This window comes from Drosophila sechellia, chromosome 3L (assembly GCF_004382195.2).
Source record: "Drosophila sechellia strain sech25 chromosome 3L, ASM438219v1, whole genome shotgun sequence".
Lineage (NCBI taxonomy): Eukaryota > Metazoa > Arthropoda > Insecta > Diptera > Drosophilidae > Drosophila > Drosophila sechellia.
Window position 1 is genome coordinate 24806934 of NC_045951.1, and position 72089 is coordinate 24879022.

The 72089-nt window shown below is 39.7% G+C and overlaps 1 protein-coding gene and 1 long non-coding RNA gene across 3 annotated transcripts; one reads left to right on the forward strand and one right to left on the reverse strand.

The window, feature by feature from the left end:
- Positions 1 to 28471: 28471 nt before the first annotated feature.
- Positions 28472 to 50910, reverse strand: LOC6620584 (fatty acid synthase). 2 transcript variants are annotated; one of them, XM_032720164.1, is made up of 10 exons: positions 50812 to 50910; positions 35793 to 36310; positions 33923 to 35740; positions 33442 to 33865; positions 32098 to 33375; positions 31417 to 32029; positions 30874 to 31148; positions 30462 to 30811; positions 29305 to 30400; positions 28472 to 29245 (listed from the first exon to the last, which is right to left on the reverse strand). In XM_032720164.1, the coding sequence occupies exons 2-10, from the start codon at positions 36302 to 36304 to the stop codon at positions 28571 to 28573; spliced, it is 7041 nt and encodes a 2346-aa protein (XP_032576055.1). In that variant the 5' UTR covers positions 36305 to 36310; positions 50812 to 50910; the 3' UTR covers positions 28472 to 28570. The 2 variants fall into 2 exon arrangements, with proteins under 2 accessions (XP_032576055.1, XP_032576054.1); XM_032720163.1 differs by lacking the exon at positions 50812 to 50910 and adding an exon at positions 45423 to 45693.
- Positions 50911 to 51524: 614 nt separating this feature from the next.
- LOC116801313 lies at positions 51525 to 54452 on the forward strand. Its single transcript, XR_004361938.1, has 2 exons — positions 51525 to 52599; positions 53964 to 54452. It is a non-coding gene; the product is annotated as an uncharacterized LOC116801313 (long non-coding RNA).
- Positions 54453 to 72089: the final 17637 nt, after the last annotated feature.

The window sequence follows — 72089 nt, forward strand, 5'->3', positions numbered from 1 at the left end:
AAGTTCTGTGACGCACGGGAAATCTGGGGCAGGGGCTGCCTCTGTTGGCCTCCATAGTGTTGTCTGCTTTGGAAATAGCTCCCCTACAATGTTAGCCAGGACCCCCGGGTCGGATGTGGTTACCGCTCTCCTCCTTAGCTTGTTGGTAACAAGTTTGTAGGCGAGGCCTCAGATATCGCTGTCTACGCCATCCTGCAGCTCCTTATACGACCGCGATTTGGCAGCCGCAATGCCGTACTTGAGCCTCTGGCTCGTTTCGCCGAATTAAGAACCTGATGAAAGCAGTAGTAAATTCGTGCAAAGTATGTGTGATCCACAAAAAGCGGTTGCAAAGCCAACTGATGGGCCGATCTTTGCCAGACGCCGTTCTCACCTACGAGAACCGGAGCTCCACGAGCTCCCTGCAGTCCTTGCCGAGCACGCTGGCACTGACTCCCGTGTCCAACAATCCTTTGAGGTCACGTTTGCAAACGGTCTAGGATCTCCAGATTCGATGCGCTTTACGGACGCAACTTGCGACGCTTAGATTTCCTGATCTTGAAGCGGTCCCTCGCCTTTTACACTTTCCTCGAATCTAGCCACATGCCTATCACTTGGTGTTCCGTGAAGATCCGATTGCTGACCTCTCAGTCGCAACCCTTCCTTCGCTGGTAAGAATCTTAGCCTAGACTTAGAATTACTTAATTCTTTCTCTACGATTACTTTGCATTACTCGTGTAATGTGGCGAATCCCTCCAGCTCTCGGATTGCACAGCCGGCCGTTTTCCGCGCACTCAGAGACTTCGGTGACACCGTGTTCGGTGGTCAACAGCAATAGCAAAACAGCAATAGAAAAATCAGTTCCAGCAACCTGCTAACCTTGCGGCTCGGGTTCTGGTGCGGATCTCTTCCACCTGGAAGTGGACTACCTCATTCACCCGCATTCGGAAACTCCGTTTTACCTCAACGCATTCCCTACAAAGCTCATCAACGGTGAACACCTCCATTGCGTATACGTATCGCGCTATTCCGTCTCTCAAGCCTTTTTAATAACCCAATTGCCGATCCGGCATTGCTTTTTTCAGGCGTGAGTCGAGCTGCTGCATGGAATATAAACCGACCAACAAGTCTACCAATAGTTCTTTGTAAGCCCCCAGACAGTGGTAAAAAAAGTACGCCAAAATACATGGAATAAATAAGATGAATCATAAACAACAGAACACTGAATTAAATTTTATAGTCCCTACCTCACGGACTTTCAATTTAAATTTTTCCTTTTCCTTTCAAATTTAAACTGGGGAGATGGAACTGATCATCGGCGTATTCGTCCTGTCCATTTTCCCAAAACTTAAACTTACCGTCGTTTACTAACCTTTCGTATCACCTTTGGTGAATGCTGCCAGTTAAGGACATCGGTTGACCTAGAGCTCCTGTTCGTTTTTTCTTATCTTTTTTTCTAATTTAATATATCATATGAATATTAATATATGAATTACTCTAGGGACATATCATTTTTCAAGATAACTGTCCCTAATGAGCTTTTTTCGACCATATGTTCTGGTGATTTTTGGCCGGATAGTATGGTGGTAAAAGAGTTCGAAGATAATATTAAAAATAGAAAAAAGGGGCGTCGGAGGAGTTACTCTTTGACGAGTCCCGTAACTCAGAATTCATATGCGTAAAGCTGTCATTTTCCGACAGATCAGTTTATTTTACGTGCTCGTATATTCCGCCATCTTCAGAATACCCAGAATATATGAATCATCTGTCCAATCCATTTCAAATAAACTGTCTGACAGGGACCAATTGCATTTATTATTTCCATGAGCGGTTGTTTCTAGTTTTTGTCCGCGAATTTCACTTTAACTTTAAATCGCAAACCTGCATTCTTTTCTGTGGAAAAACAGCACGCATTCCAAAATTTTGCAGAGTCGGCATATGGAGAAAAACAAGCAACAGTAGATAAGGAGCAATAAACTTGCCTTCTCTGTCCATTGGGCCCCTCACCACGTGGCAGCTACCAAGAGGGTCAGAAAAAGCTAAAGTTAACCAGTGATAGAACAAAAATATATAATACATAATTGCCCAAATGGAGAAGAACATCTTTCCTGACTCTCAGCTTAGAAATAAGCAGACTGCTTAATTGCTCCACTGACATTGAACAGAAAACGACCAGCGATTCTGCCAACAGATTGATGGATGCCGAAAAGCAACGAATGATTTAAAGAAAAGAGAATCTGAAATTTTTGTCACCTACCTCTAGTGCCAAGCACGTAAGTAGAGAAACCAATCTGCCTGCACCATCGACCATCACCAATAAAGCAAACTCTGAAAACAGATTTTCAGTACTAGATATGAAGACAGTGATAATGAAGAAATTTCCCATGACGCAAATATATTATCTACTAATCCGACTGCAGATGAGCCAGAATTCGGCGACCTCTCTGCCCCTGTCCATAATTTTTAAGTTTATGGTCCGGTACAGGAGTACCTACTCTGCTCCCTGCCAAATGTTAGATGGAGTTCCGCGAGCAGCGTCCTTGGCCCGCTGCTACCTAGACCTAGCCTCGAGAATATGCAATACCCCTATAAGGCTATTATTGCGACTTACGCAGTTCTTTACAGATCCAAATGCCGTATCGAAGCTGCAAATGGGTTGCAAGGATATCTTAAAACTTTATCAGCGTGGAGTAGAAGGTGGAACATGAAGGTCAATCCTTTAAAAACATTGAATCCATGTTTCACACTTAAAAGGCTTGCTACACCAGCAATACAATTTGAAGGTGTGACATTAGAACAGCAATCTCAAGCGAAATACCTCGCGTGATCCTTGAACGATAGTCTGTGGTCTATCATTACCCACAGGTACTTTAGGGACTCTTGAGAGGTCACCTGTGTGCCATTGACGGAGACCAGCATGTTCTCCACCTTTTTCCTGCTGCTTAGTAGGACCTCTTCGGTCTTGTGAGCCGCTATTGCTAGCCCGGCTTTCTCGAGCCACAGGATGGCAGCACCGATCGTTGCATTTGTCTTCCAACCCTGCGATTGTTTTCGAGACAGCTGTGATTGCCACATCGTCAGCAAAACAGTGCAGCTCTACTCCTACGGGCCTGTTGATGCCCAAGATCCCATCGTACATAATGTTCCATAGGATTGGTCCAAGTACCGATCCTTGGGGAACACCTGCCGAAACTCGGTATCTTTTTGGGCCATCTTCCGTATCGTACCATAGAACCCGGTCCCTAAAGTAGCTGCCAACGACTATCCTCAGGTACTCCGGGATCCCCATGCGGTTCATGGCTGCGAGGATTACGGGACATCTGGCTGTGTTGAAAGCGTTCTTTACATCCAGAGTCACTATTGCGCAGTATTCCTTCCTGCCCCCTAACCATCTATCACCAGAAAAACCGGTCTTGGCGATGTTACTAACGGCCGAAAGAGCGTCCAGTGTGCTCCTTCCTTTCCGGAAGCCGTTGATGCTCTCGGTGATTGACTCTATTCGTGTATACAGGATACGTTCGAACAGTTTTCCAACTATATACAGTAGGCATAGAGGTCCCTTACCTTTCGGCAACTGGACTAGATTCTGGCTTTTCCACCTTGTTGGGAAGATTCCGTCCAGAAGACATTGCTGGAAGGTGGCTTCAGGAATACCATTTAGTCCAGGGGCTTTGTTGGGCTTGATGCGCTTGGCTGCCTCGACGACTTCAAGTTCTGTGACGCACGGGAAATCTGGGGCAGGGGCTGCCTCTGTTGGCCTCCATAGTGTTGTCTGCTTTGGAAATAGCTCCCCTACAATGTTAGCCAGGACCCCCGGGTCGGATGTGGTTACCGCTCTCCTGCTTAGCTTGTTGGTAACAAGTTTGTAGGCGAGGCCTCAGATATCGCTGTCTACGCCATCCTGCAGCTCCTTATACGACCGCGATTTGGCAGCCGCAATGCCGTACTTGAGCCTCTGGCTCGTTTCGCCGAATTAAGAACCTGATGAAAGCAGTAGTAAATTCGTGCAAAGTATGTGTGATCCACAAAAAGCGGTTGCAAAGCCAACTGATGGGTGTCCTGCCCAAAGAAAGAGCATCGTTCGACCATTCACGTATACTGGCATGGATTACGCCGGTCCGTTCGATATTAAAGTACTATACGGGAAGAGCATGTCTTATTACAAAGGGGTATGTGTTAGTTTTTGTTTGTTTCTCCACAAAGGCCATCCATTTAGAGGCTACATCTGACTTAACGACCGAAAAGTTTCTTGCCGCTTTCTCTCGTTTTGTATCCAGAAGAGGGTATCCACGTCAAGTCCAGTCAGACAATGGCAAAACCTTTGTTGGCGCTGCCACCCTGCTTTTCCGCGATTTCCTTCAAGCCGTAAAAGAGTCGGTGACGAATGCCTATATTCATCAAGAGATGCAATGGCAATTTATTCCTCCGGGGGCACCCCATATGGGAGGCCTTTGGGAAGCAGGCGTAAAAAGTTTTAAGACGCTATTTTACAAATGCACTGCCACACGAAAATACACTTTCAAAGAGCTCTCCACGCTCTTGGCAAAAATATAAGCGTGCCTTAACTCCAGGCCGCTCTCTCCTATGTCTGAGGATCCGACAGATTTGCTAGCTCTGACGCCAGGTCATTTCCTTGTCGGGGGACCCCTTATGTCCACGGTGGAACCCGAAATAAAGGGGGAAACGAAATCCATTCTTAATCGGTGGCAGCATTTGAAAGCTTTCCATCAGCAGTTCCGTGTGCGATGGAAAGAAGAGTACCTCAAAGAACTCCACAAGCGCTCCAAATGGCAGGCCCCGTCCAAAAATCTCCGCATCGATGACATGGTCGTCATCAAGGACGACAACTTACCCTCTAATCACCCTCAGTGGCGGCTCGGCAGAATTGAGTCTGTTTTCCCAGGAGCCGACGACAACGTCCGTGTAGTAAATATTCGTACGGCACGTGGAGTTGTTAAACGTCCAGTGGCAAAAGTGGTGCTTTTGCCGACGGAGTCTTCTCCACAATAATAGACGCTCATCTCGTCCTTAGTTGTAGTGTGCTTTTGCCGACGGAGTCTTCCGAATCTCCACAATAATAGGCGCTCATCTCGTCTTTAGTTGTAGTGTGCTTTTGCCGACGGAGTCTTCCGAATCTCCACAATAAAAGGCGCTCATCTCGTCCTTAGTTGTAGTTTACTAGCACTAATCATCCATTATCTTTTCATTTCGTTTCGATCTCCTTTCAACATTCAACTACGCGCAGCATGGCCCCTCGTCAACAAAACGCACGCAGTGCTCGTGCCTTGGTGAGCAGACGTACCCGAGGTATTCAATCCGCGGTATCCATCCTCTTCGGAAGTGCGCGAGGTTCCTAAAGCTCAGCGCTGAAAAGCGTTTGCGAGCAGTCCTCATTAGCAAATACTGCGCCAATTGCCTCGTTCACGAGCATTCCACGGGAGACTGCCGAAGCGGTGATCGTTGCAAGAAGTGCGACCGATCCCACCACACGCCACACACCACACACCACATGCACGAGCAGGTTAGCTCGTTGTCGCGGTCGCGGTCGCGAACGCGCTCGCGTCTCCAAGCGGTGCCAACCCGGCAAGCAGCTTCGGCCTCGTCCCAACGTTCCCGCCGTCAAAATCCGCCAACTCAGCGTAGGAGTTCACCGACACGACGCCCGGAATCGACCAGGATCGACGCGAACACTAAGCTGGAGGTCGTGCTCAAGATCGAGCCCAGGGTGCGGATCCGCACACTTGTCCGGGCATTGAGCGACACCGTGGTGTCCAAGTTCCGGGACATCATGCTGGCTGATGACCAGTTCCATCGGCCTGCTACCGTCTCCATGGTCTTAGGAGCAGATGTTTATCCAAAGGTTATCCAATCCGGATTCCTGACCTTCGACGAGGGAATTCCGGTCGCTCAGAAAACTGTTTTTGGGTGGATCGTGTCCGGTGCCTGCAGCCTGCCGTAGGATGGCTGTGTTGCAACCCCAGTGATTGCAAGGGGGGTGGAATGTTCAAGTTCCGCTATCCGCTCCGCTATCCGCTCCGCTATCCGCTCCCTCTTACGCTCTCCGCTCCCTCTTACGCTCTCCCGCTCTTCACCACAGAGTCTCCAAGGAGTCTCCGCTGCGCTTGGGAGAGCCTAACTAATTAGAATAAGATCAGTGTCAAAACGAACCACGCAAAATAAACATACGCCCGGTCGCGCCCGCGCAACTACAAAAAGTCTAGTGTTCGCTTTTCTTTGAGTGGTTTCTTTTCAGCATACATGGAAAATTCCAGGACCAGCAACCCCAACAACCCAACAATAATATAGATTTAAAGTCTAAGAACTTCTAAGGTGAAGGGCATATTTTGTTATTATTCGACTTACGGTAGGAAAATTAAAATCTTCTAAAGATACCACCTACTGTCCGTAGGTGGCATGCACGATTCATTAGACCTATAGGAATTATGCCTACGTACTTGTACGGATTATGAGCGGAGTCACCCGGTGCTACAGCTGTCATAACAGCGGATTAACATTCTATGTGTCGATGCTAATTGAACTCAGCTGTATTCTTCATAAAGGGCACTTGTTATTTTGCGGTCATAGCGATAAGACGTAGTTTTTATGAATACAAAAAAAAATGAATTTAAATGGAGAAATAAACTGAAAATAAATCGTGCATATATAATTCGTATTTGCGAACCCCATTACTATGATGCCAAAGCAGTGAGGCATCACAACTATTCATTTTTGGCCCATGAGGGGAACCTTGCTCATAAGAATCATAATTAATAATTGTTAAAAGCTGTTTGGCAACTTTATCTTCGTTGTCGGCTTCGTCCAGATAAATCAACGTTCAACGTGCCTACGTTTTCTATCGCGCTCGCTCTCATCACGACGGAACAGTATACGCAAACATTCGCGCTCGCTCTCATCACGACAGAGCTAAGTCCCGTTGCCCTTCGATTCCGTTAGATTGGCCGAAATCTCTTTCAACTCAAAAACATGTCGAAGTTTGATCAACTGGTGCGAGTTCAAACTGACCGCATTGAGTCTTTGAAGCGCTTGTTCAGTAATGTGAAAAAGGACTCGAGTGTGCGGAAAACGGAAATATATTTCGAAAAACGTTTGAATCAAATCGTCGAGTATAACAAAGAATTTCATCAGACGCATCACACACTTATATGCATGGCAGACTACGAAGAAAGTGTGTAAATTATGATGTTCCGTTATTCCAGCGTTGAACCAGAGACTTCTCTCCTGGCCGGTAGCGGTGATTGGACGTCTTGCGTCAGAGTCTGATTATGGGGTTCCGTTATTCCAGCGTTGATCCAGAGACTTCTCTCCTGGCCGGTAGCGGTGGTTGGACGTCTTGCGTCAGAGTCTTCTTCTCCTGAAGATTACGTTGGAGGGCTTGACTTCGCCCCCTTAGGTGTATTGACTAGCCTTGTGGCGTAGCAATTTAGATAATTAATACAATTGTTTATTATGGCTTCAAGCCGGAGCACGTTCTGGTTTATTCGAATGCAAAACTGAGACTCAAGAGATAACAAAACGTACAGCTAAGTTTACCCTAACGGCAAATGCATCGCGCCAACCAGACGAGTCGGCAAGCCGACTCAGCATTCCCTGCAGCGCGAAGCAACATTCCGAACAAGAAGTGTCAGCCTTCCGTTGCCGGACGTTCTTTGCGCAGAGCGCTGAACTCAATTCTGGCGCGTCAGCATTCTATACATAGAGCTACTTAGTTGCTATGAATTATTATGTTAATAGTTGTTAACTACCCCCCCCCCTCAAGTTTATGACCGTCCTCGGTCATGTTGAATGTGTCGATGGTACGCTGTATATCCATGGAGGCTCGTCTTCTCCTTAATGCCAGATAAAGTGCGAAGGAGCCAATTAAGCCAATGTTTAGAACCACACCAGCTACGAACCAGAGTTTAGGCGAACCTTCAGACTCCACGTCATCCTTAAAGCTTTGGATGGAGAGCAGGTTCTCGTTATTCATCCGGTGTAACAGAAGGATGCTGAGCACGGGGTCGTGCCCGACGATGTTAAGCAATGGGAAGCGCGCAATGCCTGACTGCTTGCTTAATGTTTTCCGTAGGTTCACGAACTCGGAGCCATTGATGGTCGCCGTTCTCTCGAAGGTCACCAGGTGGGTTCCCTCGACCATTACTTCTGGGCTGCCATCGGTGCTGACGCGAGCTGAAGCTTCGTTGATAATCACAACGCCGTCATCTACGGGAGTTACTTCCTGCAAGTGGCTGGGTTGAGTGTGGCATTGGGCGCGTTCCCTGCGTGGAGGTGTCATGTTCGCATTCGGCCAACGTATCCTCGTCGACGCGTAAGATGATGTGTTGGTGGGATACAGGGTAAACGGCGACTTTCTTGCAACTGAACTTGACTCTGGGATAGGCAATTAAAATATGAATACTGTTTTCGGACTGGAGGACTCTAATCTTGGAGGCTTCTATTAAGCTGATGATAGGGGTGTCTTGTTCTAGAAGAGACTTCAAGTCGGCATGGTCAAGAATCGTGGGATTTACAATGTTTGATTTGGCCAAAGTAATAGTGAGAATTAAATTTTGAATTTCAGTAGACAGCATCCAATTTCTTGCCAATAACGCTTCATACAAGTGTGGAGTGTCAACCAAGTCGCTTTTACGGGCACGGATCACCTTATTAATGGTGTCAGTTAACTTGTTAATCTGCTTCTGGGTTTCGGAATTTATGGTTATCTGCCGGGAATTAGACTCAACTAGTTTCGCCTCAGTAATCTTTATTTTTAGAAGGTCCGTGGCATCGGGAGTGCCAGCCACTACCTTTAAAGCTGTACCTAGGAAATCTAGACTCCTGGCCATCCTATGATGGACCTTAAGGACGGACAACAAAGTTCTAAGGTGGTCCGTATCGACCTCTAGTAGCTTACGCATATGCGATTGGAGAAAGGACTCGGATAATTTTGCTGTCTCGTCTATCATGACAGCGAATTCGGACAAGTTGCTTGAATGTTTTAAGAGGTCACGCTGTTCAAAAACCAGCACGTTACCATCTACGACAGGGATGTAGTTGGCATGCGAAAAGTCGGTGATCCGTGCATTCGCTAATGCCAGTGTAATGAGCGTCGTGATGGTAAACCTGGAATTTAGATATAGGGTGAGACTGTAGTGCTCGGGCTTTCTTAAAGTAACCTACTAACTAACTGCAAGGGGGGTGCCTACTTAAGGTTGTCCTTGTGGACCACCCTCCCCTTAATAAGAACAGATGTTCCCAGGTCTGCTTGCACTTTTTGTTCCGTGCATAGTGGGGTTAGCTTATTTCCTAACCTCTTGTTGTTCTTTACAAACACGTGTTCCCCTACCTCAAACACACGGTTTTGCCGGGAAGGGTTGCATCTTCCGATGCTGTCTTGCTGAGCCTTTGCTAATCTTGCCTTGATTTCCAGGCAGCGCTCGTGGGCCCCTGAGTGAAGAACCTCAATTGGTCTCTCACGAGTAACTGAGTGCACGGTTCTGTTGTATTCCACCATGGCTCTCAAGATTAGCTCTACTGGCTATTTCTGCCAAGGTGCTGTGGAATCGTTCAACTTGGCCATTGGACACGCTGTGCAGAGGAGGCGCGTTCACAATGTCGATGCCGTAGTTGTTTTTGAGCATTGACGTGATTGTCTCTGAGTTGAAAGCGGGCTCATTGTCGCAATAGATTGTTTTGATGGTGGGAAAAAGGTTAACAATCTGCAATAGGGGGCCAGTGATGTCCACTATTGTCCTAGATGCGATCGGTTGCACTACTGCAAACTTAGAGAATTTTTCAATGCACGTCAAGAACAGCTTCCTGTCTGTTGAAAATATTTCATTGTGCACCATTTCGCCAGCATAACTGGGGATGGGCGTTTCCCCAAGCTCTTGCTTTTTCGGGTGCCTGTCGTACTTTGCTTGGGTACATACCCTGCAATTAGCAACCACTTCCTTTGTCATGCTGCCCATTTTTGGAAAATAGTAGTCTCGAAGGACTTGTTTGATATTTTCCTGCGCGGCTCTGTGTGCACGGTTGTGCTCTGCAGTGACAATTTCGTACTGTTCGTTTTTATCAGTTATATCCGACACGACATTCTTGCAGTGCCGGAATTGAGTGGCTGGGAAGTGGGTAATGAGGTCGTGTTGGAAGCTTGCCAGTGTAGGTAAGTCGCAATGGATAGCATTCACGACGTCAGGGTTGACAACTTCTTTGAGCGTTTTTAACAGGTAACTCTTGTCAGTGAAACTGATCAAGTGGCGAGTTTTGCTTCGGAACAGCACTAGGCTTCGGTTAAGCGGGAAACGTGCTGCCTCCAGAATGATCTGGTTCCTAAAGCAATTTAAGGGTTTATCTGTGGTTTCGACCGTGTAGGTCAGGGACAGCTCACTGTGAATAGTCGCAGCCTGGACAAATAGTTGCCTGGACAGTGCATCTGCCACGAAATTTTCCTTGCCAGGTTTGTAGAAAATCTTGGCATTGTGTTGGTCTATATAGGATTTCCATCTCTTAATCTTAGCGTTCGTGTTTTTGTCGGCAACAGCGAACGTGAGAGGATGATGGTCGGTGAATATGTTGATTTCCCTAGAGCCGTACAGAAAGTTTTGAAGTTTACCTAAGGCCCATACAATGGCTAGCAATTCTCTTTCGTTTGTGGCATAATTTTGCTCAGCCTGTCTCAGGGTGCGGGATATCATGGTGATCGGCCTACCTTCTTGCGAAAGGACTGCACCAATGCCACTTGCTGACGCATCTGTGGTGAGGTCAAAGGGCTTTTGAAAGTCGGGGTATTTGAGTATGACATCCTCTGATGCCAGAATGCTACGAAGCCTTTGAAATGCGTTGCGTTGAGTTTCATTAAACTCCACACAAATCTTCTTAGACATATGCCTACTCACCGAGCCGTTTTCCTCTTTCAGGATGTCAGTTATCGGGCGAGCTATGGCTGCAAAGTCTTTAATGAAGACTCTGTAGTAGCTGGCCAAACCAAGGAACGATCTAACACTGTAGACACTTTTGGGTTCAGGATATTCCCTTTACCTTTTCCGGGTCGGACTTAGTCCCATCCTTGCTTACGATGAAGCCGAGGTACTCAACACTGTCTTTGAAGAACTTTGTCTTTTCCTGGCTCACTCTCATATTCGCCTCGATCAAGCATTTCAGCACCGTGTCGATGTGGCGGACATGGTCGTACTCGTTTTCTGAGAAAATTATGACATCATCTACATAGACGTAACATATTTTCCCGATTTGCTCTCTCAGCATATCGTCTAGAGCTCTTTGAAAAATGCTGCTTGCATTTCTCAAGCCGAACGGCAGACGGAAAAACTCGTATTTGCCGCCATTCACCGAGAACGATGTCTTCTCGCGGTCGTGTTCCGCGAGGTAAATTTGATGATACCCTGACTTCAGGTCAAGGGTAGTGAAGAACTTTGCCTTGCCCAGATTCGCTAGAATCATGGGAATGCTAGGCATCGGGTACCGGTCAGGAATAGTTCGCTATTCCCCTTTTTGTCAACAACCCAGGTCGGGCTGTTATAGGGAGACCTTGAGGGCCTGATGATGCCGTCTTTCAGCAGTTGTTTGACCTCGTTGTTCACAAAGTCGGAGACACCCATAAGGTTTGGGTACGCTCTTGAGTACACCGGTTCATTATCAACTGTCCGAATTGTGGCAGTGACAGCGGTTTTAAAAGGAAGAGCTTCATTTGTCGTGGAGAAGGCTTTCTTCCTCCTTATTATTGTGTCCTTGAACTCCTTTTTAACGGAGTCAGGTACAACAATGTCGTTTACATCAATGAAATTAACACTGGGGCAGCTGAAATAGTGAAGCTTTTCAGCGATGCCCTGGTATTCTAGGGAGTCCTCTGCAAGGTTGAGCTTTACCCCGGCCTGAGTTAACAGGTCCAAGCCTATGATAGCGTCGAACGCATCGAGAGAATCTAAAAGGAAAAATGGGGAGGTGTGCTTGAAGACTTTCATCAAACATTTGTGTTTGATTTCGGTGGAGCCGTGTATTGAGCTCACCGAGAAAGGGCTGGCGACCGGCATCACATTTTTCAGCTCCTTTACGGGCTTAATGTAGGTTTTTGCCGCGCCGGTGTCGATTAGCATCTTTAAAGTTCTCCCAGCCAGCCGTCGTTCTATGAACGGCAACCGGGAGCGTCCCCTAAAAAATTCAACGAGTCGTCACTGGGAGCGTACTCATTTTCGCTGTCGATTTCCTCGACTGCAGCCTTTGCTGCCTTTTCATACTTCTCTTTGGTCTCTTTTTGCTTAGGGGCCTTTTGGACAACGTTATTAAGACGTTGTCGTCTTGGTCCTGTCGAGCGTTCTGAGGAATTTCTCCCCTTAAATGCGTTCGATTCACTAGGGTGATTCTGATAATGTGCGCTGCCTGAACCTGGAGGATGGATCGATGGGGTGCTTGCGCCTGAGTGTCCTTGTTGGTTTGACCGCTGTTTTTCTGTCGTTTTATGAAGTGGGGATTTCTGACCTGTCCCTGTTCTTCTTTGTTTGATTTACCCTGGAAACGGCTCTTGCCGTCTGCCGCCGAATGCGCTCGCTCCTCTACGGCCTTGGCGTAGGAGTTAGCAAACATGCTTCTCTATGCTTGCCTCTGCTTCTCTAGCTAAGGCCAGTGCAGATGGCAAGTCTTTTGGTCGGGCCGGGAAGACCACAGCTCTAAGGGCCTTTTTGAGCCCTGAAATAAAAGCATGCAGGGCGTCGGCTCTGACCTCAGCATTAAGCAGGTCAGCACCCTCTTGTTCATGCGTCATTACGATTTTGTTTGTGACAAGCGTTAGCTTCCTTTCAACTTCATCGTAGTATTGCATTAATGGTAGGTCTCCTTGTCTAACAGAGGAAAAAATAACAAGAGCAGATCGCACACGTAAGTACTGCTCTAAAATAATTGTTATATTTATGTCTGCCTGTTTGTTCGGCAAATTTTTTTTACACAACACAAACACTATGGTACTTGTAATAACAATTAACAATTAACTTTTTATGGGGTCATGCATGTTGTTGGACATATAATAAATGTTTGTAAATGCCACCTATCGATTCTGTTATTTTTTATCCCACTCCCTGCGTGCTAATTATATAATTTACAACAGCATATGCTTCGCGTTAATAGTGCTGTAAATATGAGGCATTAATGCGAATATATGTGGCGCCCGCTGGGTGGCCTCTGACTTGAATCAGTCGTGAGGCATAAGCGCACATCCGTATTAATGTCTGAATCGATTCGTCCGCCAGTCTCCGGCAAGTATGCTCCAGCATACAATAATACATTCTTGTTGATTTTATTTGACAGAGTCTGGCACCCTGGGCTCCTGTACAAAGCGAAGAGGCTGTTCCCGCCGCAGCTATATTTGGTTGTTAAAAGTTTCCTGGAAGAACGCACATTCCACGTCTCTGTTGATGGGTACAAATCGTCAATCAAGCCAATTGCAGCTGGAGTTCCTCAAGGAAGCGTTCTTGGCCCAACCCTATACTCAGTTTTTGCTTCGGACATGCCTACTCACACACCAGTCACAGAGGTAGACGAAGAAGATGTGCTCATAGCCACCTACGCTGACGATACTGCTGTGCTCACGAAAAGTAAAAGTATCCTGGCTGCCACTTCTGGTCTACAGGAATACCTGGATGCATTCCAGCAATGGGCTGAGAACTGGAATGTGCGCATCAACGCTGAGAAGTGTGCCAATGTGACGTTCTCCAACCGAACAGGTAGCTGTCCGGGTGTCAGTCTGAATGGGAGACTGATCAGACACCATCAGGCTTATAAATACCTTGGTATTACCCTCGATAGGAAGCTCACCTTCAGCAGGCACATCACAAATATTCAGCAAGCGTTCAGGACCAAGGTTGCTCGGATGTCTTGGCTCATTGCACCACGCAACAAACTGTCGCTTGGCTGCAAGGTCAATATATACAAGTCCATATTGGCCCCCTGCCTGTTCTACGGCCTGCAGGTATACGGCATTGCTGCGAAGAGTCACCTTAATAAGATCCGGATCTTACAGGCGAAGACCTTAAGAAGAATTTCGGGGGCTCCTTGGTATATGAGAACAAGAGAATTCGAACGCGACCTCAAGGTGCCCAAAATAGGAGACAAGCTCCAGAACATCGCCCAAAAATATATGGAAAGGCTTAATGTACACCCCAACAGCCTAGCAAGGAAGCTAGGAACTGCAGCTGTGGTCAATGCTGACCCTCGGACTAGAGTCAAAAGAAGACTCAAGCGACACCACCCTCATGACCTCCCTGACCTGGTTTTGACCTAGAAAGTCTTAGTTTTAAAAATTCATTAGAATAATCAAATAAATAATAATTATTATGTTATATCAACTATTATAATTCTCCCTATCATTTTTAGGATTAAAAATCTGTTAGTCTTAAGTAACCAAGACATATTGTAAAATAAAATAATTTAAGCAGATCAAATTAAGTTGCCGCATGGGTAACAGTGCGTTGATCAAATAATAAAAACATCATCGTTCAAATATTGAAAAAAAAAAAAAAAAAAAAAAAAGAAGAAAAGAAACGAATCTATCCAGTTACAGTGACGCACAAGGAATCAACTAACTCCACAATAACAACACATGTAGAGGAAGTACGGGTACCATTGCCAAAATTACCAGTTCCGAAATTCTCTGGCAACTGCGCGGACTGGCCAAGTTTTCATAATGCATTTTTACGCTTGATTCATAATTATGAACGTCTGGATAAAATTCAAAGGTTCCATATTTTAAAGGAAGCATTACCAGTAGGCCTGGACAACGACATTCGCCAAATCGCTTTAACTGAAGCAAACTATGAAGTCGCTTGGACCACACTCCTACAACGGTATAACAACCCACGCATTGTGTTCACCAGCCACATGAACATGCTCTACAACTTACCGAACCTTTCTAAAGAAAAATCTGCTGACATACGGTCTATGGTTAGTACAGTCAACGTCTGAATTGCCGCTTGCAATACCGTCAAGGCGCCACTACAGGGAGGAGATTTTGACTCATTATCTAACAACCAAACTGGGAGCATCATCTGGTCAGCAAGATTGACGTTCCTTCATACAAAGATCTGCAACAGTTCCTCAATGATCGACTTGTTACGTTAGACGCTATTGAAAGCCGTAACGCGTGAAACAGTCAAATGAAACTTCAAACGGTACTAAACGCGTGCGTGTGCACAGCGCCCACACCAGGTCGGCTGCTTCCGCGTCAGTTTGCTATCATTGTGGCAATTTACACATCCTTCGAAGATGTCCGCAATTTCTTTCAATGGATTGCTCCCAACGGAAAGAAGTGGCCAGCAAGGCAAAATTATGTCTAAATTGCCTGGGAAAATCGCACACACAAGCAAGCTGCCTCAGCAATAAGAATTGTCTTCATTGTGGTCAACGTCATCACACGATGTTACATTTTCCAGTAACACAGCCAACGCTGATAGCCTCCTTGACATCATGCCAAAGTTCGGCAGCCAGTTCAGATGCCAAGCCGACTCTACAGTGCATTTGAACTACAACTTCACCTATGACTCATCGAAAGGTACTACTAGCAACAGCTCGGGTTGTACTCATTAACACACACACAGGATGCCAGGCCACGGTAAACGCGCTTCTTGACCAAGGATCAGAAGCAACTATCATTTCGGAGCATGCTGTACAGTCTCTCCAGCTCTCCCGAAGCACAACTCGCACTTCAATCACCGGAGTCGGTCAAGATTCAGGCCGACGCTGCAAATCCATCGTAATGTGTTCGGTGCAAACAGCAACTAACCCAAATTTCTCGTTAAAGGTCGACGATGCTTATGTTTTGAACACGTTGACATCACACATGCTAAGTCAAAGTTTTCCAGCAGGAAACTGGAGTCATATCCATGGTCTCATGCTCGCAGACCCCTATTATTATAGATCCAAGCGAATCGATATAATTTTTGGAGCCGACCTTATGGCACAACCAAAGACACTAGAATAACAAGATGCATAACGGCCATACATTCGTTTGGCACTATGCAGCCACTTTTTTGGTGAAGGCCAAATTTGCTCTCTTTCCGCTCGCTCACGCTGAGAGCATAAGAAATCTAAAAATAGAATTTGCTTGCTTGTGTGAGTAAAAACAAGAGACGAGAAGGCGTATATGTGTGCGTGTTGTGCTAGAAGACGATTTTCGGGCCGAAATCAATTCTGATCGAAGAAACGAATTTACATATTTGGAGTTATGGCCAATTTCGTAGCAATATGATGAAATAAAATAAAAATTCCCTGACTATTCTAATTTTAAAGTTTTTTATATTCGCTTGTTAAAATCGCCGCTCGAATTAGCTACCGTTTACATATTTATATTTTATTCTTATTTTATTTATATTATGTTATATTAATTAATTATTTGTAATATATGTAATATTCGGTACCCAGGGAACACCACGGGGAGGCCATTAGAATTGTAATGGGGTCCTATATTAATTAGGCCTTCGAGTCGACTTGAAATATTTTAATGTATAACGTTAAAAAATTTCCATGTTCCCCAATTAAGTTATTTTTCTAACTATTGTTTTTTTTTATATTTTGCGTCCAGTTTTCAGTCGCCAATTATTTAAATATAAATTTGAAACATAAATTTTCCAAAAAGAAGACATAACATTGAGAAATAAATATTTCATAAAAATAATAATTATTTTTTAATTTCATAAAAAAATAATAATTTTATTAATATATAATAAAAATAATAATTTTATTAATAAATAATAATATTTCATAATAATATTTCATAAAAAATAATAATACGTAGTAGAAAATAAAAATTAATAAAATAAATAAAAGTATGAAAACAGTTCGTTGCAAAAGTCATATCGTCAGGCACGAAGTGCGGACACAAGCACTCAACAATCATTGCCTTATTAATTTTTCTCACGCCGCAAGCTGAATACCCTAATGACAAGTATTCTAATATAAAGTCATTTTCGAAATTCATTTTGTGATGTACATAGATTCGGCTATTACTATTTCTAAGCTTTATTTAAATATTAATAACGTTAAGGCAATGCAAAACAAGAATTTTTCGCATGGTGCCAATTGATAAAAAATAATATAGATTTAAAGTCAACAAACTTCTAATGTGAAGGGCATATTTTGTAAAATTTACAATGCATGAGCACACGTATGCACACATACAGTTGTCTGCTATCACTGTATGCGTAGAAAAGAGCAGTTTGCTGTAGCGCTCTCCGCTCTTTCTCTCTCGAACAAAAACTCAAGAGAGCCTGGAGCCACCTCTAGAGCCACGGCCAAAAAATCGCGTGCCAAAAATTTGTATGGACGTTCCGCATCTTGTTATTCTAGTGTCTTTGGCACAACTCTTGTTACCTGGAACTAAGATTGGCTTGCCAAACGAACCCATAGCGCAGAATACTCATCTCGGATGGGTTCTGTTAGGCAATATTGGCAACACGCATATTAAACGCCACATTCGTTGTAATCATGCCATAATAAACTCCGAAGAGCTGCTTAAAGTATTCTGCGAGGTAGAATCAGTTCCAGAACGCCCAAAGCTCTCCAAATAAGATCAATGGTGCGAGTCTTTTTTTAAACAGACCCATCAACGTCAACCAGACGGCAGTTATCAAGTCCGTTTGCCATTCAAGAGGAACTTTGATCCCAGTATGACGCTCGGAAAATCTCATCAGATCGCCCTGAACAGATATCTTCAACTCGAAAGGCGCCTTCAAAGGGACCCATATAAATGGAGCAGATACTGCAAAGGAATTGAAGAATATTTTCAACTAGGTTAAATGACGTTGGCAGAGACGAGCGAAAACTCAACCATAACCACGGATTCCTACGGTCAGCATGTTGCATCATGCGTGCTACCACATCATGCAGTTTTCAAAGAAGAAAGCCTCACCACAAAACAACGTATCGTTTTTGACGCATCGGCCCGGACCTCAAATGGTAGATCGTTAAACGATGTACTATGTGTAGGTCCCACGCTGCAAAATGATCTGCCAGCCGTTCTCTTAAATTGGAGACAATATCAGTTTGTTTTCACTGCCGATATACAACGAATGTATCGTTGTATCAATGTCCACTCGGATGACACGCAGTACCAGAGGATTTTATGGCGGGCGGCGTATGGAGTCATCAAACAGCATTGCTTATCTACCGTCACGTTTGGAACAGCGTCTGCACCTTATACAACTATAAGAGTCATCCATCAAATATCTAGAGATTCACAGACAAAATATCATATGGCATCCAACGTTCTCAAAAATGAGATATATGTCGACGACATTCTCTCAGGCGATCATTCACAAGAGGCAGCAATACGGAAAAGTTTGCAAACTATGCTAGCTTTAAAATCCTCTGGCATGGAGCTACGAAAATGGGCTAGTAATGACCAGGATCTGATGGCAACGATACCTCTCGAGCATCGATGCAAGCAGACATCCCTCAGTTGGGACAATGCGGACACCATCAAAACACTGGGTAATGTACTGGTTGCCCAAGCAAGATTGTTTCACTTCTAAATTACAAGCAAATACTCCAGCCGGTATAACAAAACGGGAAATCCTATCGACCATAGCACGTTTATTTGATCCTCTTGGATTAATCGCTCCAGTTGTAATTTCAGCAAAGATTATATTGAAAGAAATTACACTAGAGAAGCAATATCGCGAGGACGGATCGAGTACATCACATCACATCATCTGCATTGGGATGAGCCAGTTCCCAACACCATTGCCGTCAAATGGCAACAATTTCGACAGCAACTAATGAATGTTAACACGATCAAAATACCACTCAGCGTCAAATTTATACCACAATTTAGTAGTGAGATACAACTGCACACCTTTTACGATGGATCCTCCAGTGCTTACGCAGCAGCCGTGTATGCACGCACCCAACAGTCTGATGCGACTTTCTATACGACTCTCATCGTTGCAAAATCAAAAATTTCGCCAACCAAGCCGTTAACAATACCGCGCACTGAGCTATGCGGTGCAGTATTAGCTACCAAACTCACCAAATGGGTGCTGGAGAATAAACGATGGACCAATGCACATATATCTACCCTTTACTGGACCGATGCTACCATTGTTCTGCACTGAATTAAAGGAGACATTACTAGATGGAAAACGTTTGTAGCCAACCGGGTGTCTTACGTTCTCGACCACACCTCAGCAGCTCAGTGGCACCACATAGACACGTCGGAAAACCCAGCAGATTGCGCAACCAGAGGCTTACCACCGAGCCAAATACCTGATATTTGGTGGCATGGCCCATCCTGGTTATGCAAACGCCACAATATTTGGCCAAACACGCAATCACAATTGCTCAATCCAGAAGAACGGGATCTGGAGGCCAATCCATCCACAAAGGATTCTATTATTGACCGATTCTCGTCGTATACAAAACTGCTACGTGTCACGGCATACATGTTACGATTCTGCTACAATGCTCATGCTCGAGCACAACGAAGTCACGGATCACTCTCTCCTAACGAACTGGATGAGGCCCTGTGCTGCATAGCTCGCCTTGCACATGTGGCCGTCTCAAGCATTCAAATCTCTCTTTTTCTCGAAGACATCCAATTATATTACCTCTTTGTCACCTATTTACAGATTTGGTAATTCAACACTCTCATCAGCTCACTCTACATGGCGGCGCTCAATTAACACTGGCTCACATACGATACAAATTCTGGTTTCCCAGAGGCAGACAAGCAGTCAGGCGAATCATCCGGAAATGCGTCACATGTTTTAAGGTAGCTCCAGTCGTAGCGAAGCAATTAATGGGTGACTTGCCATTACATCGAGTCAACCCCCCAACTCGTCCGTTCATTACAACAGGAGTTGACTACACCGGTGCGATTGAACTTCAAGCCGCGCGTGTACGAGGATCTACTACCTACAAAGGCTATGTAGCCATTTTTATATGCTTAGCAACCAAGGCAGTCCACTTGGAAGCCGTCACTGGACTTTCAACAGAGCACTTTCTGCAAGCATTTACGCGATTCACCGGACGTCGAGGACAAGTTCAACATATGTATAGTGATAACGGCACAAATTTTGTTGGCGCGAGTACATCGCTTCACCAGCCCATCACTTGCAAAGCAGCCCTAAATGAATCGACATGCCAACATGGGACAAGGTGGCATTTCACACCTCCATATTCTCCCAATTTTGGTGGCATCTGGGAGGCAAACGTGAAAGCAATGAAGCATCATCTTAAACGGATCGTCGGCAGCCACAAGCAGACGTATGAGGAGCTTACCACAGTTTTGATCAGGATTGAAGCATGTTTGAACTCACGTCCACTTTGCCCGCTAACCGCCGACCCTGACGATTTAGAAGTGCTAACTCCAGCACATTTCTTAATTGGTGACGCACTACTGGCACCGCCACAAGGTTGGCCGAATAATAAGCCTTTGCGTGAACTATTTCTTGCACAACAACACATGACGCGACAATTCTGGTTCCAATGGTCTCGTGATTGGTTGTCACACTTGCAAACTCGGCCTAAGTGGTGCCAAATCAAAGAGAATCTTAACATCAACGACTTAGTCATTATAAAGGATGATAATCTACCACCAGCTAAATGGACTATAGGCCGAGTCGTCGAACTGCACCCTGGATCGGACTCGCTAGTCAGAGTGGTTACATTAAAGACGAAATCTGGCATTCAAAAGAGGTCAATCACAATGCTTTGTCCACTTCCTATTTCAACATAATTATGATCAACACACGGATCAAAAATAACAAGGAGCCTTCATGCTGGACGACGCATTGGCGGGCGGCATGTACGGATTATGAGCGGAGTCACCCGGTGCTACAGCTGTCATAACAGCGGATTAACATTCTATGTGTCGATGCTAATTGAACTCAGCTGTATTCTTTCTAAAGGGCACTTGTAATTCTGCGGTCTTAGCGATAAGAAGTAGTTTTTATGTATACAAAAAAAAATGAATTTAAATGGAGAAATAAACTGAAGATAAATCGTGCATATGCACGATTCGTATTTGCGAACCCCATTACTATGATGCCAAAGCAGTGAGGCATCACAACTATTCAGTACTAAAACAAAAACCTCCGTGTGCTCTTCAGTCCTTACTCTCTCACCGGGACTGCCAATCAAAGTATGACTTCGGTGAGCTGGATGTGAGGCCAGGTCGCACTCCCTCCCTTCAGTGTAGTCCATGGGGGTTCATCCTTCCACCCTTTAGTCGCTTTTTACGACGAGCCGGGAACGCTGAGGTAGAATTCTTCGCCCGCCGTCACCCGTAGACATCCACTCTGTTGGCCATCTCGTCTGATCGGACACGCTTCATCATATTAATGATAAGGCTGTGTCCCAGCTCCCAAGCCCCGCTGTTCGCCAGCATAGCCGCGAACAAGCCACTAGGGCTGAACGGGGTCCCTGACAGCGTCTTTAGCTGCTCCCTCTCCGCCGTGAACCTGGAGCAGTGCATTAGCACATGTTCTGCTGTTTCTTCACCGTCGACACAGAACAAGCAGTGGGCTGACTCTACGTGACGGAACCGGAGTAGATAGGCCCGGAAGCAGACATGGTCCGTGAGGAACTGGGTTAGGTGGTAGTCCAAGTATTTGTGTTGTCACTCTGCCCAAACCGCCATCTCTGGGATGAACTGATAAGTCCACCTCCCTCGTCGCGACGTTGCCATCTGCTCTTCCATTCACCTATTAGCCACTCGTGAGCCTCTTGCCTGGAAGCGCAACTCCGCATTAGGCTGAGAGCCTTGATCTCCAGATCAATTGGCGGCAGGATTGCCAGCGCTAGCGCCGCGTCTTCGGATATGGTCCTGAAACCTCGAATGAGTCTGAGGGCCATTGACCGTAGCACCGAACAAGCTCCTTTTAGGTATGAGCCCCTGCTAGTGGCGGTGCTCCAGATTGGTGCAGCGTATAGCAGCGAAGCCTTTGCTACTGACACCAGCAGTTTCCTGGCCGGGTGTCTTGGGCCTCCGACGTTGGGCATAAGCCTAGCCAATGAAGAGGCTGTGACTGCTGCCTTCTTGCTGGCGTAGCTCGCGTGGTCCTTGAATGATAGTCTGCGATCTATCATTACCCCCAGGTACTTTAGTGACTCTTGAGAGGTCACCTGTGTGCCATTGACGGAGACCAGCATGTTCTCCACCTTTTTCCTGCTGCTTAGTAGGACCTCTTCGGTCTTGTGAGCCGCTATTGCTAGCCCGGCTTTCTCGAGCCACAGGATGGCAGCACCGATCGTTGAGTTGCATTTGTCTTCCAACCCTGCGATTGTTTTTGAGACAGCTGTGATTGCCACATCGTCAGCAAAACAGTGCAGCTCTACTCCTACGGGCCTGTTGATGCCCAAGATCTCATCGTACATAATGTTCCATAGGATTGGTCTAAGTACCGATCCTTGGGGAACACCTGCCGAAACTCGGTATCTTTTTGGGCCATCTTCCGTATCGTACCATAGAACCCGGTCCCTAAAGTAGCTGCCAACGACTATCCTCAGGTACTCCGGGATCCCCATGCGGTACGCGTTCCATGGGAACGCTTTCCGAAGCTTTTCCCTCTACCTCAAGCAACCGCTCACCTTTCTTCGTTCTCCGGATTTTTCGTACGTTCGCTAAGGCTCGGGTCCGATCTTAGCTTCCGAAGCATCTCTGCGTACGAAGCCTCACCTGTCTTTTTTACGATCAGTGCCTCAGGTTTTTTACGCAGGCGCATAGGCTTCACCTTGGTCCACTCTGCATCCGTGCTAGCATTCTTGGCGACAGATGCGTAGCTGCCTGGCTTGGACTCGTTGTGTCCAGCCTGGACTTTTGGAACTTGCACCTTGGGTACCGTCGCATTGTGAGGAGCCTTTTTGGTAGGCTTTTGTACCTCCGTCTGGGTAGCACTACTCTTCAAGCGGTGCTCGCTGGTAGTACCTACGTACAGCTCTATCGTCCTGTTGTTAAGGGCTGAGAGTTCGGAAGCTATGCCCTTTGTCTCTCGTGTCACGTGCCGTTGGTTCTCGAATGCGGATAGCAGGATCTTGCCATTCATCCTGGTGAGTATGTCCCTCAGGTCCTCGTTCTGGAGAGCTGTGCTCAGGTCCGAAGAACGATGAGGGGATCCAGCTGGGGACTTCCCTTCCGTCTTTTGCGATGGCACGGCGATGTGGTCCATCGTCCTCTGACTTGTCGCGGTCGTAGATGCTGTAGGAGCCAAGGTCTCCACCTCTACAGCATCGCTGCAGTCGCTAGTCAACGGCGGCTGCGGGCCTGCGTACTCACCCCTCGCCACCGACGGGACCGATATTCCGTCACCATGGGTCGGGTTACGGACTCCTCTGGTGGGGGATCTCGAAAGTCGGGAGCTCCTCCTGAACGGGTCGTTGCGATCAGAGGGACTGAGGTGTCCATCAACTGAAGGATGGCCTAAGGTTACCTAGGCGAAGCACCAGCCTTAGAAAGGGGTTCCCACGTAGGCCACGGATTTCCCCCTGGCTTTTACGGATGGAGGTTTGTACCGCCTCGACTCGGACACCAGAGCCTCTGCTTAGGCACCAGCACGGTGAGAGGATGATATTTGGTCTGTCCGCGACCTTTGTGCCTTTTCCCCTTTCTTAACGACTTTTGCGCTACCAGTAACAAAATTAAATTAAATTAAATTAAATTTCAACGGTTTAATTTTTTAAATTTAATTTTGAATTTCGCGCCCTACTGTCGCAACACAGCACTGATCACACGGTTGATCTGGCAACGCCTCACTCTCCAGATCACCCGCTGTGCCAAGTTGGCAGCGCTATCAGCTGTTTTATCCGCTGCAACGATCGGAAGCTAATAAATTTCCTATTTACCTGAATCAGGCGCACAATTAACTCGCGTGATTGCAGCGCAAAACTATGGCGCGACTCCACCGTGTGGTTTTGCCAGTTTGCCGCACACACCGGCCGACACAACTTCTTTAACTTAAAGTATTTCGCACAGCGTTAATTTTAGACGTTCGTCTTCACGGCGACGTAGACTAGGTCTCAAAAAAAACAAAAAGAAATGATAGTGGATAGTGATAGTGGATGACCATCGGCAAACGGCCTACACTAGGACAATGTAGTCGAATATGTGTATCTACTTAGCTGTCCTATTTCTTGACGATCCGACTCGAAGGACCATAAAATGGAGGAATGAACTCCGTTTCATTGTGGTGGGGTCGAGTGTCTGCCCGCGTAAATGTCCAGTAAAAGCAGAAAACCAAAAGAAATGCCCAATAGGAAAAAATTCACAGATTTGGAAGGGGTTGTAACTCACTTCAGGAAATGTTTTTCTTTATTTCAGCTAATATTCATATACACTTGTACAGGTAAATCGTAGGTAGAAGTAGCAAGTAATTCTCGAACTTAAGACTAAAAAAAGTGAGTCCAGCTTGTCGGGGAACTCGACTGCTGATGCCCTCTTTAAAAACAAATACCAACTGTAATGAACACGACTGTTTATCTATGCCGACTAGCTTCAGGGCTGCAAGGAGTCATTCGACTTCATTCAAAATGTAGAACATTACCTCAGCAAGCATTGAAAGAATTATACCCGCTCTCCTAAATTGTCAAAACCTCCTAATTTTACCTTATTGTGAAAAAAACTTCTCCATTAGATAACCGTCATAATTTTTTTTAATGATAGTACGCTTCATTGTTATGATTTCCATATAATTAATTTTTTACTTTCACATTACAATTTATCAGTTATGGGTATTAAAGATCTTCCCGAGCCTAATTATACTCAGATTATAATAATACTTCGTCGGGAATGGTTTCAGGAAGAAACCATAATAATAATAATAATAAACTAAACTTCCTTAAATAGTATTGCGTGTTAATATTAAGTCTAGATAATTGTTGTGTTTGTTATGAACATTTGTCTTTTAATTTTTCGAGGAAAAATAAGACTTTTTGTGTGTTTTTAGGTACGGTGTTGTTAAGAAGGCTTAAGGGGTTCATGTTATTAAATATGGATTGTTTGGTTTGTAGGAGGGATGGGCACGAGATCAGTATATAGCTTATTAAAATATCACCTTCCTAAAACGTATAATCATTACCTGGTCGAGTGTGGTCAAATTTTGGTGGGATTGTACCATTGACATTGCAGTGTGTAATGTTTTCTTATTATTTTATCGCAAGTTACGCCTTAAGGTGTCTATTTTTGTCCGTGTTATTTATGTTTCGGGTGAGGATAAGTATATTGCTTGCTGATTTTTCAGCTTGATCGGCTAGTTCGTTTCCTTTTATTCCTTGTAACAAACTGATTTTCTATTTTTGCTCGCTACGAATTGCAACGGCTAGCTCAGAGAGTTTGTGCGTTCGTCCCACCAAATTTATGATTTATGATTTATTCTACTGTTTTATGCCTGACTCTCCGGTGATCTCGCTGCTTCTGCGGCGTTTCTCATGCAACGCCTTGCCTTCGTTGTCATGGGTACACCTTGACAACGGACGACGTGTCGCCCTGGCCGGAATTAGGATATTATGGGGCAGGGCCGACGTATCGTCCACGGGCGAGACAACGTTCGGCCTGGGAACACCTTTGCCGACCGCTGACTCCACTGTCCCTTTTGGAGCACGCCAAGTCCTTGTCGTCTCCTCCGGAGGACCTTCTGCAAGCTGGAACGGGTTTAGGATGTTATGGGGCTGGGTGTATAGTTCACGGGCGAGTCCACGCTCGGCTTGGGACCACCTTTGCTAACCACTGACTCCACTGACCCTTTCAGACACGCCCGGATCTTCTCCTACACTCCCAGGATCCCAGGATCACTTGCAGCGCCCGTCCTTCACTTCCTGCGGGACACTTGCTGCCCGACGCTTCCACCGTTTACTCTTTCGTTACTTGTCCGCGCGTTCCCACTCCCGAACTCCTTCTTTCAACGTTTTCGTCTCACTACTTCCTCTGACGCGTGGTCTGGTTGACTGAATGCCCTCCTCCGCCATCAGACTCCGTTCCATCCACATTATTTTAATTTAAGGCGGATGTTGTGTTTTCACTGATTTAATTCTGTTTGGGTAATAGCTGTTGTTATTTGAAATTTGGATTAAGTCAATTGCTGGTAGGGAACAGACAAGGAATTTGTCTTTTAGGTTTTTAATTTCATCTAGGAAGGGAATTTTTCAGAGGTAAGGACGGATGATTATAGAGGCTGTTTGTTTGTTTAAGTTGTAATGGCGAATGATTTTGTCCTAGTGTTGTCAGATAAGCTGTTCAAAAAACTGACTTAACGCTTTTTAAAATGAAATCAATCAATCTAATTTTTTGTCCGATATCGCGATTTACCAAGCTCAGGGCTATACCGAAATCATTTGGAAAATTGATCAATAGTCACATCTAAGACCAATGTCGATAGCCTATTTCGGAACGTGAACATGGTTTTACCACGTGTTGATAAAAAGTTTTTCGTTCGAAGTTCGTAGTTTTCTTAGTAAACTCCAATAGTGTACCAAAGACACTAGAATAACAAGATGCGTAACGCCATACGATTTTTTGGCACACGATTTTTTCGGCGTGGCTTTAGAGGGGGCTCCATGCTCTCTCGAATTTTTGTTCAAGAGCGAGAGAGCGGAGAGCTCTACAGCGAACTGCTGTTTTCTACGCATACAATGACATCAGACAACTATACGAGTGCACACGTATGCTCATGTATTTCAAATTTGACAAAATATGACCTTCACCTTAGAAGTTCTTTGACTTTAAATCTATATTATTTTTAATCAATTTGCAGCATGTGAAAAATTCTTGTTTTGCCATGCCTTAACGTTATTATTATTTAAATATATCTTGGAAATAGTAATAGACGAATCTATGTACATAATATACCAAAATAAATTTTAAAAATGACTTTATATTAAAATATTTGTCATTAGAGTATTCGGCTTGCGACGTGTGAAAAATTAATAAGGCAATGATTGTTGAGTGCTTGTGTCCGCTTTTCGTGCCTCAAGACATGACTTTTCCAATAAACAGATTTCATATTTTTATTTATTTTAGAAATTTTTATTACTGAATAGACTAGGACTTGGGGAAATTAAAGGCACCTTCTGATATCGTTTTTATTATATTTTTTATTATTATTATTATTATTTATATTTGTAAAATAAACATTAAAGTTTTTGAAATATTTTTAAAAATAATAAAAACAAATGTGTATAAAAATATTTATTATTGAGCAACGCAATAAGTGCACAAACGAAAGTATTGCTTTGTCAATATGGTTTATGGTAAATAATGAATGTTATATATATTACACATAATTAATTATCAACATATATATAAATATGTAAACGGTAGCTAATTCGAGAGGCGATTTTAACAAACGAATTAAAAAAAACTTTATATAATATATAAATAAAAAAATAATATAAAAAAAAATTATAATAGCTATATCATATTGCTACGAAATAGGCCAAAACTCCAAATATGTAAATTCGTTTCTTCGATCAGAATTGATTTTGGCCTGAAAATCGTCTTCTAGCACAAATTCGCACACATACCACATACCATAGTATACACGTTCTCGTCTATTGTTTATACTCACACAAGCAAGCAAATTATATTTTTAGATTTCTTATGCTCTCAGCGTAAGCCAGTGGACAGAGAGCAATTTTGCCGTCACCAAAAAAGAGTCTGCATAGTGACAAACCAATTTATGGCCGTTACGCATCTTGTTATTTTAGTGCCTTTGAGTGTACTTACTGGAAAATATCCCTAATGGGGATCCCGCCAAAATTGTTAATGTGGATACATTCTTATTTCACAGATCGCTACCAAAATTTAAAATATATGAATCCAAATCAACCGATTAATTAAGTTTTATACATACAAAATCCATCCTTCTGGTCTAATTCTATTGACAACAATGTCCTTCAGCGCATTTTTACTGATCAATTGTTCGATCACAAGTTTTGTTTTACTTACAGTATATCTAATTTTTCTAACAGAGCTTGAGGACTACTGGCATTTACTAAGCATTTGTTCAAAGATTTTGATACCCGTAATAAAACCAAGCTCTCTTTTTCGCCCTTTAATAGAGTAATGTACGTTTTTTTGGCCACCGCAAACTAAATCATACAAAAATCCCTTATGACCCTTATTGGCCATGTCTCTAACAGTGCGCAATCCTCATTCCTGCGTTCTTTGTGATAGTTACAATTTCCTCGTTAATATTTAATTTTTAAATTAACTTTGCTGTAATAACGTGTAATTTGTAAGTTGCATATTATGTGATATCTCCAAAAAGGTTAATATACGTTTTCACATGTTGGTGGGTAATAATGGATTTTGTGAAAACTTAGTGCCTAGTATTTCATGTTGAAGCAACGCGTCTATAAAAGTTTCCTAAATTTTTTTTAAAATTGAAAAAAATAAAAACGTACCCAAAAAAAAAAAATAATGGGATTGCATCTGGATTTCGCCGATCAAATCAATGTGATTTGCTCAGCTGTAAATGGTCATGAGAGAAATAAAATAAAGTAATCTTGTTTACAGATGAAATTTATTTGTTACATTATAAGAAAGTTACATAAATAAATATTTTAAATCAAGTGGAACAGCTGAAAGTTATATAATTACTTGTTATACTACTGAAACCGGCTTGTCATTTCTTATATATTCTTCAAATTGTTTATCTTCCAGAAGTACTGGATCAAAATCATCAATTATCTGACTTAACGATGGATTATCTAACATAGTTGTATGATTTCCTTCTATTACTTTCAGTGTTACAACCCCAGATGTAAGTAACGAAATGCAATAGTCTTCATCAATATCTTGCAATGAAGCCTCAGCCGGCCTGACTAAAGTAATTGGTGATTTAATTTTTATAATACCATCTAAATCAAATGATGCTGCCATTTTTACTCTATTGAACATGGCTTTTACCATTGTCGAAGAGTATTTCTTGCTGTACATATTTTGTTTTTCGACATAGTTCATAAACAGGGACATTTTTTCTGAGAGACAGTCAACTTTGTTAAAGACTGTGGACATAGACTCCTTAGATTCTTCTGGAAATATATGATTAACAATACTAGAAAAAAGAAGATCATATAGGTCGTTATCAGAAAATTTTTCGCCCAAATGCAGATTCGTAAGTCGTTTCAAAAAATGTGGTGCTCCATCTAATAACATTAAATGTCCACGGAACCCAGAATTTTCGAGTAACTCAGCAAGCAGTAGAGCTACAAAGGTTCCATATGAGTATGCAATTATATAAAAGGGTTCTGTTTGCTTTAAAATGAGTTTAACTTGCTGTAAAATATAAAAAAATAATTAATAAGATTAAATAATATTTGGAATATATTATTTACATCAAAGCTTTGCTGTGCCACATCTTTAAGATTTTCCAAGTGTGCAAACTGATGAAGCTGTAGAACAATAGCTGGGCTTTGCAGCTTTGATCCTAATTGGTACCATGCACGACCTGCTGTTCCCTCTAATCCAGGTATAATAATGTTTGGTTGAAGGTTCTGTTTTGAGGGAGCTGCAGATGTCTGGAGCGGGATAATTATTTGATCACAGTTCGCTTCATCGCCTAAGTTGCGAATCAATAGCTCCATTCCCAAAAGCTTATTGTCGGAAGCAAGTATTAATTGTATACCATCTGTATTCTCCTTTTCCTTAGCGTCAATAAACTCTTGGAGCTTTTGAAAAGTAAGAAGTCGTAAATCTTGCGGAGTCAAAACTAACTCGAAGTCACGTTCTAAAGTTTGCTTAATCTCAACAGCCATTAAAGAGTCCATACCTATTTCTGAAAGTGTTGTACTTAAGGAAATTGATTTTAAGTCTCGTATACCCATTATGTTCATGACGGCGTCAATAACACTTTCTTGACCAGACCGCATAGTGCGTTTTTCGGCGACGACCATGCTTGAAACGATTGATGCATCAGCGCAGAGTAAATGGTCCAGTTCCTGAATACATGATGAAATTCGTTGTTGAAGGGTACCGCCTATTTCCATGTCAATTTTGTCCTCTGCCATATCTGCTACCAAGCCCACTTCACCGATTGCACCCCATTGAATAGCTTTACCTGGAAAGCCATCTCTATTACGGTGCTCAATTATACGTTCCATAACTGAATTAGCCATTCCATAATTTGATTGGCCCGCATTTCCCCGACCACAAGACACACTGGAAAAAACTACGAAATGTTCCAACTCGGGACAATAAATTCGGGATAGGTCGTCTAGGTATTTCGTTGCGATAGCTTTTGGTGCAAAGCATTCTACAAATTGGTTTACATTTTGGTTTGAAAAAATGCAGTCCTTTAACACAACTGCAAGATTGAAAATGCCACCAACTGGGCCCATATCAGTAGCATCGGAAAGTAGTTGGGCGCATCCCTTTTTTGATGTTATATCTGCGGTGCTGATAGCGACTTCGCAGCCATAAGTTTTCCAAAGCCTAATTTAAAAATGCCTCTAAAGATATTTTAAAATAAAAATAAAATAATTAAATGACTTACGCAATTCTATATAACTGATAATCTTTTGTAATTCCGCGGCTAGAGCTAAGCAAAAGTTTTCGAGCTCCACGTAGCGCCATCCAATCAGCCAATTCCATTCCAAAACCTCCTAGGCCACCAGGAATGACATAAGTATGATTTTGCTTAAAGTAAACTTGATTAAGAACGCGGACAGGTAAAGTTGATGGATCATGCGGCTGTTCACGAACTTGAATAACAACTTTTCCTATGTGTTTGCCACCTATCAAATGTCTAAAGGCCTGTTCAATTTCATGAGCCAGGAACACTTTAACGGGTAATGGTTGAATAATTCCTTTAGAAATGTCCATGTCAATTAGGGATTTTAAGTGCTATTAAACAAGATATAAGTTTGAGGGATAAGATTTATGATTTTTTTTACTTAGTCTATTACCCAAATATCTTCATCAGATGCCACAAGAAGACTATCAGCCAGGACCGCGTGGAAAGTAATTTCTTTTAAAAAGCAACCCAATCCAATCTTGTTATCGTTGGCCATATCATATTTTCCAATTTCCAAGAAATGTCCCGACTTTCCAAGACAACGCAATGATGCCAGCAGCTTTTCTTCGGATAATGAGTTCAAAACAAAGTCCACCCCTTTTCCGTTCGTCTCGCGGTGCACCATGAGCTCAAATGATGTATTCCGTGAATTTCCAATGTGGGACTCTAACATTTTAAAAAGAATTTTTATTTTATATTAAATTAACCTATCTCGGAGTCAAGTATCAGCTTAGATATTGTTTCATTTAATCAGCGATGAAAATGAGTATCCATTCGCTTAACAATCGAAAACGGACATTAATTGGTTACTTCCGTAGTTGCTCTTTTTCTGGGTGTTTGGTTTTTTTTTTTCTAATCTAAGCCAAAACTTGTATTCGAGCTATGAAAAACGATGTTAACAAAATAGAAATTCTCAAAATTTTCTTAATATTACCTTTAAGTTTCGGAAATGTTTTTAATAGGAATTCCTTTTTTTGGGCAGAACTACACGTTGTGAAAACTTCCAAATTATAAGCTAATGCCACTCGGATTGCGGCTAAACCAATGCCTCCAGTACCAGCATGTATAAGAATGCTTTTACCTTTGCGGATATCAGTTGCCATAAAGAACGCATAATATACCGTTATATACACCACTGGCACTGTAGCTGCCTCTTCTAATGACCAGTCGTCGGGAATATCCCAAATAAGTTTTGATGGCTTTTCTACGTAGGAAGCTACGCCACCTTTTACGACCATGCTCATTATTCGACGTCCAGTTAGCATATTAATGCCAGAGTATTCAAACCCCAAAACACAGTTTTGATCTATTCGGCTTGAACCATATAATTCAACTGCTAGCCGACCAGTTGCAAGCATTACATCTCGAAAATTTAATGAAGAGAAAGCTATTTTAATTTGGCAGTTTTGTGAACTAAAAGGTCCTTTTAGCCATTGCAAGCTCGACAAATCTCCTCGTTGAATGACGTTTCCGTAAATGTGATCTAGTCTCTTCGATGGCTGATCATTTTTGAGCAATTGCAAATGCCTATAGCTTCCCCAAGAACCCTTATTAAAAGATATTTATACATTTTAGGTAAAAAGATATATATAACAATAAGGAAAAACACACTTACATTGCGATAGATGTTAAATGCCAAACCCAACGAATACTGAGTCGAATAAAAAGGGTGAGATAAGTCAAAATCTGGTGCACTGTCATCATCAATAAAAAAGCATCTTATCAAATTACCATCAGGCTCTTTTCGCAAACAGTTTACAAGACCAATCAGTCCGTTCAATACCTCGTTAAAAGAATACACAACAACTGGGGCTTTTGTGATAATTGCAGACTGTAACTCTAAAATCCAGTCAAATGTTTTATCGTATTGAGATACTTTTACTAAAACTGGGAGCACTTTAGGTTTTTTAGATACTTTCTGCAATAGTACTAAATTTTCTTCAGTATTATCAATCGGAATTGTTGAAATCGTACGAAACTTTTCCGCTATTTTACAAGACACATTTTTCGCATACTTTTGTCGGAAAACAATATACCCATTGTCGACCAGTACACTATAAGCAGACGTAATTGTATCATGTACTTCGTCTTCGTCGTAGCCACCTAATATAACAATATGACAATTTGTTTGAGTAGACAAACTACCATTTTCGATATGAACTCCAGGAAAATCTTCCAGATTTTGAGATGTTAGGAGGATATAATCACCAGTTATAACAGGTAAGTCTTGAATTGCTTCAATAAATTCAGTTAACATGCAATTTTTTGCATCAGCTCCAACCTCTACTACTTTTAATTTTAGGGTGGGATTATTCTCAAGAGCGATTTGAACGCAAGCACGGGCAGCATTTTTTAAGGAAAGAATAGATGACGAAAAAAACGGGAGGAATACATATTTCTCAAGAACTGGAATTCCAGGAGGTCTTCGTCTTTGCACTAGACTTGCATGTAACCCTAAAATTTCTATTCCACCAGCTATGATCCGATCATACATGGGGTCCACATACACATCAAAAACTCGATTTTCAGGATCCATTTTGGTCATTAAATCAAAATGATGCACACCGTTTATCTTAAGTTTCCGAATTTTGGTGGGTAATAAAAGATTTCGTGAATCAGTTCCTAGTATTTGAATTTGAAGCATTGCGTCCATGAAGGTGACCCAATTATAATTCCACTGGACACGTCCAAACAAACCATCTGAACGGGCCAAATTAACGGCTTGAAATGCGCCATTATAATGATAACCACGCAATTTTAGCTCCTTGTAGAAATCCTTCTTGGCAATCATGGGAAACTTTGAATTACTTTGGAAATTATAAGCCTCGGGAATAGATGGGTTTTCAGTCTCACGAATAATACCGGTAACCACCAAGCTGCCCATTTCTGTTATCTAAAAATGTATATTATATATAATATATATAAATAAAATATCAATATTCTATAAAACTGTACATACCTCAAAATTGCCAGTTCCATAGTGAATCATAACTGTTAGCTCCACCTTACCATCAACTGGCAGACTTGTTGCTCTTATGAAACGTATATCCTCGAATTCAACGGGTACATCCATATAACTCGGCCCATGGTACATAAGTGAAAAGGTTTCCCAGACATACTGAAGATAGCATGTAGCTGGTACAAGAATTTTTCCATCTATTATATGTCCACTCAAAAACTCTTCGTTATCGCTCGCTAAATTAACTGAAAACACACGTTCTCCGCTGGACTTTGTTTTCATATTCTCGTATTTTGTCACGAACCAGTCCTCGCTATGATCCCAGCGAATAAGCGAGCTAACACTGGGCGTTGTTCTCGAAACAGGGAACTGTATTCTTTCATATAAGTTTGCAGCCGGTAGTAAAACTCCATTTAAATATATTCTACAAAATGGAATTAATTATACTTTGTTATAATTTGCAATAAAAAATTATACTTACTTCCCAAGAGCCGACAAAAAAAATGTCGCATTATTTTGGTTACCCCTGTTTGTTAAAGGAATATGTACACCGCTAGGCATTGACCTTTTAAGGATAGCTCCTAAAAGTCCGTGAGGCGCTACTTCAATAGTTAACGAATTTTTAGGTATTGACGAAAATGTTTCATCAAAAAGTACACTATTTAAAAGATTATTCGTATGATATTCCGCAGAACAAAACTTTGCTTTATCCTTATTCCAGTCGATTTTAGGGACACTGGTACTCAGCCATTTCTTAGTTCTAGGTTTAGGGTGTGGGATTATTTCATTCATATAATTAAGTAATGGCGGCCCCATATGCGAAATATATTTTGAGTGATATGCAATATTTGAGCAGGGCACTTCCTTTGCAAAAATGCCCTTCGTTTTTAAATCAGATACAAATTGGGCAACATCATCCATTGGACCAGATATTGTGCACGAATCCGGGCCATTATGACAAGCCGTTTCAATGGACTTTGGCAGCATGTGCAGAACAGTTTTATAGCCAAGACCGACTGCTGCCATTGAACCTCTAATTTTTTCGAGGTCCACACTAACTCTTCCTCTATAGTAGGCAGCCAATATCATTTGTTCAGCAGTCAGTCCGCCATCCGCATATGCGCACCCTAATTCACCTACAGAGTGACCGATAATATAGTCCGGCTGAATGTTTAGAGAACGTAAGACGTCTGTTAGCCCGATTTGTACAGCGGCAATTCCCACAAACGAATTTAAAATATTTTGGTATATTTCCGGATCATTTGATGTTAATATATGTATAAGATTAAGGCCTTTTGCCAATAATATTTGGTGACAAATTTCGACTGATTTTCGGAAGCGAGGTATTATCATTAACGAAGTTCCCATTTGGTTCCATTGTGATCCCATTCCGCTATAAACCCAGACAATTGGGCGCTGAAGGCCAGTGTAATGCTGCACATCTTTTGCCAATAACTTGCATGGTCGAGTATCTTGCTTGGCAAAAATTGCATACCCCCGGAATACCATACCAGACACATCTTCCTCTTGAATATTTTGAAGCAATCCAATAAACTCGGCATCCAACGGATGTTTCTCTACTGCATTAAAAATCTCTTCAACAGCTTCCTCTGTTCTTCCTGCCCATGTCAGTAGCCGCGGCACATCATCTGGTGGTATTCCAAAATTATTTTTTGACTTTGGATAACCTTTTAAAAGTGCATGTGCATTAGCTCCCCCAAACCCGAATGAGTTTATCCCAATATAGGGTTTTGGTAGAGGTACTACGTCTTTTACTACAATCAACCTCCCCTCTGCTAAGGGTGTAATAACTTGTTTCACCTCCGTAAAGTTTATATTTGGAGCAATTAAGCCAGTTTCAAAAGCAAAGCAAGCTTTTACTAAGGAACAGATTCCAGAAGCTGCTTCGGAATGCCCAACATTTGACTTCACAGAGCCAACTAATAATGGCTCTTCCCTTTGACTACATAAAACATTATCAATTGCTTTGCATTCTTCTGGATCACCGACTACTGTTCCTGTACTGTGAGCTTCCAAGTAGCCTAAGTCACTTGGTTTATGATCGATATCCTTGTAAAACTGGTCAAGCAACTTCTCTTGCACAATACCTGACGGATATGTAATACCCTCTGGCTTGTATCCATCACAGTTGGTTTTAGAATAAACAATGCTTGCATAAACTCGTTTAGCATTTTTTTTTTTTTGTATGAATAAGCAATTAATTGTCTCCGATCGAGTATAACCACTCGCATTCTTATCAAAGGGACGACAAAACCCATCTGGCGCCAAAACGCCAAGGCTAAAATATGAATTAAAAAATATATTATACTAAAGCATATTTTCTGGCTTACCGTGCAAATTGAAGAGTTACAAATGGGTGAAGTAGTAAATTAGATCCACCTATAATTGCCGCGTCAATTTCGCCATTTCGAATAGCGCTGAATGCATTGTCTAAAGCGTACATAGAACTAGAACAAGCTGTGTCAAGTAAAAATGAAGGACCTTCTAGTCCTAAGCAATAGGAAATTCTATTGGCCATCATAGCTCGACTACAGCCAGTGATTCCGAACCCGCCAGAAGAAACCTTTTCATAAAACCAAGTTTTTTCAGATTCAGATATACAGGAGCCTATGTACACTCCAGTTTTTGATCCTCGGAGACTTTTTGGATTGACTCCAGAATCTATAACAGCTTCATAAGCTGTCTCAATTAGAATACGGGTTTGCGGGTCCATTGTGTGCGCTTGCTTAAAATGAACTCCAAAGAAGGTTGCATCAAACTTTTCAAGCTCACAAATTTTTCCAGATCTTTTTGGTATTTCCGGATTAAAATGACGCCATCGGCGTTCATCATCGTCAACCATGTCAATCTGAAATATGAAAGATTTTAAATATTTGTATTAATATTAAAAAATTCAAAAATATTTTCTTAAATTCTTCGGCTGCAGCTACATTTATGCCGCATAACGCCGTCATTTAGTAAAACTTATAAAATATTTGCTTGTTCGGGTTTTGTAATTTCTTGGTGCCAGAGTGGGTGTGGCAATATGTCCAGTGAATATTTAAAGAACATGGAAAGACAATTAATAAAATCAAAAAGATTTTTGAATACTATGGGTGTGAAAGATTTTCGGAGTTAATGGCAAAGTGTTTGTTGCTCTTTATTTACACTAGTATATTGCCCACGGTGAATATTATGAATGCCTAGCTCTTGAGATTCCCAAACTCTTCAAATTTAACTCGAAGTTCTATAAAATCGCTTTCCGATATATGCAAATATAAAGATATAAATGGTAATGTTAAGTTAATGCGTGCTACTTCTGGACATTGTATTGAGGTTTACTTAAACCAACAGTTGAAAATCTTTAATGTTAAAAAAAAAAAAATCCAACATTTTGACCTGACTTTATAAATAGACTATGTAAATGTAGCAACTCGGCACGCATTGATACCATAAAGGTAAACCAGTAAATATTTGTATGCAATTTGCTTGCACTATATAATAATGTGTATTACTGTTTTTTGTTCAAGATTACGATATTAATTAATTTATACTGGCGTCAGAAACGTTATTTTAAAACGTTAAATTTCAAATTCTTTTGAAATATGAAGAATTGGCAAAATAAAATCTAAAGAAAAAATTATTAGCAATAAACTCAAAAAAACATGCGCCAATGTGATTCCTAGCTCCTTCCTAGTTCTTACACATCGAATAGAGTTGACTTCTATGCAGTTTCACGAACCATTGGTGATTGGTGATATTAGCAGCATCGTTAACGGATGGACTCACTCAAGTTTTTAATTATCTAATTTATAACATAACATAATTATTTTATGTTATTTAATATTTAAAACATTTTATTAATCTTAATTTGTCAATAGATTGTGCTTATAAGACCTTTGGGATACGTGCTGGTTAAAGCTAAATGAACAAAAAAGAATGCTATGGTCGAGTTGAACCACTATCAGATACCCTTTACTCATCTACTCACTGAATGCGAACGCGAAATTTAATAATTTTTACTGGGATGTCTATAGATTTTGGAATAAAATAAAGAAAACATTTAAAAATTGTTCCAAAGACTGGCGGCTAAGATCTAAAAATAGAATTTTTTTCTTGTGTGAGTATAAACAATAGACGAGAACTTGTATATGTGTTCATAGTTGTGCTAGAAGACGATTTTCAGGACGAAATAAGTTCTGATCCCATAAACGAATTTACATATTTGGAGTTTTGGCCAATTTCGTATCGATATGATAAAATAAAATAATAATTAAAAATTCGCGCCGTGCCTGATTAATTTTAAAGTTTTTTAATATTCGTGTGTTAAAATCGCCTCTCAAATTAGCTACCGTTTACATATTTGTCGAAGGAAGGGAATGATATTTTGAAATAGGCGCCCTATCGATGGTTAACTGTTCACGAGACTTATCGATAGGACGAGTTGTAATCGATTGTGAGATTTCAATAACATTGAGATCGAGTGTGGCCCTGATAGTGTGTGACCGTGCGTGTCTATCGAGAAGAGAACGAGGAAAAGCACACACATGCAGCGGCAAGAATCAATAAGAGGAAAACTACAGGGACACGCTTCACAATTTGGATTAAATCTACGCTCCGTCATCAGAAGTGGGATTGTGCCTTCGTCTGCACACCATGGAGGACCAACTGCGCATCTTGATGGAGCACCAAAACCAAAGTTTCTTGGAATTGGCAAAAACACTGCAAGCGTCTGTGCGAGAACCGGCACAAAATGGCGTCGTCACATTGCCAAAGTTTAACGCCGACATTCCAGGCGCCGACGCTACTCAATGGTGCTCTACGGTTGATATTATTGTGGTTGAAAAACCTCTGGAAGGCAGTGCATTAATATTGGCCTTAACAAAATCGCTGGAAGGAAGTGCGTTCCAATGGCTGTCAGAAGTGTGCTATGTATGGTTGGAATTTAAGCAGTTATTCCAACAACGCTATGCAAATGCAGAGCCGCCAGACGCCATGTTTTTACAGTTACTGAACAGTCGCCCAGGCAACCGTGAATGCCGTGCCATATATGCTAGTCGCATGGTGACGTCACTCGTTTGCAAATGGAAGGGCTTGGATACCGAGAGGATTGCTGTGGTTTTGGGACATTTGGCCAACTTTGATCGCCGATTACAAAGAATTGCCTACACTGCCGAGATTAAGAATAGACGCGACTTACAGGCTGAGTTGCAGGTCTTCGCTTTTGACAGGCGCACACATCATTCTGGAAATGAGGAATCTGGAGGAAAGCGAGCTAAGTTCGCGCCCTTGAAGTGCCATCTTTGTGGTAAAATGGGGCACAAGATGATTGACTGCCGAAACAGGAAGCAGAGCGCTGGCATGTCGAGACAGGATCACCGAGGAAGCCAATCATTTCAGCAGCATTCTAAAGGCAGTATAACTTGCTATCGCTGCCAGGAGCAAGGTCATATAGCTTCACAATGCCCCAAAAATATGGCAAGTGGTGGAGCTGGATTTCGGAACGAGATGACGTGGTGGATGAACCAAAGACAAGTATGCTGCTACGAGGTGAGAACTTTCCAATTATCTTTGACTCTGGAGCAGAGTGCTCTTTGATTAAAGAGAGTTTTGCTGAAAACGTAAGCGGTAAAATAATAAATAACGTAGTAAGCCTGAAAGGTATTGGAAATGCAAATGTTTGCAATACAATTCAAATCGATAACAATATTCTCATTAATGGAAACATTTTAAATGTAAAATTTCATGTAGTACCAGATGATTGTATGTCAAATAATATCGTACTAGGACGAGAAGTATTAGCTCAGGGATATGCTGCTGTAGTGTCTTGTAAAGGAGTAGAAATAATTAAGAATTAAACAAAAACTGTTAATTCGTGCTCTAAGTTCATAGAAAACTCATTCGAAATAATAGAAAACAATGTATGCGGTGAAAACAAAAATGAAATAACAACATTGTTGTAATCCTACTCAGATTCTTTTATACAGGGAACGCCTCAGACTCGCGTAAATTCGGGAGAAATGAAAATTCGATTGATTGATGAGACAAAAACGGTACAGAGAAGACCATATAGATTGAGCCCCAGTGAGAGAGATGTGGTTCGAAGCAAAGTTCAAGAATTATTAGATTGCAAAGTTATCAGACCGAGTAGCTCCCCTTTTGCGAGCCCTGTTCTATTGGTGAAGAAGAAGAATGGATCAGCTAGGCTTTGTGTGGATTATAGAGAATTAAATTCGAATACAGTAGCTGACAAGTTTCCGTTGCCTTTAATATCTGATCAGATAGCCAGGTTGCGTGGTGCAAAGTTCTTTACCTGCTTGGACAGGGCAAGTGGCTATTATCAGGTTCCTATGCATCCGAACTCTGTCGAGTACACGGCATTTGTCACCCCTGACGGCCAATATGAGTTCCTGTCGATGCCATTTGGACTTAAGAATGCGCCATCAGTCTTTCAAAGAGCAGTTATAACGGCATTAAGCGAGGTCGCTTATTCGTATGTCATTGTGTATATGGACGACATAATGATTGTAGCTCCAACCAAGGAAACGGCACTCGAAAGGTTAAAGATTGTTTTGGATATTTTATCAAAGGCAGGATTTTCATTCAATGTTGAAAAATGCTTCTTTCTGAGGACTTCTGTCCAATATTTAGGATTCGAAGTACGAGCAGGTGAGATTAGTCCAAATACTCGCAAAGTAGAATCTTTGAATGCCTTGCCACCTCATAGGTCAGTGACAACATTGAGACAGTTCATTGGGTTAGCATCGTACTTTCGTCAGTTTGTTCCAGGATTTTCACAGCTAATGAAGTCTTTATATTTTCTCACCTCAGAGAAAAATAAATTTGAGTGGAATATAGAACATGAGGAAATTCGTAGAAAAATTATTCACATTCTTACTAATAAACCAGTTTTGATTATCTTTGACCCGCAATATCCAATAGAGTTCCACACCGATGCGAGTGCAATCGGATATGGTGCTATACTCTTGCACAGAATTGAAAATAAACCGTATGTAGTGGAATACTACAGTAAGACAACAAGTGTATGCGAATCTAAATATACTTCGTATGAGTTGGAAACTCTTGCGGTGGTAAATGCAGTCAAGCATTTCCGGCACTACTTACATGGCAGAAAGTTTGTAATATTCACTGATTGTAATTCTTTAAAATCATCACGAAATAAGATTGAGTTGTTGCCTAGAGTCTATCGCTGGTGGGCTTATTTACAGACATTCGATTTTGACATACAGTATAGAGAAGGCAAGCGTATGGCTCATGCTGATTTCTTTTCCAGAAATCCACTTCCTCCGGAAAATTCCCCTGAATATGCGAAAGTTGTTGAAAAGCGAATCGACTTAACTGAGGATTATCTGAGGATTGGATTTGTGCAGAGCAACAGAAAGATCAAGATATCGTAGAAATCGTTGCCAAGCTGAACAATGATGAATGTCCATTCGATTTGGCTAAGACATATGATTTGAGAGCTGGAGTTTTGTATAGAATCATACAAAGAAATGGCAAGACCCTATGTTTGCCAGTGGTGCCTTGTGGATTTAGATGGTCAGTTATTAACCAAGTACATGAATCCATAATGCATCTGGGCTGGGAGAAAACACTTGACAAGGTTTACGATTACTATTGGTTTGAGGGCATGGCCAAATACGTTCGAAGATTTGTTGAAAATTGTATAACCTGCCGAGTGTCCAAATCATCTTCTGGAAAATTACAAATGGAATTACATCCTATTCCCAAAGTAAACATTCCGTGGCATACTGTTCACATAGACATATCAGGCAAGCTTAGTGGTAAGAGCGATCGTAAAGAATATGTTATTGTACAGATAGATGCATTTACCAAGTATGTTTATCTCTACCACACGTTCACATTAAGTGCAGAAAGCTGTGTAATGGCGTTAAAATCAGCAATTTCGTTGTTCGGAGTCCCTATTCGTATTGTGGCTGATCAGGGAAGAAGTTTTACAGGTGCTAAGTTCGTTGAATTTTGCTCTTCACAAAAGATAAAATTACATTTGATAGCAACAGGAGCAAGCCGAGGTAATGGCCAAGTTGAGAGAGTTATGAGTACCTTGAAAAATTTATTAACAGCTGTTGAAATGAGTTCTCGATCGTGGCAAGAGGCATTGGGTGACGTGCAATTAGCTATTAATTGTACTGCTAATAAGATAACAAAAGCGAGTCCATTAGAATTATTAATGGGAAAGGTTGCTCGACCTTTAGGCCTTGTTCCCATTCATGAACCAGAAACTGAAATAGATCTGACTAAGATAAGAACCCAAGCTTTAGAGAATATAGAAAGATCAGGAAAGTATGAGAAGGAAAGATTTGATAAAGGCAGAGCTAAGATAGTAAATTTCAGTGTTGGAGATTTTGTGTTGCTAAATAATAGTGAGAGAAACCAGACTAAGTTAGAAGCTAAATATAGAGGACCATTTGAGATTATTTAGGTATTGGATAATGACAGATATACTTTAAAGAGTTTGAAAAGTAATAGGCGGTATAAGTATGCGCATGAGAGATTAAGAAGATTGCCAGATGGGCAGGTGCCAAGCGAGCTGGAGATCGATGTTAGCCCGCCAGGTAAAACTGTTGAAAGAGACAGTAGTGATGTTGATGAAAGAGATGATATGTAAACTGTTGAAAGAGACAGTAAGAGAAGTTGTTGAAAGAAATGGTATGGAAACTGTTGAAAGAGACAGTAAGTGAAGTTGTTGAAAGATATGAAATGGAAACTGTTGAAAGAGACAGTTGGCGGAAGGTGTATGGAAGTACACAGTTTATCGATGGCTACGTGGCGGTACCTGACCCTGAGTGGTAAAATGATAATGTTGTTAGAAAATGAGAAAAGAAAATGAGAGAAGAAAATAAGAGACGAAAATGAGAAAAGAAAATGAGAGAAGAAAATAAGAGACGAAAATGAGAAAAGAAAATGAGAAAATAGAATAAGTAAAGACGAGATGAAAGAAGGAAAATTAATAAAATTTTGATTTGAAAAGAAATTGCTTAAATGAACGAAATAGTCAAGAAATTGAAGAATTCTAAGAAATGAATAATGAATGTTAAAGATTAAGTTAAAAAAAATGCAAAGTCGTTAATGAATAAGATTGTCACATTAAGAGTACAACTGAAGGTTGAAGGTTGATTTATTGCAGGTAGCTAGCTCATACACGAGGGCGTGTAATTTATCAGAATGGCCGTGTCGGAGAAGGGAATGATATTTTGAAATAGGCGCCCTATCGATGGTCAACTGTTCACGAGACGTATTGATAGGACGAGTTGTAATCGATTGTGAGATTTCAATAACATTGAGATCGAGTGTGGCCCTGATAGTGTGTGGCCGTGCGTTTCTATCGAGAAGAGAACGAGGAAAAGCACACACACGCAGCGGCAAGAATCAATAAGAGGAAAACTACAGGGACACGCTTCACAATTTGGATTAAGTCTACGCTCCGTCATATTTATATCTGTGTTAATAATTAATTTTATGTAATATATGTAATAATCGGAACACAGGGAACACCACGGGGAGGATATTACAATTGTAATGGGGTCCTATATTTATATGACCTTTGAGTTTATTTTTCACTCAACGCAATTGCTATTTGCGCTTATATTTTCGTACTTTAATATTGCAACAAAACGACAAAATACTAAGGCAATTATTTTTACTACTGTAATTTAAAACATACATTTTCTAAAAAGAAGTCATTACATTGAGAAAAAAATATTTCATAAATATTTATAAATATAAATATTGTAGAAAATAAAAAATTGTAAAATAAATAAAAATATGAAAGCTGTTTGTTGCAAAAGCATATCGTAAGGCACGAAGTGCGGACACAAGCACTCAACAATCATTGCCTTATTAATTTTTCACGCGTCGCAAGCTGAATACTCTAATGACAAATATTTTAATATAAAGTCATTTTGGTATATTATGTACATAGATTCGTCTATTACTATTTCTAAGATATATTTAAATAATAATAACGTTAAGGCAATGCAAAACAAGAATTTTTCACATGGTGTCAATCAATCAAAAATAATATAGATTAAAAGTCTAAGAACTTCTAAGGTGAAGGTCATATTTTGTCAAATTTAAAATGCATGAGCATATGTGTGCAGTTGTCTGATTTCATTGTATCCGTAGAAAAAAGTTTTTCGCTGTAGAGCTCTCCGTTTAAACATACGAATCCTAGTATACCCTTTTACTCAACGAGTAACGGGTATAAAGAGCGTAGCCTAACAATTTTAATTTTAATAAATCGCCCGAAAAAAAAATCCACAGCAAAGGACACAATAAAAATATTTGTTTGAATAAATCGAGCGAAAAGGAAAATCTTAATAAAATTGCGCCGAATAAAAATTCTGGTTATAAAATTCTGTGCATAAACAAATCTAGCAAAATAAATTGTCCAAGGCAAGCAAGATTGTTCTGCAGAATCGCTCTTGTACGCTTACAGTATAGACGGCCTTACTGGGAAAAGTTAGGACATTTCACAAAATATTTTCAGTTATGTAATTTGTATTTGTAATTTTGCAGATACATTATTTAAACATTTTACTTTACAGACTGCATTAGTTCATTAGAAGGCCAGCAGCCAGCAGAGAAGTTACTGGCCCACGCCCTAGCATGTGTTAAATATAATGTTAATAAAATAAGTACAAATATCGATGTAAAATAATCAAAGTAGATAAAAATTAAATTGAAATTGCCCCGTTGAAATTTTGTACAGTTTTATTAGTCTTGTAAATTTCTATCGATTTGCCAAAAAACGTGCTGCCCCTGCCAATCCAACGCCTTAAAGCCGCCGAACAGGTCACGCAAACACTTTGGAACAATTTTAAAATTTTTTTCATTTTATTCCCCAATATCTATCGATATCCCAGAAAAATTATGAAATTTCACGTTCTCACACTAGCTGTAACGGGTATCTGATAGTCGAATTCCCCGATTATATCATTCGATCTTGTTTTTAAATAAACTATTTTTAACAGAGTTAGAACGCTTTTTGATCAAAAACAGATGTTTGTAGGCAATAGAGTGGTCGTGACCAAACTTTTTTGGACATCGATAAAAATCTCAAAAGAAAAACACGAAAGTTGTAAGCTGGGTGGGAGTATGTGGCATTTTTCTAAAACAAACTTCGTCTCTAGAATCTGCATGCCGAATTTTAATCATGATGATTGACTGTTGGAATATCCGTACCTTATAGGATAGAAAACGTTTCATTTTACCTGTTGCACACTTTTGAACAAATGCTTGTTTTAACGTCTAACAACTATTGAAATGGAACCGAAACTTAAAGTTTAAGATAAGATAAGTTATTTGTATTTACAATTTTTTTCACAATTTGTAAGCTTGGTCTTCATTTGATCAAACTAAATACTGCAAAAGAAATCATAGCTACATCATGACTATAAAATCTAGATGGTTGAGATTAAGCATGCAGATTTTAGAGAAGTATTAGAAGTAGAAGCAGTGCGAGCTTGTTTTAGAATGTCCATGCCAACACCCACCCATCAGCTATAACTGTTACTCCCGCACTTTTGAACAATTTTTCAATGTTTTTGCCTGTATTAATACTATCTTTTTATTGCAAGGTTATACATTTTATGGATTGGCTTAAGTATACTTAGCCGTTTTCTTTTTAAACAGTAAACTGTGGTGCCTTATTTTGTTGCGAAATTATACGCATATACATCCTCCTGTCGCAGTTTCTAGCTAATAAGATGATCTAGAAATCTTTCTGTCTGATTGTCTGACAGTCTGTTTTATGGCTAACGAGATATTTGGGAATTACACATCCTTCTACATGGTAGGTAATATTCACACATTTGTAACTTATGTAACTAACTAATTTTATTATCAAGAGCACGTCAGTCGAGAATTTCGTTAACTTTCGTTTTTGAATCGGTTTTGTGTTAATCCTAGTGGAACTTTTTTGTATTTTTGATATTTACCTTGTTGTAAAGCTTATATTGGTATTCTGTTATGTTGCGACAGTTAGGAAACTTTCCTGCCATTCCAGATATTACTATATCGTCACCGTCACTATCAGGAAACGATCTAGAATATTTCTTATTTTTGGTTGACTCCATCTTTATTACAATTTTTCGACTTATTTTTTGAAATCAATAGTATTTTATATATTTTAACTTGTGAGATTGTTGGAATCTTTTGATTTCCTCAGAATAAAATAAATAATAACGTATAGACGAATTGCGAAACAATTTGCAACTAGGCTTCCAAAATTCATGGGCGCTCTTATATACAAACTCAATGAACTTCAGTTCTATTATCAATTCCACAAAAATGGTAAGTACTTTGACCACAAACAATTTAAGGTAATTAAAGGCGTTGAATTGTATAAATAGGGTTCTCATGTAAATGAAGGCAACGTTAATTTACAAAGCATGTTTACTGGAGTGCTTTAAATAGTATGACGATACAGTTGAGGTAAAAATAATAGCAATGCCGCTCTGCTTTATTTATAAAAGTTTCTTATATATTTGTATTAAGCACCGACATGCAGAACGCTCTACCCTCTTTTGCCTTTCCGTAACACACACTTCAAAAGTAAAGCTTTTGGAACTTAAAAAACGATTAAAGATTTGTTTTATATTATCTTTTACTTTAAACTTTCAAAATATTTTTATAAAATTCGCTAACAGCAAAAACGAATATAATATAATTGCGGGATTTGTGTCGATTAAGAAAAAAGAAAAAACGATATACGGAGTATTTCGAATTTTAAGATATCCGTTACTCGATTTTGCAGTTGCTGGATAATATTTTGAAATATTAAAGTTATCAAGCAAAAGATTCGAAAAAACAGCACTGCTTTGGTGTTATTGGGATTTTTGCAAACATTTTAAATCTTCTAACTTTTATGTTTCTTAAAAACGGAGAAACGATTTTCGTAAAAATGTTAATATATAAAATAAGAGGAATGCTATAGTCGACTTCTCCGATCTATCTATCTAATAAAACTAATTGTGACATTTTGAAAGAATGTTCACTGTTTTATTTTAACGAAGATTCGATCGGAGAATTTTCAATATTTTTCAGGAATATCGGTAGAAATTGGGGTACAAATTTTTTTAATGCTCTAAGGTGTGAGCGGGATAGTTTCGAAAGGTTTTTAAGTGTCAGAGTGGGCGTGGACAAAATGTTTTCGGCATATCAATATAAGCTGGCAAAACAAATGATGTAATCCAGAAAATTAAATCATTGCTCAAAAGTGTGGGAGTGGCACCACATTTTTTTTTTATCAAATCGATCAGAATTTATAAGACTAATAAAAATATAAAAAAAGATCCAAATATTTTTCAAAAGTGTAGGCGTGACAGGTTTGTAAAAGTTATGGGAGTTAAAGTGGGCGTGGCTGCATGGTTCTATGTCTCCAGACCGGGATCTCGTAAAGCTCAAAGGGATTTAAGGCCGTCGGGACATAGTTCCAAACCATGGAACTTGTCAATTCCTGAATAGACTCAATCCTAGTAGCCTGAAAACTGATGAATCTCGAAGGTTCATCACGAATCCAGAACATCGCCACAATGGAGTCGCACCAAAAGTAAAACCGGCCATTAAATATTGTCAGGCTAGCTACCTCATGCATAAGTTTAGCTAAGATATATGCACCACAAAGTTCCAGCTTAATAACAGTAATGGCTCTTAATGAAACCACACGAGATTTCCAGACAAGTAAATGGCTGGAACGATGTTCTCCTTTGGACAAAATAAAAGCACAAGAACCGTAAGCCTCAAGGCTAGCATCTCAAAACCCACGAATTTAAAGATCTGAATCAGAGCTCATCAGGAAACGTGTAAAACGTGGAAGCAGAGCGATACATCTTGCAGATGTAACGAAATAGGAATAATGTGTATAACAGCTTAGGCTGGATGACTGGACCCAACATCAACAGATCATTAAGAGAGTAACCAGAAACAGTAGGCGCTGATTCGCCAAAGACGACTCAAAGCATAGTTGTACAGCTATTTTCTGTCACGACACAGCTATAAAGAAATAAGTATCGGCAAAAAAAGGAACAAGAGACATATGTCCAAGAACCAGATACTCCTCCATTAATGCAGAAAACTGATCCTTCACGACAGGATTCCGATTAAGCTTCCTCTCAAGAGACAGTAACCTCCGCATGGCCTGCTGGTAGGAATATCCCAAAATATCTAAATTTAATTTGGCCAGCAACCTTACTGAATAATCACCAGACGTTTTGTGGTATCTCCCAGTGTCCGATATCAATGTTGAAGATTGGCTGACGATAAGTGATATTGCTGCAGTTGTTGCAATTATTGCAGTTATATTTGTAGAGTAGTCCGAAGCATAATATCCGTCCGAAGATAATATCGACCAAAAACCCATCAGTAACGTAATTGGAATCGCCTATTCCCGAAACTGGCCCATGAATCTTGATATTTATACCCGTTACTCGTAGAGTAAAAGGGTATACTAGATTCGTTAACAAGTATGTAACAGGCAGAAGGAAGTGTTTCCGTCTATATAGAGTATATATATTCTTGATCAGGGTCAATAGCCGAGTCGATAGGGCTATGTCCGTTCGTATGAACCTCGAAATCTCAGGAACTATAAAAGCTAGAATGTTGCTATTAAGCATACAAATTTTTGAATAGGTGCTAAGTCCCCGCGGTCAAGATATAAATGTGTGTTAGAAAAAGGTTTAGTCGCAGCTTAAGCAAATTCAAGTGGGTAGGGTAAGCTGTGTCTGAGTACAATGTGAAACCCTTGCTTGGTTGCTTACAGATTTTAAAGTTAACGAAAAATAATGAGAAATTAAATTATTAAATAAATGAAATTATTAAAAAAAAAAAAAAAATTTAAGTAATTTCAAATCAAGTTTCTCCGAGTCACATCCGACGCGCCACTAAGAAATCTTTTTGATCGGCTCCATTTTCCTTATTTACTAATGACCCTTAACAATAAAAAATTCTCGTGTACTTTTGCACGCAGACTATGTTAAACTATGACTGCAGTATAAGGACATTTCTCGGCCCTCCGACTACACTCCGATCTATATGGTTTTCGAATGTGTTACGGTTATAGCGTACTAAACTTAAATGACTCCACGTGTAAAGTTATAAGCTTTCGTCGTGTCAACTGAATACACGCGACAGACAGTCACTGTAGGAAACAATAGAGAGAAGTCATCTTCTGTCCCGGTTTATAACACTAGGCACTGAACTAGTCTTAACAACAAAACAAAAAACTTTTTGCCACCCCCTAAAACCGCCCAAAATTGCCACGCCCATAATTACGGAATAACGCCGCCAAACCGAACACTCCCAAATTTTTAAAAATTTTTAAATTTTGTCTCATTTTATTTCCCAATATCTATCGATATCGCAGAAAAATTTTTAAATTTCGAGTTCGCATTCGGGGAACTCGAATATAGCATTCTGTCTTGTTCTTATTATGATGCTTAGAGACGTGTGACATCTAATCAGAGTTCGGTAAACACATTTATTATTTAGACCGGTCTCCTGCAAGAGGAGATGAATAAGGCCCAAAGGTCGTTTGTCCGTTATGTACAGAAAATAAAAATCCTGCTGAGGCTTGTATAAACACTTGCCACAATGTCTTTTTCAATTATAGCATTTATATTTATAATTATAATTATATAATTATATTATAATTATAATTGTTATAATTATATTAATTATATTATAATTATAATTGTTATAATTATATTAATATTAATAACATAATTACCAAACAAAAACAAAAGAACGTTTGTTTTGAAAATTAACGGTAATTAAAGCACAGAATACAACAAAACAATCGTACGCTCTGAGCGAGTTAAAGCGATAAAGCAGGTTGCTTGAGTTCGCAACTCGCTGCGCTTTCCCTCTAACATCTTTCAAGCGATTGCACTTAAAAATGCATGCAGTGGTTTATCGCTCGTTCTCGCCCAATATTATCGCTTCTGGCGCGCAAGTTGACATGCGCTCTCTCTCCGGCCACAAGGAAACAACACCGACCTAGCAACAATAAACTCAGAGCCGAGTAAATTCTCTCTCCGTCCACAGAGAGCCGAGCAAAAAATCAACGAAGATCGCCAATACGAACTCGGACGAAGACGAAGAAGCATACAACTTTTGTATATAATAAAATAATGCATCGGCAACTGACGTTCCTTCCCTTTAATATAATCGATTTTAAATTGGTATTCGTTTAAAATAGCTCTTCATCTTTGTAACATAGCATTCGGTTCCTTTAAGGTATGAAGCCAAGAGGTTGATGATCACTAGCAATAAGAAATTGTCATCCTAGTAAATAATTTCTAAAAGTTTTAGTGGCCCAAACTATGGCGATTAATTCTTTTTCGATAGCGCTGTAATTTAATTTGTGTTCATTAAGTGCTCTGCTTATAAAGGATATAGGTTATTTACGATAATACCTACCTCTTCTACCTATTTTGTAATTGAATACGAACTTATGCCTTTTATATTTAGAGGGTTTTTGGCCAAGAAAACGAGGTTTCCTTTTTAAGAATTCACATTTATCTAGCTACAATTTAAAATTTGGTTCTGCGATTTTTGAAAAAAACGGGCTGTCATGAGTGTAATTGTTCAGTAAGGGATTTGGAATAATTTGTAATATTATCCAGATATACTAAACAGTGTTTGTTAAGCAAAGGCCGAAGTTTATTATTCATGAACCTTTGAACGGTAGCGGTCTCATTCCTAAGGCCAAATGGCATTCGAATGTATTCGATAATCTCCACTTTTGGCGGAGGATGTAGTTCTAGACATCGATTCTGGGTAATTTTCTATTTGGTGAAATCCTTTTGCCAAATATGTAGTTGTAAAATATTGACAATTTCCTAATTTACCAAGGATTTTGTCCATGTTTGGTATGGGATATCTGTCAGGGATAGTTATTTCATTGAGTTGTTTGTAATTAATTACTACTCTCTACTTAATTATTCCAGAAGCATCAGTTTTTTTTTGGTACCACCCAGGTAGCACTGTTGTATAGCGAATTACTTTATTTTATCTCCTTCTTTATATTGAAGATTTTAAAATTTATTAAATAAACCTTTCAACTTTTAAATGTCCTCCTGATTTGGGCGATCTAATCGAAACAGTGAAAAATCTATTTTTTGTATGAAATCCTGGACTAAAAACTCAGTCTGGTTTGTTTCGAATATACTAGTTTTGGTTTCTTCCCGGTTCTCAAATAAGTAACTTAAATGGTATTTAGTGTAATTTTTGTAATTTATAAATTCTTGGGAATTTTTCAACAATTTGCTGCCAATCAGCATATCTTAATTATTAGAAAAACTCGCCTTCAATTTGGACGGGTTGTACCTGTTTGTCATAATAACTGGGTGGAAATTCTTCGTATTCGTTTCCGTCTTGAAATCTCAATTCGTCTATAGAGATTTGGTTTGTCCTTTGTCCGATGGTCTAAGTCGTTTGGTAATCGGGAAGTTAGTATTCTTAGATGTGGATCGGAAGTCCCAAGGATCGTGTTACGTGTCCGGCCAAGTTCCTTTTGGTAGCGCCAAGTGGAATTCTCTGTTGTCGCACATCAATAGTTTGGTAGAGTAAAATCACGAAGGCCACTTTGCTTATGAAGGTCTAGAGTGTTTCTGGATCACCTTTAAATGGCATTATGTCTCTTAGCTGCCGACGGCTTCGGCAAGGTAGCTCAGCGCTTCGATTTGGGGTGCAACAATTGGTTTTCCATTGTTATTGTAGATTTTTAATTTTCACTGTTTTGGAAAATATCTTTTTTTTAATGTTTTACTTTTATTTGCCCTTATTTATATTTATTTAAGTATAAATGTATGTTTGTTTAACTTAACTTTCGTAGAATTTTATATGTATGTTTTTATTTTGTACTTGTTTTTTATTTTCTAGTTCCACTTCCACTTTTTGACTTTGACAACTGAATTGGAATTATAATCCAAGTTTTCGCGTTGTTCTTTTTTTCGGATACTTTTTGTATATCCTACCGACTGCGCTAGTGAAATGTTTGTATTTTATTGAGTCGAACTAATGTCCCGTCAGTTGACTAAGGACAACGCTAAGAAATAAAAATGATTTGTTCTTTTGATCTTTTCTTACATTATTTCTGGAGCGAGATCGGCCGTTTGGGGTATTGATTTTCTCACCTCAGAGAAAAATAAATTTGAGTGGAATATAGAACATGAGGAAATTCGTAGAAAAATTATTCACATTCTTACTAATAAACCAGTTTTGATTATCTTTGACCCGCAATATCCAATAGAGTTCCACACCGATGCGAGTGCAATCGGATATGGTGCTATACTCTTGCACAGAATTGAAAATAAACCGTATGTAGTGGAATACTACAGTAAGACAACAAGTGTATGCGAATCTAAATATACTTCGTATGAGTTGGAAACTCTTGCGGTGGTAAATGCAGTCAAGCATTTCCGGCACTACTTACATGGCAGAAAGTTTGTAATATTCACTGATTGTAATTCTTTAAAATCATCACGAAATAAGATTGAGTTGTTGCCTAGAGTCTATCGCTGGTGGGCTTATTTACAGACATTCGATTTTGACATACAGTATAGAGAAGGCAAGCGTATGGCTCATGCTGATTTCTTTTCCAGAAATCCACTTCCTCCGGAAAATTCCCCTGAATATGCGAAAGTTGTTGAAAAGCGAATCGACTTAACTGAGGATTATCTGAGGATTGGATTTGTGCAGAGCAACAGAAAGATCAAGATATCGTAGAAATCGTTGCCAAGCTGAACAATGATGAATGTCCATTCGATTTGGCTAAGACATATGATTTGAGAGCTGGAGTTTTGTATAGAATCATACAAAGAAATGGCAAGACCCTATGTTTGCCAGTGGTGCCTTGTGGATTTAGATGGTCAGTTATTAACCAAGTACATGAATCCATAATGCATCTGGGCTGGGAGAAAACACTTGACAAGGTTTACGATTACTATTGGTTTGAGGGCATGGCCAAATACGTTCGAAGATTTGTTGAAAATTGTATAACCTGCCGAGTGTCCAAATCATCTTCTGGAAAATTACAAATGGAATTACATCCTATTCCCAAAGTAAACATTCCGTGGCATACTGTTCACATAGACATATCAGGCAAGCTTAGTGGTAAGAGCGATCGTAAAGAATATGTTATTGTACAGATAGATGCATTTACCAAGTATGTTTATCTCTACCACACGTTCACATTAAGTGCAGAAAGCTGTGTAATGGCGTTAAAATCAGCAATTTCGTTGTTCGGAGTCCCTATTCGTATTGTGGCTGATCAGGGAAGAAGTTTTACAGGTGCTAAGTTCGTTGAATTTTGCTCTTCACAAAAGATAAAATTACATTTGATAGCAACAGGAGCAAGCCGAGGTAATGGCCAAGTTGAGAGAGTTATGAGTACCTTGAAAAATTTATTAACAGCTGTTGAAATGAGTTCTCGATCGTGGCAAGAGGCATTGGGTGACGTGCAATTAGCTATTAATTGTACTGCTAATAAGATAACAAAAGCGAGTCCATTAGAATTATTAATGGGAAAGGTTGCTCGACCTTTAGGCCTTGTTCCCATTCATGAACCAGAAACTGAAATAGATCTGACTAAGATAAGAACCCAAGCTTTAGAGAATATAGAAAGATCAGGAAAGTATGAGAAGGAAAGATTTGATAAAGGCAGAGCTAAGATAGTAAATTTCAGTGTTGGAGATTTTGTGTTGCTAAATAATAGTGAGAGAAACCAGACTAAGTTAGAAGCTAAATATAGAGGACCATTTGAGATTATTTAGGTATTGGATAATGACAGATATACTTTAAAGAGTTTGAAAAGTAATAGGCGGTATAAGTATGCGCATGAGAGATTAAGAAGATTGCCAGATGGGCAGGTGCCAAGCGAGCTGGAGATCGATGTTAGCCCGCCAGGTAAAACTGTTGAAAGAGACAGTAGTGATGTTGATGAAAGAGATGATATGTAAACTGTTGAAAGAGACAGTAAGAGAAGTTGTTGAAAGAAATGGTATGGAAACTGTTGAAAGAGACAGTAAGTGAAGTTGTTGAAAGATATGAAATGGAAACTGTTGAAAGAGACAGTTGGCGGAAGGTGTATGGAAGTACACAGTTTATCGATGGCTACGTGGCGGTACCTGACCCTGAGTGGTAAAATGATAATGTTGTTAGAAAATGAGAAAAGAAAATGAGAGAAGAAAATAAGAGACGAAAATGAGAAAAGAAAATGAGAGAAGAAAATAAGAGACGAAAATGAGAAAAGAAAATGAGAAAATAGAATAAGTAAAGACGAGATGAAAGAAGGAAAATTAATAAAATTTTGATTTGAAAAGAAATTGCTTAAATGAACGAAATAGTCAAGAAATTGAAGAATTCTAAGAAATGAATAATGAATGTTAAAGATTAAGTTAAAAAAAATGCAAAGTCGTTAATGAATAAGATTGTCACATTAAGAGTACAACTGAAGGTTGAAGGTTGATTTATTGCAGGTAGCTAGCTCATACACGAGGGCGTGTAATTTATCAGAATGGCCGTGTCGGAGAAGGGAATGATATTTTGAAATAGGCGCCCTATCGATGGTCAACTGTTCACGAGACGTATTGATAGGACGAGTTGTAATCGATTGTGAGATTTCAATAACATTGAGATCGAGTGTGGCCCTGATAGTGTGTGGCCGTGCGTTTCTATCGAGAAGAGAACGAGGAAAAGCACACACACGCAGCGGCAAGAATCAATAAGAGGAAAACTACAGGGACACGCTTCACAATTTGGATTAAGTCTACGCTCCGTCATATTTATATCTGTGTTAATAATTAATTTTATGTAATATATGTAATAATCGGAACACAGGGAACACCACGGGGAGGATATTACAATTGTAATGGGGTCCTATATTTATATGACCTTTGAGTTTATTTTTCACTCAACGCAATTGCTATTTGCGCTTATATTTTCGTACTTTAATATTGCAACAAAACGACAAAATACTAAGGCAATTATTTTTACTACTGTAATTTAAAACATACATTTTCTAAAAAGAAGTCATTACATTGAGAAAAAAATATTTCATAAATATTTATAAATATAAATATTGTAGAAAATAAAAAATTGTAAAATAAATAAAAATATGAAAGCTGTTTGTTGCAAAAGCATATCGTAAGGCACGAAGTGCGGACACAAGCACTCAACAATCATTGCCTTATTAATTTTTCACGCGTCGCAAGCTGAATACTCTAATGACAAATATTTTAATATAAAGTCATTTTGGTATATTATGTACATAGATTCGTCTATTACTATTTCTAAGATATATTTAAATAATAATAACGTTAAGGCAATGCAAAACAAGAATTTTTCACATGGTGTCAATCAATCAAAAATAATATAGATTAAAAGTCTAAGAACTTCTAAGGTGAAGGTCATATTTTGTCAAATTTAAAATGCATGAGCATATGTGTGCAGTTGTCTGATTTCATTGTATCCGTAGAAAAAAGTTTTTCGCTGTAGAGCTCTCCGTTTAAACATACGAATCCTAGTATACCCTTTTACTCAACGAGTAACGGGTATAAAGAGCGTAGCCTAACAATTTTAATTTTAATAAATCGCCCGAAAAAAAAATCCACAGCAAAGGACACAATAAAAATATTTGTTTGAATAAATCGAGCGAAAAGGAAAATCTTAATAAAATTGCGCCGAATAAAAATTCTGGTTATAAAATTCTGTGCATAAACAAATCTAGCAAAATAAATTGTCCAAGGCAAGCAAGATTGTTCTGCAGAATCGCTCTTGTACGCTTACAGTATAGACGGCCTTACTGGGAAAAGTTAGGACATTTCACAAAATATTTTCAGTTATGTAATTTGTATTTGTAATTTTGCAGATACATTATTTAAACATTTTACTTTACAGACTGCATTAGTTCATTAGAAGGCCAGCAGCCAGCAGAGAAGTTACTGGCCCACGCCCTAGCATGTGTTAAATATAATGTTAATAAAATAAGTACAAATATCGATGTAAAATAATCAAAGTAGATAAAAATTAAATTGAAATTGCCCCGTTGAAATTTTGTACAGTTTTATTAGTCTTGTAAATTTCTATCGATTTGCCAAAAAACGTGCTGCCCCTGCCAATCCAACGCCTTAAAGCCGCCGAACAGGTCACGCAAACACTTTGGAACAATTTTAAAATTTTTTTCATTTTATTCCCCAATATCTATCGATATCCCAGAAAAATTATGAAATTTCACGTTCTCACACTAGCTGTAACGGGTATCTGATAGTCGAATTCCCCGATTATATCATTCGATCTTGTTTTTAAATAAACTATTTTTAACAGAGTTAGAACGCTTTTTGATCAAAAACAGATGTTTGTAGGCAATAGAGTGGTCGTGACCAAACTTTTTTGGACATCGATAAAAATCTCAAAAGAAAAACACGAAAGTTGTAAGCTGGGTGGGAGTATGTGGCATTTTTCTAAAACAAACTTCGTCTCTAGAATCTGCATGCCGAATTTTAATCATGATGATTGACTGTTGGAATATCCGTACCTTATAGGATAGAAAACGTTTCATTTTACCTGTTGCACACTTTTGAACAAATGCTTGTTTTAACGTCTAACAACTATTGAAATGGAACCGAAACTTAAAGTTTAAGATAAGATAAGTTATTTGTATTTACAATTTTTTTCACAATTTGTAAGCTTGGTCTTCATTTGATCAAACTAAATACTGCAAAAGAAATCATAGCTACATCATGACTATAAAATCTAGATGGTTGAGATTAAGCATGCAGATTTTAGAGAAGTATTAGAAGTAGAAGCAGTGCGAGCTTGTTTTAGAATGTCCATGCCAACACCCACCCATCAGCTATAACTGTTACTCCCGCACTTTTGAACAATTTTTCAATGTTTTTGCCTGTATTAATACTATCTTTTTATTGCAAGGTTATACATTTTATGGATTGGCTTAAGTATACTTAGCCGTTTTCTTTTTAAACAGTAAACTGTGGTGCCTTATTTTGTTGCGAAATTATACGCATATACATCCTCCTGTCGCAGTTTCTAGCTAATAAGATGATCTAGAAATCTTTCTGTCTGATTGTCTGACAGTCTGTTTTATGGCTAACGAGATATTTGGGAATTACACATCCTTCTACATGGTAGGTAATATTCACACATTTGTAACTTATGTAACTAACTAATTTTATTATCAAGAGCACGTCAGTCGAGAATTTCGTTAACTTTCGTTTTTGAATCGGTTTTGTGTTAATCCTAGTGGAACTTTTTTGTATTTTTGATATTTACCTTGTTGTAAAGCTTATATTGGTATTCTGTTATGTTGCGACAGTTAGGAAACTTTCCTGCCATTCCAGATATTACTATATCGTCACCGTCACTATCAGGAAACGATCTAGAATATTTCTTATTTTTGGTTGACTCCATCTTTATTACAATTTTTCGACTTATTTTTTGAAATCAATAGTATTTTATATATTTTAACTTGTGAGATTGTTGGAATCTTTTGATTTCCTCAGAATAAAATAAATAATAACGTATAGACGAATTGCGAAACAATTTGCAACTAGGCTTCCAAAATTCATGGGCGCTCTTATATACAAACTCAATGAACTTCAGTTCTATTATCAATTCCACAAAAATGGTAAGTACTTTGACCACAAACAATTTAAGGTAATTAAAGGCGTTGAATTGTATAAATAGGGTTCTCATGTAAATGAAGGCAACGTTAATTTACAAAGCATGTTTACTGGAGTGCTTTAAATAGTATGACGATACAGTTGAGGTAAAAATAATAGCAATGCCGCTCTGCTTTATTTATAAAAGTTTCTTATATATTTGTATTAAGCACCGACATGCAGAACGCTCTACCCTCTTTTGCCTTTCCGTAACACACACTTCAAAAGTAAAGCTTTTGGAACTTAAAAAACGATTAAAGATTTGTTTTATATTATCTTTTACTTTAAACTTTCAAAATATTTTTATAAAATTCGCTAACAGCAAAAACGAATATAATATAATTGCGGGATTTGTGTCGATTAAGAAAAAAGAAAAAACGATATACGGAGTATTTCGAATTTTAAGATATCCGTTACTCGATTTTGCAGTTGCTGGATAATATTTTGAAATATTAAAGTTATCAAGCAAAAGATTCGAAAAAACAGCACTGCTTTGGTGTTATTGGGATTTTTGCAAACATTTTAAATCTTCTAACTTTTATGTTTCTTAAAAACGGAGAAACGATTTTCGTAAAAATGTTAATATATAAAATAAGAGGAATGCTATAGTCGACTTCTCCGATCTATCTATCTAATAAAACTAATTGTGACATTTTGAAAGAATGTTCACTGTTTTATTTTAACGAAGATTCGATCGGAGAATTTTCAATATTTTTCAGGAATATCGGTAGAAATTGGGGTACAAATTTTTTTAATGCTCTAAGGTGTGAGCGGGATAGTTTCGAAAGGTTTTTAAGTGTCAGAGTGGGCGTGGACAAAATGTTTTCGGCATATCAATATAAGCTGGCAAAACAAATGATGTAATCCAGAAAATTAAATCATTGCTCAAAAGTGTGGGAGTGGCACCACATTTTTTTTTTATCAAATCGATCAGAATTTATAAGACTAATAAAAATATAAAAAAAGATCCAAATATTTTTCAAAAGTGTAGGCGTGACAGGTTTGTAAAAGTTATGGGAGTTAAAGTGGGCGTGGCTGCATGGTTCTATGTCTCCAGACCGGGATCTCGTAAAGCTCAAAGGGATTTAAGGCCGTCGGGACATAGTTCCAAACCATGGAACTTGTCAATTCCTGAATAGACTCAATCCTAGTAGCCTGAAAACTGATGAATCTCGAAGGTTCATCACGAATCCAGAACATCGCCACAATGGAGTCGCACCAAAAGTAAAACCGGCCATTAAATATTGTCAGGCTAGCTACCTCATGCATAAGTTTAGCTAAGATATATGCACCACAAAGTTCCAGCTTAATAACAGTAATGGCTCTTAATGAAACCACACGAGATTTCCAGACAAGTAAATGGCTGGAACGATGTTCTCCTTTGGACAAAATAAAAGCACAAGAACCGTAAGCCTCAAGGCTAGCATCTCAAAACCCACGAATTTAAAGATCTGAATCAGAGCTCATCAGGAAACGTGTAAAACGTGGAAGCAGAGCGATACATCTTGCAGATGTAACGAAATAGGAATAATGTGTATAACAGCTTAGGCTGGATGACTGGACCCAACATCAACAGATCATTAAGAGAGTAACCAGAAACAGTAGGCGCTGATTCGCCAAAGACGACTCAAAGCATAGTTGTACAGCTATTTTCTGTCACGACACAGCTATAAAGAAATAAGTATCGGCAAAAAAAGGAACAAGAGACATATGTCCAAGAACCAGATACTCCTCCATTAATGCAGAAAACTGATCCTTCACGACAGGATTCCGATTAAGCTTCCTCTCAAGAGACAGTAACCTCCGCATGGCCTGCTGGTAGGAATATCCCAAAATATCTAAATTTAATTTGGCCAGCAACCTTACTGAATAATCACCAGACGTTTTGTGGTATCTCCCAGTGTCCGATATCAATGTTGAAGATTGGCTGACGATAAGTGATATTGCTGCAGTTGTTGCAATTATTGCAGTTATATTTGTAGAGTAGTCCGAAGCATAATATCCGTCCGAAGATAATATCGACCAAAAACCCATCAGTAACGTAATTGGAATCGCCTATTCCCGAAACTGGCCCATGAATCTTGATATTTATACCCGTTACTCGTAGAGTAAAAGGGTATACTAGATTCGTTAACAAGTATGTAACAGGCAGAAGGAAGTGTTTCCGTCTATATAGAGTATATATATTCTTGATCAGGGTCAATAGCCGAGTCGATAGGGCTATGTCCGTTCGTATGAACCTCGAAATCTCAGGAACTATAAAAGCTAGAATGTTGCTATTAAGCATACAAATTTTTGAATAGGTGCTAAGTCCCCGCGGTCAAGATATAAATGTGTGTTAGAAAAAGGTTTAGTCGCAGCTTAAGCAAATTCAAGTGGGTAGGGTAAGCTGTGTCTGAGTACAATGTGAAACCCTTGCTTGGTTGCTTACAGATTTTAAAGTTAACGAAAAATAATGAGAAATTAAATTATTAAATAAATGAAATTATTAAAAAAAAAAAAAAAATTTAAGTAATTTCAAATCAAGTTTCTCCGAGTCACATCCGACGCGCCACTAAGAAATCTTTTTGATCGGCTCCATTTTCCTTATTTACTAATGACCCTTAACAATAAAAAATTCTCGTGTACTTTTGCACGCAGACTATGTTAAACTATGACTGCAGTATAAGGACATTTCTCGGCCCTCCGACTACACTCCGATCTATATGGTTTTCGAATGTGTTACGGTTATAGCGTACTAAACTTAAATGACTCCACGTGTAAAGTTATAAGCTTTCGTCGTGTCAACTGAATACACGCGACAGACAGTCACTGTAGGAAACAATAGAGAGAAGTCATCTTCTGTCCCGGTTTATAACACTAGGCACTGAACTAGTCTTAACAACAAAACAAAAAACTTTTTGCCACCCCCTAAAACCGCCCAAAATTGCCACGCCCATAATTACGGAATAACGCCGCCAAACCGAACACTCCCAAATTTTTAAAAATTTTTAAATTTTGTCTCATTTTATTTCCCAATATCTATCGATATCGCAGAAAAATTTTTAAATTTCGAGTTCGCATTCGGGGAACTCGAATATAGCATTCTGTCTTGTTCTTATTATGATGCTTAGAGACGTGTGACATCTAATCAGAGTTCGGTAAACACATTTATTATTTAGACCGGTCTCCTGCAAGAGGAGATGAATAAGGCCCAAAGGTCGTTTGTCCGTTATGTACAGAAAATAAAAATCCTGCTGAGGCTTGTATAAACACTTGCCACAATGTCTTTTTCAATTATAGCATTTATATTTATAATTATAATTATATAATTATATTATAATTATAATTGTTATAATTATATTAATTATATTATAATTATAATTGTTATAATTATATTAATATTAATAACATAATTACCAAACAAAAACAAAAGAACGTTTGTTTTGAAAATTAACGGTAATTAAAGCACAGAATACAACAAAACAATCGTACGCTCTGAGCGAGTTAAAGCGATAAAGCAGGTTGCTTGAGTTCGCAACTCGCTGCGCTTTCCCTCTAACATCTTTCAAGCGATTGCACTTAAAAATGCATGCAGTGGTTTATCGCTCGTTCTCGCCCAATATTATCGCTTCTGGCGCGCAAGTTGACATGCGCTCTCTCTCCGGCCACAAGGAAACAACACCGACCTAGCAACAATAAACTCAGAGCCGAGTAAATTCTCTCTCCGTCCACAGAGAGCCGAGCAAAAAATCAACGAAGATCGCCAATACGAACTCGGACGAAGACGAAGAAGCATACAACTTTTGTATATAATAAAATAATGCATCGGCAACTGACGTTCCTTCCCTTTAATATAATCGATTTTAAATTGGTATTCGTTTAAAATAGCTCTTCATCTTTGTAACATAGCATTCGGTTCCTTTAAGGTATGAAGCCAAGAGGTTGATGATCACTAGCAATAAGAAATTGTCATCCTAGTAAATAATTTCTAAAAGTTTTAGTGGCCCAAACTATGGCGATTAATTCTTTTTCGATAGCGCTGTAATTTAATTTGTGTTCATTAAGTGCTCTGCTTATAAAGGATATAGGTTATTTACGATAATACCTACCTCTTCTACCTATTTTGTAATTGAATACGAACTTATGCCTTTTATATTTAGAGGGTTTTTGGCCAAGAAAACGAGGTTTCCTTTTTAAGAATTCACATTTATCTAGCTACAATTTAAAATTTGGTTCTGCGATTTTTGAAAAAAACGGGCTGTCATGAGTGTAATTGTTCAGTAAGGGATTTGGAATAATTTGTAATATTATCCAGATATACTAAACAGTGTTTGTTAAGCAAAGGCCGAAGTTTATTATTCATGAACCTTTGAACGGTAGCGGTCTCATTCCTAAGGCCAAATGGCATTCGAATGTATTCGATAATCTCCACTTTTGGCGGAGGATGTAGTTCTAGACATCGATTCTGGGTAATTTTCTATTTGGTGAAATCCTTTTGCCAAATATGTAGTTGTAAAATATTGACAATTTCCTAATTTACCAAGGATTTTGTCCATGTTTGGTATGGGATATCTGTCAGGGATAGTTATTTCATTGAGTTGTTTGTAATTAATTACTACTCTCTACTTAATTATTCCAGAAGCATCAGTTTTTTTTTGGTACCACCCAGGTAGCACTGTTGTATAGCGAATTACTTTATTTTATCTCCTTCTTTATATTGAAGATTTTAAAATTTATTAAATAAACCTTTCAACTTTTAAATGTCCTCCTGATTTGGGCGATCTAATCGAAACAGTGAAAAATCTATTTTTTGTATGAAATCCTGGACTAAAAACTCAGTCTGGTTTGTTTCGAATATACTAGTTTTGGTTTCTTCCCGGTTCTCAAATAAGTAACTTAAATGGTATTTAGTGTAATTTTTGTAATTTATAAATTCTTGGGAATTTTTCAACAATTTGCTGCCAATCAGCATATCTTAATTATTAGAAAAACTCGCCTTCAATTTGGACGGGTTGTACCTGTTTGTCATAATAACTGGGTGGAAATTCTTCGTATTCGTTTCCGTCTTGAAATCTCAATTCGTCTATAGAGATTTGGTTTGTCCTTTGTCCGATGGTCTAAGTCGTTTGGTAATCGGGAAGTTAGTATTCTTAGATGTGGATCGGAAGTCCCAAGGATCGTGTTACGTGTCCGGCCAAGTTCCTTTTGGTAGCGCCAAGTGGAATTCTCTGTTGTCGCACATCAATAGTTTGGTAGAGTAAAATCACGAAGGCCACTTTGCTTATGAAGGTCTAGAGTGTTTCTGGATCACCTTTAAATGGCATTATGTCTCTTAGCTGCCGACGGCTTCGGCAAGGTAGCTCAGCGCTTCGATTTGGGGTGCAACAATTGGTTTTCCATTGTTATTGTAGATTTTTAATTTTCACTGTTTTGGAAAATATCTTTTTTTTAATGTTTTACTTTTATTTGCCCTTATTTATATTTATTTAAGTATAAATGTATGTTTGTTTAACTTAACTTTCGTAGAATTTTATATGTATGTTTTTATTTTGTACTTGTTTTTTATTTTCTAGTTCCACTTCCACTTTTTGACTTTGACAACTGAATTGGAATTATAATCCAAGTTTTCGCGTTGTTCTTTTTTTCGGATACTTTTTGTATATCCTACCGACTGCGCTAGTGAAATGTTTGTATTTTATTGAGTCGAACTAATGTCCCGTCAGTTGACTAAGGACAACGCTAAGAAATAAAAATGATTTGTTCTTTTGATCTTTTCTTACATTATTTCTGGAGCGAGATCGGCCGTTTGGGGTATTGATTGTAAACAGCTAGCGGATGTGAATTGTGAATATTGCGTGGGATTCGCCACTCTGCATATCCTTATTTTTTTCCGAAAGTGGTGATTATGTGAATAATGTCACTTATTGCCCGTTTTTTTATATTATTTCGGGAGCGAAAACTCCCGCTTGGGATATTGATTAATACAATGAGTGGATGTGGATGTGGATGTGGATTTTGCCACTCTACATGTTTTTATTTCTTTCTGCATTCTTTGAGATTCGATTGTATGAAAAATGATGCTTGGACTTGCTCAGATTATCAGCTAGTTTTATTTCCTATAATTAAATACAAAGTTTAGACTTTAAAGTTAGCTCCGGTCCGCTGCCGAAATTCGACTGCATGGCTGCTTCTTCAGCGCTATGCTGCAGATCTCCAGAGTCCTTGACCTGTCCTCCGGTGCTGACGCTGGGATGGAGGTGGGGTAGGAACAGCCCCGCTTGCATAACAATGACCGCAGCTGCAGAGGTGGCATCGATCGTGGTTGGAAGGGGAAAGAAAGTGCTGCGTGTTAACTTGTATATGTCTCAGCGTTGGCATTTTCTTGCGCCTGATCTTCCATGTTGACAAATAAACTTTTTGAGTGAAGCGAATTCCAACCGGCGTGCGCGATCGTCTGTATGCAACTGATCGTATTTTCTACGCATCGATCTATCCTTTACACACGCTAGCTGGACTACACTTGGCGACAGCGCGACAACGCCGTCGCCTCACTCGTAACGGTACTTTGGCGCCAGTCATATTCTACGTTGTAGTCAAATTCTAAGAATGACCTCACGGCCTTCCTGACATAATACACGTCCTCGTGTGTTGTCTTAAATCTACCACATAAGTGATAATACTTCAGGATTCAAAGACTCTCTGGATATTTCATAGAATTATTTCCATTCAATCTATTTCTGATTCAAATAGGATTCAAATTTAAATTTTCGTAACATAATTTAAATTTAATAAATCATACCATTCGTGTAATTCCTTTAACACATTTTTCTCTTAATCTTTTAAATCAAACAAATTTTGTAGTTCCTTTTACAAATAATTAACTTATCTTTTGTGCAGTTCCTTTTACACATAATAAACTTATCTTTAGTGTAGTTCCTTTTACACATACTATACTGAACTTATATTTTGTGTAGTTCCTTTTACACAAACGACCCCCGTCATAACAAGTCTCTTCTGCTATGGTGCGGTCTTCAGTTTCTCTATTGGGCAACAGACACAACTCCTATTGTGCTGCACCTGTCTTTACATAACTCATCTTTATTGTATTCTGTTTAAGCTTTCATGTTCTTTTTAGCCTCCTTTCTCAAATTTTCTTTGTCTACCTCATCATCGTTATTTTCGTTTAGCGGCAACAAGCCAAAAGGTCGAGCTTCTTTACCAATCAATAATTCCAAAGGGCTAAACTTAGTCACACTATTAATCGTGCCATTCATTGCTAGCTGCACTTCAGCCAACGCATCCTGCCATGATCTCTGACTAGACTCGGCTTCTATTTTAGGAATAGGATGCAGCTCAGCCTTTTCCCGCTAGTGGCTTAGAAACTATACATGTAATGCAATCTTCTACGAATCCACGCACACATTTAGACATATTTTCAAACCGATAATAATAATAGACTTTGTCCAGCGTCTTTTCCCATCCAAGATGCATAATAACGTAACTCATTATTATTTAACTTTACAATTATATCTTGTGTCTCAGTATCTCGCTGTTCTTCTGAAACCAACCAGTTATCAGATACCTCGGTCAAATTGATTCGTAACTCTGAAATCTCATTCATACCTTTCTGTTGTTCAAGCACTGGATTTCGAGAGAGAAAATCCACATGCGCCATTCGCTCGCCTTTTCTACACTCTATACGAAATCAAATGCCTGTAAAAACGCCCACCATGCACCCTCGGTGTTAAATCTACTCAATTTTATGTAACAGGGTCGCTCCATACCCAATACAACTTGCGTCAGTATCGCCCTCTCGTTGCTTTCCTTATATTCCTCAACTTCACTTCATTATTTCATCAATATCCGAAACATTTTTATCAAATAACATATCGGCATCCCTTGCCTTGCTCAAGCTTTTTTTTTTTTTTTTGCAATTTACATTTTATGACTTCATTTCTTTTGATCAAACAGTAATCGTATATCTTGCCACACTTCTTTCTTATTTCATTCTTTACCTTACCATTCTCTCTCTTTTGTCTCTAATTTGTCACACTGTCAGGCCCTTGCTGCACTCCTTGCAACGATCTCACGCATCCTCATGCGTCATGGTCCCTCCGGACCCTCATAGCTGTAGCCTTGTGAATAATTAACTCACAGTCTATGGTCTCTACGAGTGCCTCAGTCAGCGATCTCTCGCATTGGTCTCTACGAGTGCTTCAGTCGGCGATCTCTCACATTGGTCTCTACGAGTGCCTCAGTCGGCGATCTCTCGCATTGGTCTGCGTCTACCTCAACAGGCATCGACCATAACTATTCGTGGGCCTACTATACGTTCTCTTGCTTGTCAAAGATCTCAACACATATGGGTCACCATCAAGCTTTTCCGCCATTATATATGGCCCCAAACCTTGGGTATAGCTTTGTTTGATGCCGCTCTTCACTCTTGAGCAAGACATGGTCGCCTACACTGAATCGTATTTCAAAATTAAAATTAAAATCAAAATTACAAATCTTTACGGCAGCTAGAATTTGCATTGTGCATGTCACGAAGCCGTTACCTATACCACTCATAAGCACAGCACACTAATTCATCCTTCCATGAATACATCCGCTAATCCCTCTTTCAATATGGAATCAAAAAAATTTGGAACCGGTTGAACTTCTTACTATTCCTGATGGTGGAGCTACAGTACAGATGTCAACACGTTTCTCGGTTTCTCGTCCTTTTGGACAGGCGGATGCGAAGTGCCCAAGCTCGTCGCATTTGAAACATTTGACTGTTGACCGGTCTTTTGATCCTTGCGTTGAACTTCCGTTGTGACACAATAATTGCATTTCACTTGAGAGCGATACTTTTTACGCTCCGGATGACGATGCGTCGTCATCAAGGTTCCGTTTTTTAAAAGTGTGCGCTTGTAGTTGTTGTTGCATGTCATTTCGAGTTTTAATATTGTTTGTAAAAACGCAGCGCGACAATTTGTCATCAATTTGTGCCATGTGAGCCAGAGTAAGTGAAACCGCAATTTCCTCCAGATCAATAGATTTAAATTTGGACATAAGTAAGGTGACGATTCGGCTTCCATATTCGGTGTAACTTTCTCCAGACTTTGGTCGCGCGCTCAAAATTTTCATCAGTGTGGCAGCAGACGTTTCGATGCCAACGAAGCGTTTAAATTGTGGCCATGTGATGCCAGCAAAGCATATTTGGGACAGCCATTGTGATGCACTTCCCTATAGCGCCTTACTTAAAGTTATCATCAGGCTGCTACCTTCGGTCATTTTATCAGCAAAAATGAGATCCACTGTTGTACACCAAGCTGAGGCATCTGCACCAGCTCCCTCAGGATGGGAGAGTTATATGTTTTCCCTTTTCATCAGTTGCCGATGCCTTTGGTATCTGCATATTTTTGATGATCTCCACTAGGTTGTTGTTTTGCACTTGTAAAGCTGCCAGGTATGCATCGGTGATATTTGTAGGCAAAGCAGATCCCACTTCTGATGTCGCAGCGTTGGCATTTTCTTGCGCCTGATCTTCCATGTTGACAAATAAACTTTTTGAGTGAAGCGAATTCCAACCGACGTGCGAGTTAACATACCCCCTCTCTCGGTCTACTCAGTATTGCAACGAGAGACAACACCGACCCAACAACAACTGAGAGCCGAGCGAAAGTTCAACGAAGATCGCCAATACGAACTCTGACGAAGATATTTGGGAGATACATACATATACATATTTGTAATAAAGAATTCATATCATTCTCATTTCACACCTCAAACTGCTCATTTTTTGGAAGCTTTCCGTGGTTGGAAGGGGAAAGAAAGTGCTGCGTGTTAACTTGTATATGTCTCAGCGTTGGCATTTTCTTGCGCCTGATCTTCCATGTTGACAAATAAAATTTTTGAGTGAAGCGAATTCCAACCGGCGTGCGCGATCGTCTGTATGCAACTGATCGTATTTTCTACGCATCGATCTATCCTTTACACACGCTAGCTGGACTACACTTGGCGACAGCGCGACAACGCCGTCGCCTCACTCGTAACGGTACTTTGGCGCCAGTCATATTCTACGTTGTAGTCAAATTCTAAGAATGACCTCACGGCCTTCCTGACATAATACACGTCCTCGTGTGTTGTCTTAAATCTACCACATAAGTGATAATACTTCAGGATTCAAAGACTCTCTGGATATTTCATAGAATTATTTCCATTCAATCTATTTCTGATTCAAATAGGATTCAAATTTAAATTTTCGTAACATAATTTAAATTTAATAAATCATACCATTCGTGTAATTCCTTTAACACATTTTTCTCTTCATCTTTTAAATCAAACAAATTTTGTAGTTCCTTTTACAAATAATTAACTTATCTTTTGTGCAGTTCCTTTTACACATAATAAACTTATCTTTAGTGTAGTTCCTTTTACACATACTATACTGAACTTATATTTTGTGTAGTTCCTTTTACACAAACGACCCCCGTCATAACAAGTCTCTTCTGCTATGGTGCGGTCTTCAGTTTCTCTATTGGGCAACAGACACAACTCCTATTGTGCTGCACCTGTCTTTACATAACTCATCTTTATTGTATTCTGCTTAAGCTTTCATGTTCTTTTTAGCCTCCTTTCTCAAATTTTCTTTGTCTACCTCATCATCGTTATTTTCGTTTAGCGGCAACAAGCCAAAAGGTCGAGCTTCTTTACCAATCAATAATTCCAAAGGGCTAAACTTAGTCACACTATTAATCGTGCCATTCATTGCTAGCTGCACTTCAGCCAACGCATCCTGCCATGATCTCTGACTAGACTCGGCTTCTATTTTAGGAATAGGATGCAGCTCAGCCTTTTCCCGCTAGTGGCTTAGAAACTATACATGTAATGCAATCTTCTACGAATCCACGCACACATTTAGACATATTTTCAAACCGATAATAATAATAGACTTTGTCCAGCGTCTTTTCCCATCCAAGATGCATAATAACGTAACTCATTATTATTTAACTTTACAATTATATCTTGTGTCTCAGTATCTCGCTGTTCTTCTGAAACCAACCAGTTATCAGATACCTCGGTCAAATTGATTCGTAACTCTGAAATCTCATTCATACCTTTCTGTTGTTCAAGCACTGGATTTCGAGAGAGAAAATCCACATGCGCCATTCGCTCGCCTTTTTTATACTCTATACGAAATCAAATGCCTGTAAAAACGCCCACCATGCACCCTCGGTGTTAAATCTACTCAATTTTATGTAACAGGGTCGCTCCATACCCAATACAACTTGCGTCAGTATCGCCCTCTCGTTGCTTTCCTTATATTCCTCAACTTCACTTCATTATTTCATCAATATCCGAAACATTTTTATCAAATAACATATCGGCATCCCTTGCCTTGCTCAAGCTTTTTTTTTTTTTTTTGCAATTTACAAATTGCCCTCATAGCTGTAGCCTTGTGAATAATTAACTCACAGTCTATGGTCTCTACGAGTGCCTCAGTCAGTCAGCGATCTCTCGCATTGGTCTCTACGAGTGCTTCAGTCGGCGATCTCTCACATTGGTCTCTACGAGTGCCTCAGTCGGCGATCTCTCGCATTGGTCTGCGTCTATCTCAACAGGCATCGACCATAACTATTCGTGGGCCTACTATACGTTCTCTTGCTTGTCAAAGATCTCAACACATATGGGTCACCATCAAGCTTTTCCGCCATTATATATGGCCCCAAACCTTGTGTATAGCTTTGTTTGATGCCGCTCTTCACTCTTGAGCAAGACATGGTCGCCTACACTGAATCGTATTTCAAAATTAAAATTAAAATCAAAATTACAAATCTTTACGGCAGCTAGAATTTGCATTGTGCATGTCACGAAGCCGTTACCTATACCACTCATAAGCACAGCACACTAATTCATCCTTCCATGAATACATCCGCTAATCCCTCTTTCAATATGGAATCAAAAAAATTTGGAACCGGTTGAACTTCTTACTATTCCTGATGGTGGAGCTACAGTACAGATGTCAACACGTTTCTCGGTTTCTCGTCCTTTTGGACAGGCGGATGCGAAGTGCCCAAGCTCGTCGCATTTGAAACATTTGACTGTTGACCGGTCTTTTGATCCTTGCGTTGAACTTCCGTTGTGACACAATAATTGCATTTCACTTGAGAGCGATACTTTTTACGCTCCGGATGACGATGCGTCGTCATCAAGGTTCCGTTTTTTAAAAGTGTGCGCTTGTAGTTGTTGTTGCATGTCATTTCGAGTTTTAATATTGTTTGTAAAAACGCAGCGCGACAATTTGTCATCAATTTGTGCCATGTGAGCCAGAGTAAGTGAAACCGCAATTTCCTCCAGATCAATAGATTTAAATTTGGACATAAGTAAGGTGACGATTCGGCTTCCATATTCGGTGTAACTTTCTCCAGACTTTGGTCGCGCGCTCAAAATTTTCATCAGTGTGGCAGCAGACGTTTCGATGCCAACGAAGCGTTTAAATTGTGGCCATGTGATGCCAGCAAAGCATATTTGGGACAGCCATTGTGATGCACTTCCCTATAGCGCCTTACTTAAAGTTATCATCAGGCTGCTACCTTCGGTCATTTTATCAGCAAAAATGAGATCCACTGTTGTACACCAAGCTGAGGCATCTGCACCAGCTCCCTCAGGATGAAACTTTGGGAGAGTTATATGTTTTCCCTTTTCATCAGTTGCCGATGCCTTTGGTATCTGCATATTTTTGATGATCTCCACTAGGTTGTTGTTTTGCACTTGTAAAGCTGCCAGGTATGCATCGGTGATATTTGTAGGCAAAGCAGATCCCACTTCTGATGTCGCAGCGTTGGCATTTTCTTGCGCCTGATCTTCCATGTTGACAAATAAACTTTTTGAGTGAAGCGAATTCCAACCGACGTGCGAGTTAACATACCCCCTCTCTCGGTCTACTCAGTACTGCAACGAGAGACAACACCGACCCAACAACAACTGAGAGCCGAGCGAAAGTTCAACGAAGATCGCCAATACGAACTCTGACGAAGATATTTGGGAGATACATACATATACATATTTGTAATAAAGAATTCATATCATTCTCATTTCACACCTCAAACTGCTCATTTTTTGGAAGCTTTCCGTGGTTGGAAGGGGAAAGAAAGTGCTGCGTGTTAACTTGTATATGTCTCAGCGTTGGCATTTTCTTGCGCCTGATCTTCCATGTTGACAAATAAACTTTTTGAGTGAAGCGAATTCCAACCGTGCGCGATCGTCTGTATGCAACTGATCGTATTTTCTACGATCGATCTATCCTTTACACACGCTAGCTGGACTACACTTGGCGACAGCGCGACAACGCCGTCGCCTCACTCGTAACGGTACTTTGGCGCCAGTCATATTCTACGTTGTAGTCAAATTCTAAGAATGACCTCACGGCCTTCCTGACATAATACACGTCCTCGTGTGTTGTCTTAAATCTACCACATAAGTGATAATACTTCAGGATTCAAAGACTCTCTGGATATTTCATAGAATTATTTCCATTCAATCTATTTCTGATTCAAATAGGATTCAAATTTAAATTTTCGTAACATAATTTAAATTTAATAAATCATACCATTCGTGTAATTCCTTTAACACATTTTTCTCTTAATCTTTTAAATCAAACAAATTTTGTAGTTCCTTTTACAAATAATTAACTTATCTTTTGTGCAGTTCCTTTTACACATAATAAACTTATCTTTAGTGTAGTTCCTTTTACACATACTATACTGAACTTATATTTTGTGTAGTTCCTTTTACACAAACGACCCCCGTCATAAAAAGTCTCTTCTGCTATGGTGCGGTCTTCAGTTTCTCTATTGGGCAACAGACACAACTCCTATTGTGCTGCACCTGTCTTTACATAACTCATCTTTATTGTATTCTGCTTAAGCTTTCATGTTCTTTTTAGCCTCCTTTCTCAAATTTTCTTTGTCTACCTCATCATCGTTATTTTCGTTTAGCGGCAACAAGCCAAAAGGTCGAGCTTCTTTACCAATCAATAATTCCAAAGGGCTAAACTTAGTCACACTATTAATCGTGCCATTCATTGCTAGCTGCACTTCAGCCAACGCATCCTGCCATGATCTCTGACTAGACTCGTCTTCTATTTTAGGAATAGGATGCAGCTCAGCCTTTTCCCGCTAGTGGCTTAGAAACTATACATGTAATGCAATATTCTACGAATCCACGCACACATTTAGACATATTTTCAAACCGATAATAATAATAGACTTTGTCCAGCGTCTTTTCCCATCCAAGATGCATAATAACGTAACTCATTATTATTTAACTTTACAATTATATCTTGTGTCTCAGTATCTCGCTGTTCTTCTGAAACCAACCAGTTATCAGATACCTCGGTCAAATTGATTCGTAACTCTGAAATCTCATTCATACCTTTCTGTTGTTCAAGCACTGGATTTCGAGAGAGAAAATCCACATGCGCCATTCGCTCGCCTTTTCTATACTCTATACGAAATCAAATGCCTGTAAAAACGCCCACCATGCACCCTCGGTGTTAAATCTACTCAATTTTATGTAACAGGGTCGCTCCATACCCAATACAACTTGCGTCAGTATCGCCCTCTCGTTGCTTTCCTTATATTCCTCAACTTTACTTCATTATTTCATCAATATCCGAAACATTTTTATCAAATAACATATCGGCATCCCTTGCCTTGCTCAAGCTTTTTTTTTTTTTTGCAATTTACATTTTATGACTTCATTTCTTTTGATCAAACAGTAATCGTATATCTTGCCACACTTCTTTCTTATTTCATTCTTTACCTTACCATTCTCTCTCTTTTGTCTCTAATTTGTCACACTTTCAGGCCCTTGCTGCACTCCTTGCAACGATCTCACGCATCCTCATGCGTCATGGTCCCTCCGGACCCTCATAGCTGTAGCCTTGTGAATAAT

Excerpts from the sequence above, each read along its gene's own strand:
- LOC6620584 (XM_032720163.1), bottom strand. The coding sequence starts at position 45,560 with ATGGAGTCAACCAAAAATAAGAAATATTCTAGATCGTTTCCTGATAGT. Across the intron at positions 31,149-31,416 it reads AACATTTCCGAAACTTAAAG|AGTCCCACATTGGAAATTCA; the intron begins GTAATATTAAGA and ends TTAAAATGTTAG. Across the intron at positions 30,812-30,873 it reads CATCTGATGAAGATATTTGG|CACTTAAAATCCCTAATTGA; the intron begins GTAATAGACTAA and ends CTTGTTTAATAG.